Source organism: Haliotis rubra, unplaced genomic scaffold (assembly GCF_003918875.1).
Source record: "Haliotis rubra isolate DU_JTF1 unplaced genomic scaffold, ASM391887v1 Scf1312, whole genome shotgun sequence".
NCBI classification, from domain to species: Eukaryota; Metazoa; Mollusca; class Gastropoda; order Lepetellida; family Haliotidae; genus Haliotis; species Haliotis rubra.
This window is the reverse complement of record NW_025765240.1, coordinates 166,009-222,533: the sequence shown is the minus strand read 5'-3', so window position 1 is coordinate 222,533 and position 56,525 is coordinate 166,009. Positions and strand designations below refer to the sequence as shown.

Genomic DNA, 56,525 nt, shown 5'->3' with positions numbered 1-56,525 from the left:
TTCCATTCCACTTCCATTCCAATTTATTACCCTTCTTTATCCACCGTCTCTTTTATTTGATACTCGTGAACCACATCCATCGTCTCTTTATTTGATGTCAGAACTACAAATCCACCGCCTCTCTTCATTTTGATAATCAGAACCACATCCACCGTCTCTTTATTTGATATCAGAAAACCACACCTACACGTATCTTTATTTCATATCAGAACCACATCCACCGTCTCTCTATCTGATATCAGAGCCACATCCACCGTCTCTTTATTTCTCGAGACATCTCAGAACCACACCCCACCGTCTCTTTTATTTGATATCAGAGCCACATCCATGCAGTCATTTTATTTGATATCAGAAACCACATCCACCGTCTCTTTATTTGATAACAGAGCCACATACACCGTCTCTTTTTATTTGATGCCAGAGCTACATCCACTGTCTCTTTATTTGATATCAGAACCCACATCCACCGTCTCTCTTGTTTGATGTCAGAACTACATCCACCGTCTCTTTATTTGATATCAGAGTCACACCCACCGTCTCTTTATTTGATGTCAGAACATACATCCACGGTCTCTTTATTTGATATCAGGAACTACATCCACCGTCTCTTTTTATTTGATATCAGAGACACACCCACAGTCTCTTTATTTGATGTCAGGAACAACATCCACCGTCTCTTTTATTTGATATCAGAACAGCATCCACCGTCTCTTTATTTCATGTCAGAACTACATCCAACGTCTCTTTATTTGATATCAGAACCACATCCACCGTCTCTTTATTTGATATCAGAACCACATCCACCGTCTCTCTATTTGATATCAGAACTACATCCACCGTCTCTTTTATTTGATATCAGAGACCACATCCACCGTCTCTTTTGTTTGATATCGGTAGAACCACATCCACCGTCTCTTTATTTGATATCAGAACCAAGATATCAGAACTGCATCCACCGTCTTTTATTTGATGTCAGAGACACACCCACCGTCTCTTTATTTGATATCAGGAACCACATCCACCGTCTCTTTTATTTGATGTCAGAACTACATCCACCGTCTCTTTTATTTGATATCAGAACCACATCCACCGTCTCTTTATTTGATATCAGAACTGCATCCACCGTCTCTCTATTTGATATCAGAACCACACCCACCGTCTCTTTATTTGATATCAGAACCACACCAACCGTCTCTTTATTTGATATCAGAACCCCATCCACCGTCTCTTTTGTTTGATGTCAGAACTACATCCACCGTCTCTTTGTTGATATCAGACATCACATCCACCGTCTCTTTGTTATTTGATGTCTGAACAGCATCCACCGTCTCTTTATTTGATATCAGAACCACATCCACCGTCTCCTTTATTTGATATCAGAGCCACATTCACCGTCTCTATTTGATATCAGAACCACATCCACCGTCTCTTTATTTTGATATCAGAGCCACACCCACCGTCTCTTTTATTTGATATCAGAACAACATCCACCGTCTCTATTTGATATCAGAACCACATCCACCGTCTCTTTTATTTGATATCAAAACAACATCCACCGTCTCTTTATTTGATATCAGAACCACATCCACCGTCTCTTTTATTTGATGTCAGAACTACATCCACCGTCTCTTTATTTGATATCAGAACCACATCCACCGTCTCTTTATTTGATATCAGAACCACATCCACCATCTCTTTATTTGATATCAGAACCACACCCACCGTCTCTTTATTTGATATCAGAACCACACCCACCGTCTCTTTATTTGATATCAGAACCACATCCACCGTCTCTCTATATTTGATATCAGAACCACATCCACCGACTCTTTATTTGATATCAGAGCCAGATTCACCGTCTCTTTTATTTGATATCAGAGCCACACCTACCGTCTCTTTATTTGATATCAGAACCACACCTACCGTCTCTCTATTTGATATCAGAACCACATCCACCGTCTCTTTATTTGATATCAGAACCACATCCACCGTCTCTTTATTTGATATCAGAACCACATCCACCGTCTCTTTATTTGATATCAGAACCACATCCACCGTCTCTTTATTTGATATCAGAACTACATCCACCGTCTCTTTTTTTTTGATATCAGAACCACATCCACCGTCTCTTTATTTGATATCAGAACCACATCCACAATCTCTTTATTTGATATCAGAACCACACCCACCGTCTCTTTATTTGATATCAGAACCACATCCACCGTCTCTTTATTTGATATCAGAACCACATCCATCGTCTCTTTATTTGATATCAGAACAGCATCCACCGTCTCTTTATTTGATATCAGAACCACATCCACAATCTCTTTATTTGATATCAGAACCACACCCACCGTCTCTCTATTTGATATCAGAACCACACCCACCGTCTCTTTATTTGATATCAGAGCCACATCCACCGTAACTCTATTTGATATCAGAACCACATCCACCGTCTCTTTATTTGATATCAGAGCCACATCCACCGTCTCTTTATTTGATATCAGAACCACACCCACCGTCTCTCTTTTTGATATCAGAGCCACATCCACAGTCATTTTATTTGATATCAGAACCACATCCACCGTCTCTTTATTTGATAACAGAGCCACATACACCGTCTCTTTATTTGATGTCAGAACTACATCCACCGTCTCTTTGTTTGATATCAGAACCACATCCACCGTCTCTTTTGTTTGATGTCAGAGCCTACATCCACCGTCTCTTTATTTGATATCAGAACACACCCACCGTCTCTTTATTTGATGTCTGAACAGCATCCACCGTCTCTTTATTTGATATCAGAAACCACATCCACCGTCTCTTTATTTGATATCAGAGCCACATTCCACCGTCTCTCTATTTGATATCAGAACCACATCCACCGTCTCTTTATTTGATATCAGAGTCACACCCACCGTCTCTTTTATTTGATATCAGAACAACATCCACCGACTCTCTATTTGATATCAGAACCACATCCACCGTCTCTTTATTTGATATCAAAACAACATCCACCGTCTCTTTTTATTTGATATCAGAACCACATCCACCGTCTCTTTATTTGATGTCAGAACTACATCCACCGTCTCTTTCATTTGATATCAGAACCACATCCACCGTCTCTCTTTATTTGATATCAGAACCACACCTACCCGTATCTTTTATTTCATATCAGAACCACATCCACCGTCTCTTTATCTGATATCAGAGCCACATCCACCGTCTCTTTATTTCATCTCAGAACCACACCCACCGTCTCTTTGTTTGATATCAGAGCCACATCCACAGTCATTTTATTTGATATCAGAACCACATCCACCGTCTCTTTTATTTGATATCAGAGCCACATACACCGTCTCTTTATTTGATGCCAGAACTACATCCACTGTCTCTTTATATCGATATCAGAACCCCATCCACCGTCTCTTTGTTTGATGTCAGAACTACATCCACCGTCTCTTTATTTGATATCAGAGTCCACACCCACCGTCTCTTTATTTGATGTCAGAGACTACATCCACGGTCTCTTTATTTGATATCAGAACTACATCCACCGTCTCTTTATTACATATCAGAGACACCCACAGTCTCTTTTATTTGATGTCAGAACAACATCCACCGTCTCTTTATTTGATATCAGAACAGCATCCACCGTCTCTTTATTTCATGTCAGAACTACATCCAACGTCTCTTTATTTGATATCAGAACCACATCCACCGTCTCTTTATTTGATATCAGAACTGCATCCACCGTCTCTCTATTTGATATCAGAACTACATCCACCGTCTCTTTATTTGATATCAGAACCACATCCACCGTCTCTTTATTTGATATCAGAACCACATCCACCGTCTCTTTATTTGATATCAGAACTGCATCCACCGTCTCTCTATTTGATGTCAGAGACACACCCACCGTCTCTTTTATTTGATATCAGAACCACATCCACCGTCTCTTTATTTGATGTCAGAACTACATCCACCGTCTCTTTATTTGATATCAGAACCACATCCACCGTCTCTTTATTTGATATCAGAACTGCATCCACCGTCTCTCTATTTGATATCAGAACCACACCCACCGTCTCTCTATTTGATATCAGAACCACACTCATCGTCTCTTTATTTGATATCAGAGCCACATCCACCGTCTCTTTATTTGATGTCAGAACTACATCCACCGTCTCTTTATTTGATATCAGAGTCACACCCACCGTCTCTTTATTTGATGTCTGAACAGCATCCACCGTCTCTCTATTTGATATCAGAACCACATCCACCGTCTCTTTATTTGATATCAGAGCCACATTCACCGTCTCTCTATTTGATATCAGAACCACATCCACCGTCTCTTTATTTGATATCAGAGCCACACCCACCGTCTCTTTATTTGATATCAGAACAACATCCACCGTCTCTTTATTTGATATCAGAACCACATCCACCGTCTCTTTATTTGATATCAGAACAACATCCACCGTCTCTTTATTTGATATCAGAACCACATCCACCGTCTCTTTATTTGATGTCAGAACTACATCCACCGTCTCTTTATTTGATATCAGAACCACATCCACCGTCTCTTTATTTGATATCAGAACCACATCCACCATCTCTTTATTTGATATCAGAACCACACCCACCGTCTCTTTATTTGATATCAGAACCACATCCACCGTCTCTTTATTTGATATCAGAACTGCATCCACCGTCTCTCTATTTGATATCAGAACCACATCCACCGTCTCTTTATTTGATATCAGAGCCAGATTCACCGTCTCTTTATTTGATATCAGAGCTATACCACCGTCTCTTTATTTGATATCAGAGCCACACCTACCGTCTCTCTATTTGATATCAGAACCACATCCACCGTCTCTTTATTTGATATCAGAACCACATCCACCGTCTCTTTATTTGAGATCAGAACCACATCCACCGTCTCTTTATTTTGATATCAGAACCACATCCACCGTCTCTTTATTTGATATCAGAACTACATCCACCGTCTCTTTTTTGATATCAGAACCACACCCACCGTCTCTTTATTTGATATCAGAACCACATCCACAATCTCTTTATTTGATATCAGAACCACACCCACCGTCTCTTTATTTGATATCAGAACCACATCCACCGTCTCTTTATTTGATATCAGAACCACATCCATCGTCTCTTTATTTGATATCAGAACAGCATCCACCGTCTCTTTATTTGATATCAGAACCACATCCACAATCTCTTTATTTGATATCAGAACCACACCCACCGTCTCTCTATTTGATATCAGAACCACACCCACCGTCTCTTTATTTGATATCAGAGCCACATCCACCGTAACTCTATTTGATATCAGAACCACATCCACCGTCTCTATATTTGATATCAGAGCCTCATCCACCGTCTCTTTATTTGATATCAGAACCACACCCACCGTCTCTATTTGATATCAGAACCACATCCACCGTCTCTTTATTTGATCTCAGAGCCACATCCACCGTAACTCTATTTGATATCAGAACCACATCCACCGTCTCTTTATTTGATATCAGAGCCACATCCACCGTCTCTTTATTTGATATCAGAACCACATCCACCGTCTCTTTATTTGATATCAGAACCACATACACCGTCTCTTTATTTGATATCAGAACCACATCCACCGTCTCTTTATTTGATGTCAGGAACTACATCCACCGTCTCTTTTATTTGATATCAGAACCAAATCCACCGTCTCTTTATTTGATATCAGAACCACATCCACCGTCTCTTTATTTGATATCAGAACAGCATCCACCGTCTCTTTATTTGATATCAGAACCACATCCACCGTCTCTTTATTTGATATCAGGACAGCATCCACCGTCTCTTTATTTGATATCAGAACCACATCCACCGTCTCTTTATTTGATATCAGAGCAACATCCACCGTCTCTATAACTTATATGAGAACAAACTCCATCCACTCTTCATTTAATATTAGGACCGCCTTCTTTCATTTTAATCTCATATCTGAAAAGGTATATAGAGAAAACCATCACCGTCCAAAATTTAAAAAACAGCATCATCCCAAACGAGAACACTGTATCTAATATCTGGAGCAACTTGCAACCTTCTCTTCTTATAATATCAAAACTACCTTCACCTTCTGTTTTACTTTATCATTTGGAATCGTGTTTACTCCATTCTTTATCTCATACCAACCACTCACCTTTCCAAGTTTGAAATCAAATCTGTTTCCATCGCCTCTTTGTTTCACATCGAAACACTCTACTCCATCTTTACGCTGATATCACATTCAAAGCTATTTCCTTTCACTGCACATCACCCCAGGTTTTATTTTGGATACCAAGAACTATCGGCTCTCACATTAAAGGGATTGGTACAAGGTTACGTTTCCAGTATTCGGATTATGAAATACATGCATCTAACATGCGTTCGTTGGCAAAAGGTAATTCTAAATATATGTCATGCGGCTATATACTGATTCCTATCAACCACGTGATTCTCTTGACCAAATCAAATCTCAAGATAAAGATCAACGTAAGATAAACTTTCCGCAAGACAGCAATATAAAGACTGTTTGACTCGAGTTTCAGCAGTTGTTCCTGCAGGATGAAGACCTTCTCATCAGCTTAGTGGCGGCCACGGTGCTCGGGGTGGTGATGTCTCATCTTCCCTTCGACGGGACGCACACTTTAAACAGCTCATACCTCTTGCCAAGACCTGGGGCGACAAAGTTCGCCCACTTTGTTCAACGCTGAGCCAACCTGACCTGCTACACAAGGCAGCAGTGAATTCAATGCATATATATGACGGGCTTTGTTCAGAGTAGTTTCAATGTCGATGGCATATCCATGTCAGTGTCGTGGATTTACGTTTGCCTGTAAGAAGATTACACATTACTAATACAGTCTGAAATAGTGTTAGGGAAAAGCACAGATTAAGGCCAGAGGGATAAGGGATCTCCCAATTGTAAACACTCGCTCCTTACTGTAACCTCGAAGAAGATTTGTCCATGATTCTTATGGCCGAAAATACGACAAACAGAATGAGAATGCACAGAAAAGAACTTGGCATGTGGATAACAAAATTTACAAACTTGTTTTACTTTAATATCCATCTTGGTACTAAGAGGAAAAATAACTAAGTTCCAAAACCATATATACTGGAATATATTAGGCATATCGTATTTCATAAATTGTTTTAAGTCGAAGCTACATATGCAGTGCATGAGAGAAGTGGATCACCAAAGATGGTAATAGCATTCATATCTTGAGATGATTCAAAAGGTATTTTATCACAAGTCGTGCTATAAAAAATATATTCTTAACTGGTGCTTTATTATTATTATTATTATTATTACAGACAACGATTAAAGATTTGAAGATTCTTTAAAGAGATTAGATAGATGTAGTAGATCTTTGCACATGTCTTTGTTTTTATATTGCGATATATTGTAATAATTTAAGAGATATGCTTCTATACATATGCTTGATATATTGACTGAAAAGGTTTCTACCCAAAGTGCGTACATCATAAATCCATAGTAGCTCTCTGTGTACGACATCATCTTCTTAGTTGCTGTTCTTAGTTGCTGTTACAACATACTTTCAGGCCCCCCGTCACCATTGTGTATGGTTGTATGCCAATCGTTTCCGGATAGATAAAATGATATAGAGCCTTAACATGGAATGTTTGATTGAAGTATTGCAACATAATGATAAAGATAATAGTATATCATGATTTTCAGCGTCAGTGTTGTTTGCTTCAACAGAATGCACTTCAATGTAGTGTGTAATAATTGTTACTGTATGTCAGTGATTCATTCAGATTCAACTCAATATAAAATATAACTATTGCAAAATGAAAACAAACATATGATTTAGTTTAACTACTTGAGCTTAAAATCCAATAACTAAGAACCTTGACTAGAATGTCATTATACAGTCCTACAAAATTGAGACTTAGACATTTATGATAAATTGATATCATATGTCCCATTATGAAATAAACAAAAGTAAACAATTGTGAATTGTAAAATGGTCACTCAGACCCAGAGCCTCTACTTAAAAGTCCAAAGGAACAAATGGTCCATTTGAGGCCACTTAATTCCTCAAAATGAAACAATTCAAACGCACAAAACGTAAAGCATTTGGTAGAATATATGGCACTTTTGGAGCCACTTATCATGTCACTTCCACTTGTAAAATGTTACATGGAAATCAAGGGCAGATAATCCAAGGGAGCTAACTCTGGATGACCCAATATATTGCAGAATCTGAACCATATCGCGATAATATCGCGAGATACTGTACCGATATCTACCGGTTTACCGGTAGTATTGCATACCCCTAGTTTTAATAAGATATCAAACATTATTTGTAAAGGGAAACGTTTGCCATTGTTTTCTACGCTGGAATTATGCAATGGTTTACTGTAAAGGCTAGCTTCTTTGATCAAAATACGGAAATAAATGCTGATGGAATTGGTTTATCAAACATTAATAGACTAAAACGAAAGATTTTACTTACGCAGTACACATTTTCAGTAACAAGTGGTTTCTTTGTGACAGATGCCTTCAGTAGGGCAGCCGCTCTCGTAGTTATCGAACATATGTTATATTTGCCATTTAACATCGATGCAAAGCATATGCGTATGAAACTTTGCTTCTTTTGTTGAATATGAGGCTATGCCGTTACTTGTTGTTTCAGCTGGGAACTTCACCCTGTTCGTCCCAGACAACAAGGCCTTCAATGTTCTGCCAAGAAACATCACAGGAAACAAGACCCTGCTGAGACAGCTCATCCTCTTCCACTCCGTCAATGGAACTTACAACAAATCCGAGATTGATCCGAAACAAGAGAACTGAGGACGCTGTCTGGAAGATTCCTGCACTTTAACCACACCAAGACTAAGGTAAGCAAGAACGACAAATACTAAAGTGGAGATTCCAGTATTATAATCACGCTAAGACCAAGGTAAATAAGGACGTCAGATAATGTAGTGGAGATTCCTGTTCTTTAACCACACTAAAACCAAGGTAAAACAAGAACGACAGAAAATATACTGGAGATTCATGTTCTTTAACCGCACTAAGACCAAAGGTAAAACAAGGACAAGAGACGCTGACATGTGAATTCATTTACTTTAATGATATTTAGACCAAGGCAAAACAAGAATAACAGGCACTTTTTAGTAAATTTCTCTGTTTCAAAGACACAAAGACCACACTGCACTGCCTTCCATAAGACCAAGGTACACAAAACTCACTGCAGATTTCGACCTTGGCCATATTGATTTAGATCTGAGGCATTCTATTCTATCCTTTTTATCGTTAATGCAGGCAGTGTTTGTGAACGGTGTCAATATCACGGGATTCAACAAGAGAGCCTCCAACGGCTTCATCTTCCTTGTCAGCAAGGTCGTGCTAAACGGATCAGGACTGCTCAACAAAACCAACAACAAAACGTCTGGACAACTCCACCGTCAAGCATATGTCCTGTGTCGTAATGGCACATGGGGTAGAAACTGCACTCACCTTGGCAACGGTACCTATGGCAACAGCACATTTTGCCCCAACGGGACCTTTGGCGTCAACTGCACTTACTATGGCAACGGCACAATCTGCCCCAACGAAACCTTGGGTGTCAACTGCACTCGCAATGGCAACGGAACCCATGGCAACATCACATTTTGCCCCAACGGAACCTGGGGTGTTAACTGCTCTCACCATGGCAACGGCTCAATTTGCCCCAACGGGACCTTTGGCGTCAACTGCACTTACTATGGCAACGGCACAATCTGCCCCAACGGAACCTTGGGTGTCAACTGCACTATGAATGGCAACGGTACTCATGGCAATATGACGCATGGCAGTATAGCACATGTTCTACCTCAGAGCTATGGTCAGTACAGCACCTTGATTGTGGACTTGATGAAAACTGGAACCTGGAGCGAGATCGAGAGTAAGTAACATTTACTTCTTGAAGACAGAATGTCAGTCTTTGGTTTAACTTTGCCTTTGTTTCATTCGTTTTAGATTTGTTTCTAACGTGTTCATTAGTATAAGCCACGATTATACAACAATTCAGTCAATGCTTGAACTGAAACATGAACTTGCCTTTGGGGCCAAACACGTATTGGTTAACATGTCGCTTCCGTGAATACACAATGCCTATAATCTCTTCCTGTAGGACCCCAAGTGACCCTTCTTGCGCCGACCAATGCAGCGTTCAGCAGCCTCCCCTTGACGGCCTACCGAAACAACCTTGACAAGCAGGCCAATTTTCTGAAGAGTATGTACGCCTCTTTGTTTCATATTCCACAAAATATTCACATTTTACTTGACACTAACTGGGTATTTCTTTAATTTGTATTTACCTACAAAAATAGATCAGCTGTATCAAATGACCATATCACACACAGTGTTGCAAGTTTGGGTGTGTTTTTCAGGCACAATGATGTACCACATCTTGGACGGCATCCACGGCCCCGATTCTCTCTGCATCAGAACGACATGCTCACCTCTCTGGAGGGACACCGCATCCACGTCTCCATGCAGAACGGTGAGACACATATCATCAGAGACTAAATGGAGTCAGACAGAGCTAGTACACATTGAAAATGATAACCAGTACACACTGAAGACCCAATCCTGTACAATATTTGTGTCTCTGCTTTGTGTACAGGCCATGATTGTCTGGGTTAGCGGTTTCTGACTACAACATTAAGTCAACACAAATTCACCCATGTGTACAGACCTTTTTCTTGGACTTTTTGACCTGTGGGTCACACAGCATTATTTTGACCTGTCAACAATTTCATTGGACAATATATTGTGATAAGATAATCGAAATCGAGGGGAAAACAATGTTTTGCATTGGCAACTCATTTGTTTGTGAAGAAATCTAATGACAAAAGTCTGTCACAGAAATGGCTTACTATTACAGTTTTTACTAATATTACGGCTCTGCTTATTATCAAGTCTTTAGTAAAGGTCTTCACATTTGGATTCCTGGACCTATGCAGACATGTCAGGTGTATTCCTACTGGCTATGTATCAGTTAGTCATGATTCAAGTAATTCTATTTGCAAATTATTATCGCATGGCTCTCAAGAATATGCCTCGAAAAGGACTGACTGTTTCAAGACTGTGTTTAAGACTAAGTATTTCAGATGTGCTTCATTTTTCTTGGACGTCTGAAGACGTCGATATATACCAAATCATTTGAGCCTACGCGATTTAGGAAACATTCTTATAAGCTCTCTCAACATGGCTTTCTAATCCTCAACCAGTGCTGTTTGAAACGGCCTAAAACCATTTTGTTGGGAATACATTGCAGGTCACGTGCAACAGTTCAACAGGGTCAGCATCATGAACGTGATTCATGCCACCAACGGCGTCATCTACGTCCTGAACGGAGTCCTTCACCTTCCAAGCAGCCCTATTGTATTGTAAGAAGTAGAGCAGAGTAACCTGTGAAAGAGTGTAGGTGAGTTTAGTTTTACGCCGCACTCAGCAATATTCCAGCTATATGGCGGCGGTCTGTAAATAATCGAGTCTGGACCAGACAATCCAGTGATTAACAGCATGAGTATCGATCTACGCAGTTGGGATACGATGACGTGTATCAACCACCCGATCCCGTTAGTCGCCTTTTTACGACAAGCATTTGTTACTGAAGATCAGTTCTAAAACCGGATCTTCACGGGTCCCCTGTGAAGAGATGTAATGCTGCATCACGTAGAATGTTGAAATAAAATGATACTACTTCGGCCGTATGTGTTTTCCTCCAACTTATCTACCGTGTTCAAGCACTAATCGCTGTTTCTTTAACTTATATCATATATCAAACACTAAATGCGGTACCTCAACTGCCGCACATGTTCCTGCATCAAAGTCTACTTCAGTAGTTATTATATGCTCACACACACTGAATGTCCGGTACCTCAACTCTGCCACACATGTTCCTGCATCAAAGTCTACTACAGTAGTTATTACGCATGCTCACACACACTGAATGTCCGGTACCTCAACTTGCCGCACATGTTCCTGCATCAAAGTCTACTACAGTAGTTATTACGCATGCTCACACACACTGAATGTCAAGGCCATCTATGGCCGACAAGGGGTATGATGATAGCTGATGGTTTTGGAGAAAAATGCCTGCTTACTGTCGAGGAAATGATTTGTAGATGTTGCAATAAGATTTTAGACCCGTGTAATGCCGCTGCCGATCGAATATAGCCCTACATAGGTGCTGTCAACGTGGCTGGAATTAATAAACGAATTTAAAAGGTGAGTTTTCGCTGTCTTGGGTGATCAAATTTTTGGCTTGGAATTGCGAAGGTAGCCGTTTTCGGTGAGTCGTGGCGTATAACTTTTGAAATAATGATCCGATTGTGACCATTTATAGCTCATTTTGTAGGCAAAATCATCTCGCTTTCGATCCGTAGGCCTCAACGGGGCCTTAAAATAGTTTACGTGGTGAAATCTAACTTTGATCGAGGAGGGTGGTTCCGTCGTTACATCCCTTTCCTTTTTATAGTAGTAGGGTAGGGTCTATATACCTATATGTCTTCTAATGTTGTTACTAAGCGTGACACACCCTGTGGTTAAACGTAAAACTATGCTTCGTCGATGTAGATCTGTTATCTCAAGAAGAGATATGAACATTATTTTATAATGGTATGGTTTCAGTCCTGCAATACAACGTCGAGCGACAGAAAAGTAGGTTTCAAACGAGAATAAATGAAATATGAACTGGCCGTTTTGTAAGGTACAACACTGAGATGTTGTTTTATTAGGGCAGCAAACAGGAAACTCCTTTGCAATGTCGTCTTGTGGTGCTCGTGCCTCGCTAAATTTCGGTGTGAGTAACTGGAAGTACAGGTGACAGACCTGGGGAAAAGGAACACCCAAAAAGCCTAGGTTACACAAAAACAGATGCCCAGTGACTTCTATAGCAATATCATAATTTATCAAAATAAACTAAGCTAAACAGACCAACCCAGGTCTGCACAAAATGTCACCAGCTTGAAGTATCTGTGCTCAGTCAACATGTCATTATGTTAAAAAACAGCTCTAAATATCTGAAAATGTTTTCAGTTTTAATCAGTAGATGGAATTACATTAAAACACACACACACACACACACAAAATCTTAAACAAAATCATCCAATCAAAGCTGCAAGATGGTTCAGTCTGCTCTGAAACTGCTTGATAAACTACGGATTCTGATTTGGTGTAGTGAACTGTGAAGTGTGATCCAGATCATCACCTTGGTTTCTGATGACTTGGTTCTGTCCGAAGCGTATTTTAGAATTTGCAGCAGGCACGAGTATGCAGTCTGCTGGACCACTCTGCACATTGTTCACACATATGGTAATGCTCACTATACAATATCGTCCAAAGTAAAACGGGACCAAACTGAGGGCTTGAAGGTTTTAAGTGGTATCCAACTATGTATTAAGTGATATCTCCCAGAATTTAATTATTAAACATCGGAACCACACCTACCTTTTCTTTAATTAATATCATAATTACACCCACCTTCTCTATATTTAAAATCAGAACCACACACACTTTCTCCTTTATTCACAAAACATTGCCACACCCACCTTTTCTTTAACTGATATCACCCGTGAAGATCATGGTTAGAATTGATCTTCAGTAACCCTGCTTGTCGTAAGAGGCGACTGGCGGGATCAGGTTAAGTCAGGCTCGCTGACTTGGTTGACACATATCTTCGTATCCGAATTGCGTACATCGATGATCATGTTGTTGATCACTGGATTGTCTGGTCCAGAGTGACTGAGTGAGTTTAGTTTTACGCCGCACTCAGCAATATTCCAGCTATATGGCGGCGGTCTGTAAATAATCGAGTCTGGACCAGACAATCCAGTGATTAACAGCATGAGTATCGATCTACGCAGTTGGGATACGATGACATGTGTCAACCACCCGATCCCGTTAGTCGCCTTTTACGACAAGCATTTGTTACTGAAGATCAGTTCTAACCCGGATCTTCACGGGTCCCTATTGAAGAGATGTAATACTGCATCACGTAGAATGTTGAAATAAAATGATACTACTTCGGCCGTATGTGTTTTCCTCCAACTTATCTACCGTGTTCAAGCACTAATCGCTGTTTCTTTAACTTATATCATATATCCAAACACTAAATGCCCGGTACCTCAACTTGCCACACATGTTCCTGCATCAAAGTCTACTTCAGTAGTTATTACGCATGCTCACACACACACTGAATGTCCGGTACCTCAACTTGCCACACATGTTCCTGCATCAAAGTCTACTACAGTAGTTATTACGCATGCTCACACACACTGAATGTCCGGTACCTCAACTTGCCACACATGTTCCTGCATCAAAGTCTACTACAGTAGTTATTACGCATGCTCACACACACACTGAATGTCAAGGCCATCTATGGCCGACAAAGGGCGTATGATAGCTGATGGTTTTGGAGAAAATGCCTGCTTACTGTCGAGGAAATGATTTGTAGATGTTGCAATAAGATTTTAGACCCGTGTAATGCCGCTGCCGATCAGATATAGCCCTACATAGGTGCTGTCAGCGTGGCTGGAATTAATAAACGAATTTAAAAGGTGAGTTTTCGCTGTCTTGGGTGATCCAAATTTTGGCTTGGAATTGCGAAGGTAGCCGTTTTCGGTGAGTCGTGGCGTATAACTTTTGAAATAATGATCCGATTGTGACCATTTATGGCTCATTTTGTAGGCAAATCATCTCGCTTTCGATCCGTAGGCCTCAACGGGGCCTTAAAATAGGATTACGTGGTGAAATCTAACTTTGATCGAGGAGGGGGTGGTTCCGTCGTTACATCCCTTTCCTTTTTATATAGTACTAGGGTAGGGTCTATATACCTATATGTCTTCTAATGTTGTTACTAAGCGTGACACCCTGTGGTTAAACGTAAAACTATGCTTCGTCGATGTAGATCTGTTATCTCAAGAGAGAATATGAACATTATTTTTATAATGGTATGGTTTCAGTCCTGCAATACAACGTCGAGCGACAGAAAAGTAGGAGTTCAAACGAGGAATAAATGAAATATGAACTGGCCGTTTTGTAAAGATTACAACACTGAGATGTTGTTTTATTAGAGGCGCAGCAAACAGGAAACTCCTTGCAATGTCGTCTTGTGGTGCTCGTGCCTCGCTAAATTTCAGGTGTGAGTAACTGGAAATTACAGGTGACAGACCTGGGGAAAGGAACACCCAAAAAGCCTAGGTTACACAAGAAACAGATGCCCAGTGACTTCTATTAGCAATATCATAATTTATCAAAATAGAAGCTAAGCTAAACAGATAGCCCCAGGTCTGCACAAAGATATCACCAGCTTGAAAGTATCTGTGCTCAGTCGGCAGCATGTCATTATGTTAAAAGGCAAGCTCTAAATATCTAGAATGTTTTCAGTTTTAATCCAGTAGATGGAATTACATTAAAACACACACACACACACACAAAATCTTAAAACAAAATCATCCGAATCAAAGCTGCAAGATGGTTCAGACTGCTCTGAAACTGCTTGATAAACTACGGATTCTGATTTGGTGTAGTGAACTGTTAAAGTGTGATCCAGATCATCACCTTACGGTTTCTGATGACTTGGTTCTGTCGAAGCGTATTTTAGAATTTGCAGCAGGCACGAAAGTATACAGTCTGCTGGACCACTCTGCACATTGTTCACACATATGGTAATGCTCACTGCTACAATATCGTCCAAAGTAAAGTAACGGGACCAAACTGAGGCTTGAAGGTTTTAAGTGGTATCCAACTATGTGATTAGAAGTGATATCTCAGAATTTAATTATTAAACATCAGACCACACCTACCTTTTCTTTGAATTAATATCATAATTACACCCACCTTCTCTATATTTAAAATCAGAGACCACACACTTTCTCCTTTATTCACAAAACATTTACCGCACCCACCTTTTCTTTAAAACTGATATCACCCGTGAGAGATCATGGTTAGAAATTGATCTTCGTGTAACCCCTGCTTGTCGTAAGAGGCGACTGGCGGGATCGAATTAGTCAGGCTCATGACTTAGTTGACACATATCTTCGTATCCGAATTGCGTACATCGATGATCATGTTGTTGATCACTGGATTATCTGGTCCAGAGTGACTGGGAGTGAAGGTTTGTTTTACGCCGCACTCAGCAATATTCAACTATGGGCGGCGGTCTGTAAATAATCGAGTCTGGACCAGACAATCCAGTGATTAACAGCATGAGTATCGATCTACGCGAGTTGGGATACGATGACATAGTAATCCAACCATATCCGTTAGTCGCCTTTTTACGACAAGCATTATTTGTTACTGAAGATCAGTTCTAACCCGGATCTTCACAGGTCCCTGTGAAAGAGATGTAATGCTGCATCACGTAGAATGTTGAAATAAAATGATACTACTTCGGCCGTATGTGTTTTCCTCAACTTATCTACCGTGTTCAAGCACTAATCGCTGTTTCTTTAACTTATATCATATATCCAAACACTAAATGTGGTACCTCAACTTGCCACACATGTTCCTGCATCAAAGTCTACTAGTGTAGTTATTGTGCATGCTCACACACACTGAATGTCCGGTACCTCAACTTGCCCACATGTTCCTGCATCAAAGTCTACTACAGTAGTTATTACGCATGCTCACACACACTGAATGTCCGGTACCTCAACTTGCCACATGTTCCTGCATCAAAGTCTACTACAGTAGTTATTACGCATGCTCACACACACTGAATGTCAAGACCATCTATGGCCGACAAGGGCAATATGATTGCTGATGGTTTTGGAGAAAATGCCTGCTTACTGTCAGGGAAATGATTTGTAGATGTTGCAATAAGATTTTAGACCCGTGTAATGCCGCTGCCGATCGAATATAGCCCTACATAGGTGCTGTCAACGTGGCTGGAATTAATAAACGAATTTAAAGGTGAGTTTTCGCTGTCTTGGGTGATCAAATTTTGGCTTGGAATTGCGAAGGTAGCCGTTTTCGGTGAGTCGTGGCGTATAACTTTTGAAATAATGATCCGATTGTGACCATTTATAGCTCATTTTGTAGGCAAATCATCTCGCTTTCGATCCGTAGGCCTCAACGGGGCCTTAAAATAGTTACGTGGTGAAATCTAACTTTGATCGAGGGAGGGTGGTTCCGTCGTTACATCCCTTTCCTTTTATATATAGTACTAGGGTAGGGTCTATATACCTATATGTCTTCTAATGTTGTTACTTAAGCGTGACACGCCCCTGTGGTTAAACGTAAAACTATGCTTCGTCGATGTAGATCTGTTATCTCAAGAAGAGATATGAACATTATTTTATAATGGTATGGTTTCAGTCCTGCAATACAACGTCGAGCGACAGAAAAGTAGGTTTCAAACGAGAATAAATGAAATATGAACTGGCCGTTTTGTAAGGTTACAACACTGAGATGTTGTTTTATTAGAGGGCAGCAAACAGGAAACTCCTTGCAATGTCGTCTTGTGGTGCTCGTGCCTCGCTAAATTTCGGTGTGAGTAACTGAAGTACAGGTGACAGACCTGGCGAAAGGAACACCCAAAAGCCTAGGTTACACAAAACAGATGCCCAGTGACTTCTATAGCAATATCATAATTTATCAAAATTAACTAAGCTAAACAGACCAACCCCAGGTCTGCACAAAATGTCACCAGCTTGAAAGTATCTGTGCTCAGTCAACATGTCATTATGTTAAAAAGACAGCTCTAAATATCTGAAAATGTTTTCAGTTTTAATCAGTAGATGGAATTACATTAAAACACACACACACACAAAATCTTAAACAAAATCATCCAATCAAAGCTGCAAGATGGTTCAGTCTGCTCTGAAACTGCTTGATAAACTACGGATTCTGATTTGGTGTAGTGAACTGTGAAGTGTGATCCAGATCATCACCTTGGTTTCTGATGACTTGGTTCTGTCCGAAGCGAATTTTAGAATTTGCAGCAAACACGAAAGTATGCAGTCTGCTGGACCACTCTGCACATTGTTCACACATATGGTAATGCTCACTATACAATATCGTCCAAAGTAGAACGGGACCAAACTGAGGCTTGAAGGTTTTAACTGGTATCCACCTATGTATTAAGTGATATCTCAGAATTTAATTATTAAACATCGGAACCACACCTACCTTTTCTTTAATTAATATCATAATTACACCCACCTTCTCTATATTTAAAATCAGAACCACACACACTTTCTCCTTTATTCACAAAACATTTGCCACACCCACCTTTTCTTTAACTGATATCACCCGTGAAGATCATGGTTAGAATTGATCTTCAGTAACCCTGCTTGTCGTAAGAGGCGACTGGCGGGATCAGGTGAAGTCAGGCTCGCTGACCTGGTTGGACACATATCTTCGTATCCGAATTGCGTACATCGATGATCATGTTGTTGATCACTGGATTGTCTGGTCCAGAGTGACTGAGTGAGCTTAGCTTTACGCCACACTCAGCAATATTCAAGCTATATGGCGGCGGTCTGCAAATAATCGAGTCTGGACCAGACAATCCAGTGATCAACAGCATGAGGATCGATCTGCGCAATTGGGAACCGATGACGTAATGTCCAGCCAAGTCAGCGAGCCTGACCACCCGATCTTGTTAGTCGCCTCTTGAAGCATGGGTTACTGAAGATCAATACTATAACCGTTCAGACTCGACTATTATGCCGAGTGTGGCGTAAAACTAACTCACTCACTCATTTAACAATTATCAGAACAATATCCACCCTACTAGATTTATTATCACAATAACACACAGCTTCTTTTTTTCAAAATCATAGCTTGACCAATCTTCTTTTTATTAATGTAAGAACCAGACTGACCACATTTTTTAACATCATAACCACTTGATATCAAACTCCATCCCTTTTTTATTCAACATCGGAACCCCTCCACCTACTCTTTATCTCAGATCTGAACTTGATACGGAGAAAACGACAACTACAAAACTGTCAATAAACCTATCGTCTGCCTCAGGTCTGGAGAAAACACTTTATTTCTCGCCGTTGAAGATATCACTCTTTAATCAATCTACAATGTTTTTACACATTGTGTAATAACTTACCACCTGATGCCGGACGTATGACGTCATAATGGTTTACAGTTACAATACCTCTGTCACAATGGTATTAGACCTTGATGGACTCGGAAGAGAAGCTGAGAGTCAACACACTGTAGGCAGTTTCTATCAATTAATGTTGGAGTAATAAACAGAATATTAATCTCACTTTCGTGAAATACCATTTTATATAACTCGTGAAGATTTGAGTATTCAACTCGCTTTCGCTCGTTTGATACACATCATTAACTCATTTAATAAAAATGGCATAACACGAAAGGTCGTGTAGTATCCTCTATGTATCTAACATTGGGACCACCTACACTTTTGTACAGTTAACATCAACCTGCCTTCACCTTCTGTTTATTTATTATTAGAATCGTGTCCACCCATTCTTTATCTCACATCAACTCCACCATAGCTATTTATATCTGACCTGTCTCCTCCCTTTCTTTACCTAATGTCAGAACCGCCACCCTTTACAAGTTCAATATCAAAATGTTTACATCGGCACTTTATCTCAAATCACAAAAGCTCTAACCCATCGTTATATAATCTCACATTTCCATCCACTGTTATTCTATATAGCATTTGTTTTTATATTAGAATTGTCAATTCTCACATAAAAGGACAGGTACAATTTGTTCCAGTATTCTAAATTATAACATACATGTATCTAACATGTGCTCGTTGCAGAAAAATCATTCTAAATATATGTCGTGCCTTGATATACTGAATCTTATCACCCACGTGATTTTCTCAACCAAACACATCTCAAGATAAAAGACCAACGTTAGATAAACTTTCCGCCAGGCAATATAATGACTGTTTCAACTCAGTTCCAGCAATTAACTCTGCAGAATGAAAACACTTATCATCAGCTTAGTGGCAGCCACGGTGCTCGGGGTGGTGATGTCTCTTCCCTTCGAGCGGGACACACACTTGAACAGCTCATACCTCTTGCCAGGAGCTTGGGGGCGACGAAGTTCGCCCACTTTGTTCACGAAGCAAACCTGACAGCTAACTTCACAAGGAAGGTACTTCTTCAATGAATATTTGTGGGCACCCTACGTTCAGAATGGTTCATGTGACTATTGCAGATTATATAATACTGACAAACATAGAGTCTGAAATAGTTTTAGGGAAAAATACAATTAGGCATTTGTCACCACTCGCCCCTACCTGTAACCTCCAACATGATTTGAGAATGCGCGTAAAGAATTGGGTATTGGATAAAAAAAATTCCCGAGGAATATATTGACATTACAAAGTTCACAGTTAACAGAAATGTATTCCATGAATTAAAATTGTTAATGGATATATCTCGTCATGCATGGCGAGACATTCAAATCAGACAGGTGCCTTTATTAACATTACGGCTCCAATGTGTATCTCTGAACAGCTATTTGGCTTTATAAATATATTTCAGTTTAAAACCATTTGGAGTACAGAGGTGATGAATATTTCTATGAAAATAACTGACTGCGACCTTTTCGTACAGATACCTTTGTCACGCAAAACTTCGCACTCACGAAATAGATGAAGTTGTTATCCATAAGGGTTGTCTATATTGTCGTTTTCTAGAATCATTCAAATTTTCTGGATTATACATTTCCGCCAGAGGTATGACAGCGAGGTTACATGCAAAGTTAGACAACTGACCAAACACTCAAGCACTCTTTTCTGTTCGTGAATTCGTGTGATTAAGGTACCGGTATTCTTGTTCAACGAAAAGCCTTATTTTGGCGCTATTTCATATTGTCTTATTCATGTTGAATCAAACCTATTTGGACTTGTCTTTTTAAACATCTACAGTATCCACGATAACAAAAGCATATCAGGACGATATTCCACAGTTAATGCTGAGGGTTAATGTGTAACAGCTGTTTTTTGATTTTTCAAACTGAAACTATTGCACAATAAATGCTGAGTAATATCTGGTTACACTAAACAGACATATTTTTACTTTCAACTAGAAGCTGGACATATTTTGATCTTGTATTGATAATTGCGTACCTGTCTTTAGACTTACTACAGTTTACAAATATATAATAAAGAGTGACTATTCATGCAAATACTTAGTATTTAACTTTTAAAACTATGCCAGATGAACAGATGAGAATATTTATGTTCGAATACAGTTTCAACAGATATTTTAGCATTGGTGTTATAGTTTTCATTATTAATAGATCATAGATGCTTAATTCTTTCAAAAACAGCAATGTGCGAGTGCTTTTTGCACTATATTTTAAAATTGAACAGATACATAGTTTAGAGTTTATTTCGGTATAACGGCCAACGGCCCACTTACAAAGAAACAATTGAATAACAATGACAAGGTGACAAGACATTCAAAATTACTCATTCAAAGACATTTTCCGTTTACACAGTGATTCCTGGATCAATTTCGCATAATTGTTGAACAAGATGGGATTTTAAGATGTTATTAAATTTCATGATAGTGGTTTGAAAACAGTAATACAGTGGAAGATATCGTATTCTAGCGTTATGATAGGCAGGACATTCTAGTTGAAAATGATATTCGTTTTCGATTACATGTAGGTCACACATTAAACATATTATTTCCTTAAGGAGTATTCGCTCCCACTAACTCTTAGTGGAAATTCAGATAATCTTAGTAGAAATAGCACTCGGCGTAATTCTCTGGTCGTAATGGCGTACAGGAAATATTCTGCATTTAATAATGATTTAAATCCTCGATAGTGGTCAATGTTTCAGATTCATAAACTGCGTAATACCATTCTTGAAGAATTCTAAAATTCTTGGAGTTAAACGCTTATATAATGTAATACACCTCCAACATCTTGTGAGAGCGATACAAAGGCACATACAAACATACATAGGATTTGTCGTATACGAGATGCCCAGGTTGTTCTGTTAATTTGATCGAGATTTTTCAGTAAAAGATAGATTTGTTTAGGGTATCTGTTGGCTTGTAGTCTCATTAATTTACACTAATAATTAATACTTCTCGGTAAATAATCAACATGCAGAGCATAACGTTCACAATCGCCAATTGCTGCATCATTAGAAACGTGTCTTCCAGCACATACACTAATCTCATTTAGTGCTTAACACTCAATGCGTTTATTGAAACCATTCACACTTACTTTCAGTTCATTCTTCCCGCTCTTTTATGTTTGCTTACGTCACTTCCAGTCACGTTAATTCCAATGACGTCATGTGTCTACTTCTGATGACGTCATCTTTTGTTCATCCATTGATTTCTTTTAGATTCACACAGTGAGTCTATCCTCTTTGTATCCTGCTTTAAGTTATATTTTCGCTTGCAAAAAAGTTATATTTCCGCTTTCTCGTCGAGCAGTTAGTGTTAGGCTTTGATATTGTTCAAGCGTGTGGATTCTTGGCGTTATTGTTTGGAATACTACGAATTTGCGACTACACACTCGGTATGCCTCCAAAACGAAGAGCGGCAACAAATCACAGGTTGGTGCGGAACGGCGGAAAAGTGAGGAAAACAACTGAGTCTTCGACGAAGGCTTCATCAACAAATGCGTCGGGTGAGTTACGAAACACAGAATGTTTTCATAGACCCCTGTCTACGGTTCCTCGGGTTCATGTTGAGTCTTCACTCCTTCTCCCGGTGCACGAACCGGATGATGTTGTTCCAAATACCACTCCCGATACTAATTTTCAGGAAAACGCAGCAGATAAATTGTCTGCTCATTTTGGTGCAATTTTGGAGTTAATTAACAAATCGAATTTGCCTCAAACGTCTTCCTCACAGGCATTTCGTACGCCCGCCAATTCTAACCATGCCGCTAGCTCTAGTCTTATTCAGGTTGGCAATGCTGGAGTTCCCTCTGACGTCATGGGTTCGCCCATTGGTCAATTTAGGAATCCCTCTCCTATGCTGCCGACAACATTGGCGTACACGTGAAACAGTCACTGAAGGAGAGGGTATGGAATGGTGAATACGTGGACCTGGCTCTGCTGACTGACAAACACATCGACGGCGAGGAGGAAGGTTTTCGAATGGTGACTGACAGCACAGGTAACGTAGTACTTACTCCGATGCAGGCAAAATTGTCGTCACGAAAGCCACTCGGCATTGGGGCTTGGACTTCCGGCTTTCATGTTTACATGTCTGTTTACCTTGAAAAACATTCTTCGCCTTCCACAGTGCAGGGAATGCTGTCGTATATGGAAGCAGTACGAAATGCGGCTGTCACATTTGGGGGTGATGGCTGGATCATGTATGATAAGCAGTTTCGTTGCAGAATGGCTCGTGATCCACTGAGACAATGGGGCAGAATTGATGGTGAGTTGTGGCTACGCTACATGATACCACAACAAAACCGGATCAAAAGTGCGTCGGGTATGGTAGGTACACAGGTTAACGGCACCAATGCTGGCAATAGATCATTCCCGAGTAACATTTGTTGGGATTTCAATAAGGGGTCATGTTCAAGGCTGTCATGTAGATATCCGCATAAGTGTGGAAAATGTGGCAACACCTCACACGGGGCTTCACATTGCTTTCGACAGGACGGGGTCTCACGACCCCAAAACAGCAGCGTGCATCAAAACAAGCGGCCAAATGCATCAAAGCTTAACTTCAGTGGCACCAACTCCAGTAAAATTTGAAAAATATGTCCATATTTGCTTCGTTTTGCCAGTGATAGTGTGCATAAACATCATGCAAGGTTATTGTTTTCAGGTTTTCAATCAGGTTTTCGTTTAAGGTACCAGGGTTGTCGTTCATACAGGTGGGCAGACAACTTAAAATCAACCAAGGCTCCAGATGGTCTACATGTTGTTCAAGCAAAACTGGATAAGGAGTTGAATTTGGGAAGAATTGCAGGGCCATTTATCAACCCACCCTTTAAGAACATACAGGTATCACCTATTGGGCTTGTGCCGAAGAAACAGGAGTTGGCAACCTCTAAAGTAATAATGGAAAAATCACCTGATGACTTTAGATTAATTCACCATCTCTCTTATCCACAGGGGAATTCCATTAATGATCATATTTCTCAACAGGATTCCAGCGTTACCTATGCACGATTCGACGAAGCGGTGCAAATGGCACAGAGACTAGGTCCAGGTGCATTACTGTCCAAGTTTGACATCAAGTCAGCTTTTCGCATCATTCCTGTACATCCTGCTGATTTTTGAACTACTTGGTATCTATTTCCAAGGAAAGTATTATGTGGACAAATGTTTACCTTTTGGTTGTTCAATTTCATGTTCCATTTTTGAAATGTTCAGTACATTTCTGCAGTGGTGCTTATTGCAGACACTTGCAAACAAACAAATGATGCACTATCTAGATGATTTTCTTACGGGTGGCCGAGCGGATACACAAGAGTGCAGTGACAATCTGTCACACTGTTTACACCTCCTTCAGGACTTAGGTGTACCAGTAGCGCCGAAAAGACTGTCCAACCAACAACTTGCATTACGTTCTTGGGGTTGGTTATCGACACAGTGGCGGGGGAGGTGAGAGTACCTCACAACAAGATTCAGGAAGTGAGGCAACAGATATTGGAAATGTTGGCCTCAGATGCAAAGAAGGTAACAAAGCGAGAATTGCAGTCACTTGTTGGTAGACTCAACTTCATTTGCAGAGCCATTCCTATGGGACGAGCATTTTGCCGTAGATTGATTGACCAAATTAGTACAGTGAAAGCAGCCTTTCATCGCATTCGGCTCACACGCTCAGTGAAAGAAGATCTTAACATCTGGTTGGAATTTATTTCTAATTTTAATGGAATTTCGATCTTTCAGAGATCACATTGGGATGACAATGGTACATTGCAGTTTTCACAGATGCAGCAGGCAGTGCAGGTTTCGGAGCATACTTTCAGGGCCATTGGGTATATAGTCCCTGGCCAAAGGAGTGGGCGAGTCAAAGCGTGACCAGGGATCTAACATTTCTGGAGTTGTTTCCTATTGTTTTATCAATCAGACTTTGGGGCAGGTCCATTGCAAATAGGAAGGTGCTATTCAACTGTGACAATCAGGCTGTAGTTCACATTATTAACAAACAGTCTTGCAGACCCCCGAGAGTGATGGCTCTGGTGAGAAAACTAGTCCTGTTGTGCCTCAATTATAACATCCTCTTCAAAGCTAAGTACATAAGCACAAATGAAAATGTTATTGCTGATGCTCTTTCGAGATTTCAGTGGGCACGTTTTCGGAAAGTAGCACCAGCAGCAGATCTGACACCAACACCAGTACCACAAGACATCTGGCAGATCTAGACCAGGAGGCACAGAGGCTTCTTCAGCGGTCACTTTCCAGCAACACATGGGCAACTTATGAAACTGCCATAAACACCTTGCACCTTCCGGGCGGCGCATAATCTGGATCAGGTTTGGCCGGTACCAATTGACCACATGGTACACTTCATTGCTTACATGTCTTTGAGGCAATTTTCAGTACGTACTGTAAAGACATATATATCAGCTTTATCCACTTATCATAAACTTAAGGGGATAGCACATTGTACAGAGCATTTCCTGATACATAAGCTCCTTGCTGGCATGAGTAAAGGAAACACTACAACGGATATTCGCCAGCCCATTACACTTGATCTTTTACAAGTCGTCATTTCAAATTTGCCATTCGTCTGTACATCATCCTTCGAAGCATGCCTTTTCTCAGCAGTTTTCCGCGTTGCCTTCTTTGGATTTTTCAGGGTAGGTGAATTAGTACAGAGTAAGACAGGCCAAGCAGGTATTTCAAGGAAAGATGTCATATTACAGAAAGAGCTTGGCCAAGTAACCTTGACCCTGCGACACTCAAAAGGAGACAGAGCCCAACAGGGGGGTAGTGGTTACACTTACGGCAATTCCACAGCATCCATTGTGTCCTGTCAGCGGTATGGAGCAATATCTCAACATACATCCCGCCAAGGCAGAGTCAGCTTTTGTTCATTTTGACCAATCTAATCTGACCAGATATCAATTTCAGGCAGTCATTAAGAAGGCTTTAGCCTTCAGTGGCTTACCCACCAATAATTATACATCTCATTCTTTCAGGATAGGTGCCGCAACCTCAGCAGCTGCAAATGGACTGAGTCAGCAAGTTATTCAAAAATTTGGTAGATGGGGGTCAGATTCATTTAAGTCATATATACGTTTGCCACAAATATCTATTTGACTTCAATCAAAATTTTCTGCGTTGTACAATTATGTTTCAGTATGGCTTGTGGGGTCAAGCTACCTGGCGAGGGCTCAGCAGTTTGTCTCAAGGGAGGGGGTGGACATCCTGTCTGTGGCTGGCCAGGGGAGGAATGAAGTGGCAGGAACTTCTTCCCATCGTAGAACAACAACTTAAGTCCACGCAGCATCCCAGGGCCATCCTATTCCACCTTGGCTCGAACAACCTGGGATCGGTAAAGGCCAGCCAGCTCTACCTTGACATCCATGCTGATCTGTTGCGCGTCAAATTATTGATGCCAAAGACCACAATCGTGTGGTCTAACATGCTGCCGAGGAGGCATTGGCACAGGGCACGCTGCTTCGACGCGGTGGAAGTGTCAAGAAAGAAGCTCAACAGGAGGATCTCTAACAGAGTGCTTGAGATGGGGGGTGTAGTCGTGAAACACCCGGACATTACACCCAGTAGTCCTAATATGTATTGTTGGGATGGTGTCCACCTCTCCCATGAAGGTCTGTGTAAGTTTTCTCTGGCCATCCGCGAAGCCCTTGTGCCCTATCTGTAATGCATCCTAACTAATAACGTAAGTACAGCATTAGCGTAAGTATTACATTTCCTTTATTAAATGGCTGGTGAGGGAAGGAATTTTGATTCCTGGTTCATGGTCTTAGGTGGGCTTAGCACATTAGTGCTTTTGGCCTGGATCTTGTGGGCTGCAATCATTAATACTTAGGCAATATTCAAAATTATGGCAGGACGGCTCTTCAGCGGAATCTGTTTAACCCTTCTGCTTCTCAGCGGATAGGAATCTTTTGGCTTTGCCTTATTATTGTCTGCTTTTCAGCAGAAATGCGATTGCTCTATTTGCTGCTGGCAACATTGTTGCCCATTGCTGCTGCTGGCAACATTGTTGCCCATTGCTGCTGCTGCTGCTGCTGCTGGCAACTGTAGTTGCCCATCCTAACATATGCTCATTGTTTATTAGGGCAGCCCACAGATCAGCCTCACCTCTGACCTTGAACCCAATATTCTCTTCTTGTTATCTTTTAATGCTTTCCTTCTCAAGGCATATATAAGTATCTTCTTGCTAAAGGATGTGTTTCAATAATCTCATTTAGTGCTTAACACTCAATGCGTTTATTGAAACCATTCACACTTACTTTCAGTTCATTCTTCCCGCTCTTTTATGTTTGCTTACGTCACTTCCAGTCACGTTAATTCCAATGACGTCATGTGTCTACTTCTGATGACGTCATCTTTTGTTCATCCATTGATTTCTTTTAGATTCACACAGTGAGTCTATCCTCTTTGTATCCTGCTTTAAGTTATATTTTCGCTTCCCTCCCACCCTTCCCTTGCTAGCCATCTCTTTCTTCTTTCTGTTAACAGATTGTATATTATTGGCAAAGGGCTTGTAATGTCTATGTATATATGCCGGTGTCAATAAATGTTAGGGGTGGCCTGGATCTTGTGGGCTGCAATCATTAATACTTAGGCAATATTCAAAATTATGGCAGGACGGCTCTTCAGCCGGAATCTGTTTAACCCTTCTGCTTCTCAGCGGATAGGAATCTTTTGGCTTTGCCTTATTATTGTCTGCTTTTCAGCAGAAATGCGATTGCTCTATTTGCTGCTGGCAACATTGTTGCCCATTGCTGCTGCTGGCAACATTGTTGCCCATTGCTGCTGCTGCTGCTGCTGCTGGCAACTGTAGTTGCCCATCCTAACATGCTCATTGTTTATTAGGGCAGCCCACAGATCAGCCTCACCTCTGACCTTGAACCCAATATTCTCTTCTTGTTATCTTTTAATGCTTTCCTTCTCAAGGCATATATAAGTATCTTCTTGCTAAAGGATGTGTTTCAATAATGCAGAAAGTTGTTTGCTACTTTTGTTTATCTGCATGGCTCTGGATTCTTCCTTCAAGAACGGCAAAAAAATTATGTGAACAAAACCTTCGTCCTTTGAAAATGAGACTATGCGGTTACATGATGTTTCAGCTGGGAACTTCACCCTGTTCGTCCCAGACAACACGGCCTTCCATGGTCTGTCTAGAAACATCACAGGAAACAAGACCCTGCTGACTCAGCTCATCCTCTTCCACTCCGTCAATGGAACATACAACAGATCCGAATTGATCCGAAACAAGAAACTAAGGACGCTGTCTGGACGATTCCTGTACTTTAACCACTCTAAGACCAAGGTAAACAAGAAGGTCAGATAATATAGTGTAGATTACAGTATTTTAATCACACTAAGACCAAGGTAAACAAGAAGGACAGATAATATAGTGTAGATTACAGTACTATAATCACACTAAGACCAAGGCAAACAAGAAGGACAGATAATATAGTGTAGATTACAGTATTATGATCACACTAAGACCAAGGTAAACAAGGACAGATAATATAGTGTAGATTACAGTATTATAATGACACTAAGACCAAGGTAAACAAGAAGGACAGATAATATAGTGTAGATCACAGTATTATAATGACACTAAGACCAAGGTAAACAAGAAGGACAGATAATATAAGTGTAGATTACAGTATTATAATCACACTAAGACCAAGGTAAACAAGAAGGACAGATAATATAGTGTAGATTACAGTATTATAATCACACTAAGACCAAGGTAAACAAGAAGGACAGATAATATAGTGTAGATTACAGTATTATAATCACACTAACACCAAGGTAAACAAGAAGGACAGATAATATAGTGTAGATTACAGTATTATAATCACACTAAGACCAAGGTAAACAAGGACAGATAATATAGTGTAGATTACAGTATTATAATGACACTAAGACCAAGGTAAACAAGAAGGACAGATAATATAGTGTAGATCACAGTATTATAATCACACTAAGACCAAGGTAAACAACAAGGACAGATAATATAGTGTAGATTACAGTATTATAATCACACTAAGACCAAGGTAAACAAGAAGGACAGATAATATAGTGTAGATTACAGTATTATAATCACACTGAGACCAAGGTAAACAAGAAGGACAGATAATATAGTATAGGTTCCTGTATTATAATCACACTAAGACCAAGGTAAACAAGAAGGACAGATAATATAGTATAGGTTCCAGTATTATAATCACACTAAGACCAAGGTAAACAAGAAGGACAGATAATATAGTATAGGTTCCTGTATTATAATCACACTAAGACCAAGGTAAACAAGAAGGACAGATAATATAGTGTAGGTTCCTGTATTATAATCACACTAAGACCAAGGTAAACAAGAAGGACAGATAATATAGTATATGTTCCTGTATTATAATCACACTAAGACCAAGGTAAACAAGAAGGACAGATAATATAGTGTAGAGTACAGTATTATAATCACAGTAAGACCAAGGTAAACAAGAAGGACAGATAATATAGTGTAGATTACAGTACTTTAATGATAATTGGACCTCACTAAACAAGAAGTACAGCTGTGCTGTGGTTGATTCCTGTATTTCAATGACAAGATGACAAGATCAAGGGACACAACAACTCCGTCACACTGCCGTGTAGATTCTTGAACGTGAATGACTAAAACTAAGGTAAACAAAGAGAAGGTATATGCTAGGTGGTACAAACCCCTGACAAGTCAGGGTGTATGGGAAGGTTTGTGGTAGATAGAACATGCATTTTACAGTTCAGGGTGTATGGGAAGGTATGTACTAGGTATGTTCTGACAGAAATTATATATAATATACAGCGTATTTGGAGTAGGTTTCGATCTTGGTGATGCTGATTTAGCACCCCGTGAGTCTGGTCTGTTTTCTCTTAATGCAGGCAGTTTTCGTGAACGGTATCAAGATTAGTGGATTCAACAAGAAAGCCTCCAACGGCTTCATCTTCCTTGTGAGCAAGGTCGTGCTACAGGGGTCAGGGCTGCTGAACAAAACCACCAACAAAACGTCTGGACAACACCGCCGTCAAACATATGTCCAGTGTCGTAATGGAACTTGGGGTAGAAACTGTTCTCACCTTGGTAACGGTACCTATGGCAACTTAGGATATACCGCCAACACTGTCAATCACCCAATCAAGCATGCCAATGGCTCAATATGTATTAACGGGACCTACGGCAGAAACTGCACACACCATGGCAACGGTACCCATGGAAACTTCACATATAACGCCAACAATGTCAATCATCTCATCCAGCTTGCCAATGGCTCAATATGCATTAACGGGACTTACAGAAGAAACTGTACCCACCATGGCAACGGTACCCATGGAAACTTCACCAGTCACCCAATCCAGCATGGCAATGGCTCAATATGCATTAACGGGACGTACGGCAGAAACTGCACACACCATGGCAACGGTACCCATGGCAACTTCACATATAACGCCAACACTGTCAATCACCCAATCAAGAATGCCAATGGCTCAATATGCATTAACGGGACTTACCGAAGAAACTGTACCCACCATGGCAACGGTACCCATGGAAACTTCACATATAACGACAACACTGTCAATCATCTCAACCAGCTTGCCAATGGCTCAATATGCATTAACGGGACTTACTGAAGAAACTGTACCCACCATGGCAACGGTACCCATGGAAACTTCACCAGTCACCCAATCCAGCATGGTAATGGCTCAATATGCATTAACGGGACCTACGGCAGAAACTGCACACACAACGGCGGTACCCATGGCACTTCACATATAACGCCAACACTGTCAATCACCCAATCAAGAATGCCAATAGCTCAATATGCATTAACGGGACTTACCGAAGAAACTGTACCCACCATGGCAACGGTACCCATGGCAACTTCACATATAACGCCAACAATGTCAATCATCTCATCCAGCTTGCCAATGGCTCAATATGCATTAACGGGACTTACGGAAGAAACTGTACCCAACATGGCAACGGTACCCATGGAAACTTCACATATAACGACAACACTGTCAATCATCTCATCCAGCTTGCCAATGGCTCAATATGCACTAACGGGACTTACGGAAGAAACTGTACCCACCATGGCAACGGTACCCATGGAAACTTCACCAGTCACCCAATCCAGCATGGCAATGGCTCAATATGCATTAACGGGACCTACGGCAGAAACTGCACACACCATGGCAACGGTACCTATGGCAACTTCACATATAACGCCAACACTGTCAATCATCTCATCCAGCTTGCCAACGGCTCAATATGCACTAACGGGACTTACGGAAGAATGGACTGTACCAGCTTGGCAAATGGCTCAATATGCATTATTAACGGGGCATACGATAGAAACACCATGGCAACGGTACCCATGGAAACTTCACCAATCACCCAGTCCACCAAGCCAATACCTCAAAATGCATTAACGGGACATACGGTAGAAACTGTACCCACCATGGCAACGGTACCCATGGAAACTTCACATATAACGCCAACAGTGTCAATCATCTCATCCAGCTTGCCAATGGCTCAATATGCATTAACGGGACTTACGGTAGAAACTGTACCCACCATGGCAACGGTACCCATGGAAACTTCACCAATCACCCAATCCAGCATGGCAATGGCTCAAAATGCATTAACGGGACCTACGGTAGAAACTGTACCCACCAAGGCAACGGTACCTATGGCAACTTCACATATAACGCCAACACTGTCAATCACCCAATCAAGCATGCCAATTGCTCAATATGCATTAACGGGATTTACCGAAGAAACTGTACACACCATGGCAACGGTACCAATGGAAACTTCACATATAACGCAAACACTGCCAATCATCTCAACCAGCTTGCCAATGGCTCAATATGCATTAACGGGACTTACAGAAGAAACTGTACCCACCATGGCAACAGTACCCATGGAAACTTCACCAATCACCAAATCCAGCATGGCAATAGCTCAATATGCATTAATGGGACCTACGGGAGAAACTGCACTCACCATGGCAACGGTACCAATGGAAACTTCACATATAACGCCAACACTGTCAATCATCTCATCCAGCATGCCAATTGCTCAATATGCATCAACGGAACCTTGGGTGTCAACTGCACTCGCAATGGCAACGGAACCCATGGCAACAGCACATTTTGCCCCAACAGAACCTGGGATGTTGACTGTTCTCACCATGGCAACGGCTCAATTTGACACAACGGGACCTTTGGCGTCAACTGCACTTACCATGGCAACGGCACAATCTGCCCCAACGGAACCTTGGGTGTCAACTGCACTATGAATGGCAACGGTACTCATGGCAATATGACGCATGGCAGTATAGCACACGTTTTAAGTCAGAGCTATGGTCAGTACAGCACCTTGATTGCGGACTTGATGAAAACTGGAACCTGGAGCGAGATCGAGAGTAAGTAACACATTTACTTCTTGAAGACAGAATGTCAGTCTTTTTTCTGATTTGTTTCTAACGTGTTCATTAGTATAAGCCACGGTAATACAACAATTCAGTCAATGATTGAACTGAAACATGAACTTGCCTTTGGGGCCAAACACGCATTGGTGAACATGTCTCTTCCGTGAATACACAATGCCTATAATCTCTTCCTGTAGGACCCCAAGTGACCCTTCTTGCGCCGACCAATGCAGCGTTCAGCAGCCTCCCGACGGCCTACCGAAACAACCTTGACAAGCAGGCCAATTTTCTGAAGAGTATGTACACCTCTTTGTTTCATATTCCACAAAATATTCACACGTTACTTGACACTATCTGGGTATTTTTTAATTTGTATTTACATACACAAATAGATCAGCTATATAAAATGACCATATCACACACAGTGTTGCAAGTTTGGGTGTGTGTTTTTCAGGCACAATGATGTACCACATCTTGGACGGCATCCACAGCCCCGATTCTCTGCATCAGAACGACATGCTCACCTCTCTGGAGGGACACCGCATCCACGTCTCCATGCAGAACGGTGAGACACATATCATCAGAGACTAAATGAGTCAGACAGAGCTAGTACACATTGAAAATGATAACCAGTACACACTGAAGACCCAATCCTGTACACTATTTGTGTCTTCTTTGTGCACAGGCCATGATTGTCTGGGTTAACCGTTTCTGACTACAACATTAAGTCAACACAAATTCACACCCATGTGTACAGACCTTTTTCTTGGACTTTTACACAGCATTCTTTTGACCTGTCAACAATTTCATTGGACAATATATTGTTGTAAAATCGAGATCATTGGATATTGAATGGATATTTTTTCATCAAACTGTTAACCCCAATTCGAGGAGAAAACAATGTTTTGCATTGGCAACTCATTTGTTTGTGAACAAATCTAATGACAAAAGTCTGTCACAGAAATGGCTTACTATTACAATTTTTACTAATATTACGGCTCTGCTTATTATCAAGTCTTTAGTAAAGGTCTTCACATTTGGTTTTCCTGGACCTATTCAGACATGTCAGATGTTTTCCTACAGGCTATGTATCAGTTAGTCATGATTCAAGTAATTCTATTTGCAAATTATTATCGCATGGCTCTCAAGAATATGCCTCGAAACGGACTGACTGTTTCAAGACTGTTTAAGACTAACTAATTCGAATGTGCTTCATTTTCTTTGACGTCTGAAAAGAAGTCAACTCATTTGAGCCTACGCGATTTAGGAAACATTCTTGTAAGCTCTCTCAACATGGCTTTCTAATCCTCAACCAGTGCTGTTTGAAACGGACTAAAACCATTTTGTTGGGAATACATTGCAGGTCACGTGCAAAAGTTCAACAGGGTCAGCATCATGAACGTGATTCATGCCACCAACGGCGTCTTCTACGTCCTGAACGGCGTCCTTCACCTTCCAAGCAGCCCTATTGTGTGAGATAGAGCAGAAGTAACCCTGTGAAAGAGATGCAATACTGCATCATGTAGAATGTTAAAATAAAATTCTACTGCATCGGCCGTGTGTTTTCACCTCAGACTTATCAACTGCTGCTTTTTATCTTACAACATTTGTCCAAACACTAAATGTGCTGTACCTCAACTTGTCACATATCACCCTGCACTAAAGTCTTCTACACTAATTATTACATATGCTCAGACTCTAAATGTCAACTACTTTGATACAGTCAATATCTAACATTCTGTATAGACACATGGACAAAAGTTAAACACCCCCGGTATTTTTTTACAAAGCTGAATGTTTCGGCTAACATCAGTGGTGTACATGCACAGTACGTTGGTAAAGCTAAAGTAAAGGTGGTTAAGTTTACAGTCATGAGAGACACAGCTCCCACCATGACGGAATCTCCACCAAAGGCAACAGTTGGTTGAACATTTTTGCTGCAGATGCTGTATTTCGCTTCCTCTAATTTCACAAGCGTCCATGAGTTACAATCACCTTTCGTCAGACCAATGTATTCTTTGCCAAGTCCTGCATAGACCGTATGTTTATTACCTCGGACTTATCAATCCTTCCCCAAGCACTAAACGCTGCTTCTTAAATGATAACATGTGTCCAAACACTAAGTGTCAGCTACCTCAACTTATTATACATGTCCTTTCATCAAAGTCTTGACAATAATTGTTACACATGCTCAAACACTAAATGTCAAGCAGTCCTATTGTTTGAAGTAGAGCAGAAGTAACGCTGTGAAAGAGTGAGTGAGTGAGTGAGTGAGTGCAACAGGTAGAATGATGAAATACACTTATAATGTAAGTATGTTTTCACCCCGGACTTATCAATAGTACCATAGTACTAAATGTGCTTTTTCACTTACAACATGTGTCCAAACACTAAAAGTCCGGTACCTCAACTTATTATACATATCCCTACAATACAATAATTATTACGCATGTTCAAACACAAAATGTAAATAACTTAAACATAATCAGTGTCCAATATTCCACATAACTCCCAGTCATTTTTACAAAACGCAACAACTGCAATATATTTCTTATGGTGTAACACAATAAGTCGAAAATTAAATTTCTTCTGAATCATCGTTTCACAAATATCAACATACGTCGACTGAATGTCGTCTCCATAAACGAAGGACACATACCCCACACTCTGATACGTGAACGGCATAACTATGTATCAAATGGATTTGTATTCTTATGTATGACTTTATACGTTCAACGGAAACAACAGCTTGCCATACATTTTCCTCTATGACGTCACAGACGTTTGCGAGATTACACACGCCTGAAGACAAGGTGACATAATAAGGTCACCGTAACGCAGGTCATTTGGTGAGACTTTGCCGTGGATAAGGGCAACATATTTTCCTGATGTTTTGTTCACCAGGAGCCAAACCATTCCAATACGATCCACCATTATAACCGTATACATTTTCGTATCACAAATTGAAAGAAGTGAATTGTAGATTATTCAGTGATCTCATTATGAAATTACCAGCTTTCGCTAATCCCCAGCTATATGAAAGGTCCCATATATGTCGGTGTTTCAATCTGAGATCAGATTAGATCCATGTCTGTTTACACCATGCTCATACGTTTCACAAACGTAAACGTTCAACACTTCGGACTTTGTTCCCTATGGAGACAATATCGGTATATGCAAGCTGTTACTTAAGTTGCCGACTTGTACTGAAATCACTGAAGAATTGTTCAAAGAGCAAGGGATCAATAGACCGATCCAGTCCCCTCCGATAAGCCCCGCCCACTTCGTTTTTGACGTTAGGGGGACAACCCTGACTAATCACAATGGCGTCACCGAAACGTACATGATTGAGAACGTTGTTCATGAATTATGCTTGTGGTACTTTGGTAACCGTCGTTTGTGAATGATATTTATAGAGGCAAGTTATAGGCATGTGAATTTTAATATAGTTTAGTTGGCAGATTGCAATTGGCAAGTGAAAATGAGTTACATGCCCGATGAAAAATCGTTTGGGCCAGTTGCTGAGAATAGGAAGCGTATTTTCTTTCGAATCAATTAATCTATCTAGCAATTCACCTCCGTCAAAGATATCAGCAGGGGAAGGGTAACTGAATTTTGTTGCTTGGATATTTTCCCCAAAAAAATTCCATCATAATTTTATAAAAACCATGAACACATCCACATGTTCATGTTCCAGATCGTTTCGGCATCTATAAATAGATTGTCAACGTTGCGCGTGGCGCCTTTACTTATCCGTTGGCGTTGTTTAAACTTAGTTAAATAATCTGAAAACATGGGTGTCTATGTTTTAATGAATTAATAAATGGTAAATAAAAAGCAGAAAATATTTCCCGTTTACTACTTTGTGCACCTTGTTTGTCTGTATATAATTAATGTAAACAAATCAGTCACAGTGCGCAACTTAGTGAACTTATTTGGAAATCTGGAAAATGGGCTTGGGCTTGAAAACAGTATGTTTCCATGGATGTACTCTGGACATACCCAGAAGCAAATATTCAGCAGCTGATCTGCAGCAATTCTCAGTAAAGTTTCCCTCTTCAAAATCTGTACACTATCCTAAAATGACACTGAATATAAGGAAATCCATTTTTAAAAACCAACCTTTCCATTGTATTTGTCTATACAATGTATGTAGTTTGTTGTGGAATCCTAACTTACATACAGACTTCGACAATATTTGACTTCATAAACTACCAGCGTTCATGTACAGGTATGTCACAGCACCAGAACACAAAGAAGATCCAAGATACAGTCTGCACCTACTAGCAGACCCATCTTCCAGAAATAGGAAACCTGTGATGCAAAATCTTTGAACAGAGGATCCACAGTTATCCGAACAATTAGCTAGCATTGAAATAGAATGTTACACAAATTACAAAAATATTGCTTTTTTCTTCAGAGATATTTAACTGCTATAACTATTAGTGCAAATAAGGTGCAAAGAATATATCCTAACTTCAAAGCTTTTTGTCAATACAAATTCATATTGACATTATTGCTTCTTAAACAATGATAATCTTTGTTTTATTAGATCTACGACTATATCCCTAGAGGACATTTCTAAATTTTGATCTATTTCCTTTTCTGAGATACTTATTAGTGTCATCAAAATTATAATAAGGTTGACTCAAAATGTGGTAAAAGTCATAGCAAAAAGTTTAGGAAAACACATGAAAAGCGTTCACAAACCAGTGTGCAGTTTAATATGAAGCTCATGTTGCAAATAACCATCAACAAACTTGAACAATTTGTCCAAAACCAACATCTTAATAAACACTAGCTTTGGCTCAGTCCTCAAATATTAGTAACCTCCTCAAAAACTGATGATTTATAAGAAAAATTACATCAAATCTGGGTTAAATATATGTTTCAATATTTATTCCATTACATGAAAAATCAACTGAGATTTTTGTAAGTTATTCAGTGCCAGGACTGGATAATGCCTGACCAGGATGTGACCAAAACGTAGGGTTGTCTGGATGTTGGAATAACTTTGATGAGTTATGATACTAGCAATCACTTTCAGCATTATCTTATTAGTAAAAACATCTAAAAGCAGGAGCCAACAAACTATGTTAATACCAAGTGATTGTCCTGCCATGATTTGTATAGTGTTTGTTTGCCTAGTTCTGCCTTAAAAATCATATGAGTCTGATATGTCAATCAATAAAATAATTATTTATAATTGATTAGGTTATTATTAATTTTATTACCCTTCTACATTTACTAAAAAAAACAAGATTCTTAAAACATACCCTGCTATCATTTCCATTGAATTAAGCGAAATGACAGTTGCAATATTGCTCCTAAATTGTACCAATATATGTGTATAATTCTATGTTGTAACAAAACTTCAAATGTCCTCATAATTAAGATAATAATACACTTTATTTCATTCCGCCCAATACTACAGAAAGTCACTATTCTTCTCACATAGTTTTCGTATTCGATCCACATGGAGGAACGTAAGTCAATTCAAAGCCCCATCCATCTCTTTATAAAAATTCTGAAATATTTGAAGCATAGATTTATAGGCACTCATATGAATTAATTTTGATATTTGGATATTGCATGATAGGCAACTGCTGACACTGACAATATTTTCGTTTGAATAAAAAATTGTTACTCCTCGAATATTTTGCACTATTAACAAGACACTGTGCAGTAGGCCTTCAGATTGTGCTTTAGATACTTAAAACATCCTAAAATGTGTGACAAATTTAAGAATATTTAAGAGCGAAGGGAACCATTATCCGCCACATTGTTCTTTAATGTAACACGTTTTGCTCTTTCGGTCGACCCTAGAACCGAAATCAGATCGCTGTCAGATTTGTTTACATTGTGTGACGGCTTTCTCGCCCGTCTCATTTGAGCTTTATGGCGTACCAACTCAATGCCCAGTAGGGACTAAAAACGTTAAGCAAAAACAATTTTGTAGTTACAAGAATTGTCCGTGTTTATAACCCTTGCAAAGTCTTAAACTGCTATTTGTTGTCACCAATTGGTAATGATTACTGCACATGTGCAAAAGTGAGGAAATTCGTGCAAATTCTCATCTGCAGGCAGACGAAGGTTTCGTGAACGATGGTACAGACATTTAACTGATCGTTAGGCCTATCGCGCTCCTTGATCCGCCTCAATTCCTTTTGTCTTGACCATAATGGTTTTGGTAAAGGTACACATCAAATCGCAGCTATATGTAATAGATATAGCGAGTGTAAATGGCATAATTCGAAGCACATCGCTTCGGAGGCATCGTTTGAACCCGGAAATAAGTCTGACACATCCAAACAGCGCGCAAGTTTTGATTGACAGACTGGATCGGTCTATTAAGCCTCACTCACTCACTCACTCACTGTTACGAGAGTGGAAGGTAAGTGGATTGCTACGTGGCAGCATTATGACGACAGCACCGGTCGGCTTGGAGGCAGTTTGCTGTGTGTGGAACATCCTTCTATAACTGCAGCATAACGTCTCTTGAAGAGATGTGGTGTGAAAAGTCAGTTCACAAATTCAGAATTGTGTGTGTCCACCATTGACGTTGATCCTATAACACTTCCGCCACCAAACTGTCGAAGTTGAACAACGCACGCGTCGGCATACCGTTCACCCTTGCCCTGCCATCTGTGCAGTTCAGATGAAATCTCGACTCGTCAGTGACCAAAACACCATCCCAATCTTGTCCCCAGTACCGTAGATGCTGTCTGCACCAGGCAACACGTGTCTGTCGGTGACGTTGGAGCAAAGTTGTACGTATTGCAGGCGGTCGGGGTCGGATGTTGTACTCCCTCAGTCTGTTTCCTACAGTCCTGGAACTGATTGGACGTAAGCCAGGAATGGTCCGAGCAGTCAAACTGCCAGTCTGGATTCCTTAGATGGGTCAGTTGAATGGGATAGTCTTGATGTGACGTCACGCGTGGACGGCCGGTATGAGACAAATCCCATTATGTTGAAAACGTCTCCATAGAGATGAGACCGTGTTTCGATGGACACCAACATGTCACTTCATTTTGGGACATTCCAGTCTCCAGGATACCCACGGCGCGGAGACGCTGATTTTCTGTAAGCCGTGGCATGACCTGCGCGCAGTTTGGATTCAAGTCAACGTGTTTTCCACAACATTCAGAGGCGAGAGAGTAATCAACCGCACTTCAGTTTTTAATATCAGGTGTGTGAACTTCAGGTGTCAAAAGGCATGCAAAAAGTGAGGTAGTTCATTGTGCACAAAGTACTCGTGCCACGTGAGATACGTGACATCAAAGTTCATTCAAAATGCTTTGTTACATGATTATTCAGGATTATTTTTTCAAACAAATTTTTAAATATCTTCTGTTTTATGGAATTATGGTATGCACGTTTAAATGTTTCTGTAGGGGCGGTTGGGTAGCCTAGTGGTTAATGCGTTGGCTCGTCACGCCGAAGACCCGGGTTCGATTCCCCACATGGGTACCATGTGTGAAGCCCATTTCTGGTGTCCCCCGCCGTGGTATTCCTCGAATATTGCCAAAAAGCGGCGTAAAACTGAACTCAGTCAGTCAGTCAGTCAGTAAAGTTTTCTGCTAGTATATAACCGACATCAGTCCTAACTGGTACTGTGAAGCAGTTACTTAACTCTTCAACTCTACCCCCCAAATACTGTTACACAGGAAACATACAATGTCCCACTGTCCACAGCTACGAACTATCATAAACGAATGAGCATTTGATGTCGGTTGCACTCGTCGTGAACTTCAAGGTCACAACGCTTACCTGTAGGCTCTTGATGTCTGAGTCCGTTGCTTGTAGGGTTTTGAAGCCATCTACTTGCTACAAAGGCATGTGATAGCATTGCTGTGTGTGTTTGATTCATGGTGGCTGCTGTAGCTATTGAACACACAAATCAATGACTGAAATTATGAGCAATGATCAATATAACGCACACACAAAAACAACATGGTCGACTGTATCAAAAATATTTATAAAACAAGCACCGGGTGTAAACTAATACATCGGTGCGTTATACACTGGCTAGACAAAGAAACTACCAGGAGCAAAAGTATGTTAGAAATCGTATTTATAGACGAAACAATGTTCTAAAATCATGTTGGACCAATCGTACAAATTCACATGAACACCGTCAGATGTAAACTAATACACTGGCGAACAAAACACACTATACCAAGAGGAAAGTATAAGTCGGATTCTAATATCATGTTGGACCAATCGTACAAATTCACACGAACACTATCAGATGTAAACTAATACACTGGCGAACAAAACTCACTATACCAACAGGAAATTCTTTTATAAGTCGGATTCTCAAATTCAAATGCAAAGTTTGGTTTAGTTGACGGAACTCCCTATAAATATATTCTTTAAAAGTTCCACATTCAGTTATGCACAGTTAAATCCTCACACATTATCTTTCCTATGCATAAGTATAACCCCATGACTGTCGACTCGGTTTGGTGTTCAGAAATCATACTTATCGTAAGATGCACCTGAGAGGACAAGGTGATCAGGTTCACCGTCTTGGTGGTTGATGCACGCCATCGTATCTCAGTTGCCTAGATAGACGTTGATGATGTCAATCACTGGATTGGTCCAGACTCGATTATTTACAGTCCACCGCCATATAGCTGGAATATTGCCAGGTGCAGCTAACATTGTATTTTACCTGTCAGTGTGTTATAACTCCTTGCTGTCTATTTCAGTAGCATTTCACAGACGTTATTGTTTCTAGTCAAAACTGAAACATAGTTTAGTCAGTGTAAATGCGAATGTTTTATAAAGGTATGGTTTTAGGCACCTTTGTAACAACATTCCTGCAATGTCAGGTCTGATGAGTCGGTTTACAACCCGACCTGTAGTATTGTCAGTGTAGATAAGGTATCTCAAGAAATCTATGATAGTATGGTTTTGGACGCGTTTAGCAACATTCCTTGAGTAGGTGTGCGTGTGAATGAGGGGTGTAGGTGTGCATGAGGGGTGAACCACACCCACCGTGAGTCAATGTAACATAAGAACCGTACCTAACGTCTCTTATTATAATCTAGAATCACAACCAACTTCTCTATATTTAATATCAGAACCACACCCTCTTTCTCTTTATTTGATATCAGAGCCACATCCACCGTCTCTTTATTTGATATCAGAGCCAATCCACCGTCTCTTTTTTGATGTCAGAACCACATCCACCGTCTCTTTATTTTATATCAGAGCCACACCCACCGTCTCTTTATTTGATATAAGAGCCACATCCACCGTCTCTATATATGACATCAGAGCCACATCCACCGTCTCTTTATTTGATATCAGAGCCAAACCCACCGTCTCTTTATTTGATATCAGAGCAACATCAACCGTCTCTATAACTTATATGAGAACAAACTCCATCCACTCTTCATCTAATATTAAGACCGCCTTCTTTCATTTTTACTCTCATATCTGAAAGGTATATAGAGAAAACCATCACCGTCCAAAATTTAAAAAAAACAGCATCAGCCCAAACAAAACACTGTATCTAATATCAGAGCAACTTGCACCTTCTGTTTTTATAATATCAAAAACTACCTTCACCTTCTGTTTACTTATCATTGGAATTGTGTCCACCCATTCTTTATCTCATACCAACTCCACCTAATCTATATATATCTGACATGTCTCCTCCCTCTCTTTACCTAATGTCAGAACCATCACCCTTTCCAAGTTCAATATCAAAATGTTTCCATCGGCTTTTTATTTCACACCCGAAACACTCTACTCCATCCTTACATGATATCACATTCATCTCAATTCACTGCACATCACCCCAGGTCTTAGTTGATACCAGAACTCTCGGCTCTCACATTCAAGGATTTGTACAAGTTGTTCCAGTATTTGGAATTATGAAATACATGCATCTAACATGCGTTCGTTACAGAAAGATAATTCTAAATATATGTCGTGCCTTTATATACCGATTCTTATCAACCATGTGATTCTCTGGACCAATCAAACCACAAGATAAAAGACCAACGCAAGATAAACTTTCCGCAAGGCAATATAAAGACTGTTTTGACTCAGTTTCAGCAGTTGTTCCTGCAGAATGAAGACCCTTCTCATCAGCTTAGTGGCGGCCACGGTGCTCGGGGTGGTGATGTCTCTTCCCTTCCAACGGGACACACTTAAACAGCTCATACCTCTTGCCAAGAGCCTGGGGGCGACGAAGTTCGCCGACTTTGTTCACGAAGCCAACCTGACAGCTAACTTCACAAGGAAAGGTAATTCAATGCAGCTATATGACAGGCTTCGTTCAGAGTGGTTCAATGTCGATGGCATATCCATGTCAGTGTCGTAGATTTACTTTTGCCTGTGAAGATTATACAATACTAATACAGTCTGAAATAGTGTTGGGGAAAAGCACAATTAGGCAAGGTGATAAGGGATCTGCCACTTGTCAACACTCGCTCCTTTCTGTAACCTCGAAGAAGATTTGTCCATGATTCTTATGCGCGAAAATACGACAAACCAATGAGAATGCACGAAAGGAACTGGGCATGTGGATAACAAATTAACAAACTTATTTTACTTTAATATCCATCACATATGTGATATATTGACTGGAAGGTTTCTGCCCAAGTGCATACATCATAAATTCATATTAGCTCTCATCATCTTCTTAGTTGCTGTTCTTAGTTGCTGTTTCAGCATACTTTCAGGCTCCCCGTCCCCATTGTGTATGGTTGTATGCCAATCGTTTGCAGATAGATAAAATGATATAAAGCCTCAACATGGAATGTTTGATTGAAGTATTGCAACATAATGATAAAGTTAATAGTATAACATGATTTTCAGCGGCAGTGTTGTTTGCTTCAACAGAATGCACTTCAATGTAGTGTGTAATTATTGTTACTGTATATCAGTGATTCATTCAGATTCAATCCAATATAAACATGTGTTATTATGAACTATGAAACAAACACATGATTTAGTTTAACTAGTTGAGCTTAAAATCCAATAACTAAGAACCTTGACTAGAATGTCATTATACAGTCCTACAAAATTGAGACTTAGACATTTATGATAAATTGATATCATATGTCCCATGATGAAATAAACAAAAATAACAATTGTGAATTGTAAAATGGTCACTCAGACCCAGAGCCTCTACTAATAAGTCCAAAAGAAACTTATAATGTCACTTCCACTTGTAAAAGTTACATGGAAATCAAGGGCACAAATAATTCAAAGGGAGCTAACTCTGGATGACCCAATATATTGCAGAATCTGAACCATATAGCGATAATATCGCGAGATACTGTACCGATATCTACCGGTTTACCGGTAGTATTACATAGCCCTAGTTTTAATAAGAGATCAAACATTATTTGTAAAGGGAAACGTTTGCCATGGTTTTCTATGCTGGAATTATGCAATGGTTTACTGTAAAGGCTAGCTTCTTTTATCAAAACACGAAAATAAATGCTGATGGAATTGGTTTATCAAACATTAATAGACTAAAAACGAAAGATTTTACTGACGCAGTACACATTTTCAGGAACAAGTGGTTTCTTTGTGACAGATGCCTTCAGTAGGGCAGCCGCTCTCGTAGTTATCGAACATATGTTATATTTGCCATTTAACATCGATGCAAAGCATATGCGTATGAAACTTTGCTTCTCTTGTTGAATATGAGGCTATGTCGTTACTTGTTGTTTCAGCTGGGAACTTCACCCTGTTCGTCCCAGACAACAAGGCCTTCAATGTTCTGCCAAGAAACATCACAGGAAACAAGACCCTGCTGAGACAGCTCATCCTCTTCCACTCCGTCAATGGAACTTACAACAGATCCGAATTGATCCGAAACAAGAAACTGAGGACGCTGTCTGGAAGATTCCTGCACTTTAACCACACCAAGACTAAGGTAAGCAAGAAGGACAAATACTAAAGTGGAGATTCCAGTATTATTATCACACTAAGACCAAGGTTAACAAGAACGACAGAAAGTATATTGGAGATTCCTGTTCTTTAATCCAACTAAGACCAAGGTAAACAAGGACAACAGACGCTGATATGTGAATTCATTTACTTTAATGATATTTAGACCAAGGCAAACAAGAATAACAGGCACTTTTGAGTAGATTTCTCTGTTTCAACGACACAAATACCATACTGCACTGCCTTCCATAAGAACAAGGTACACAAAACTCACTGCAGATTTCGACCTTGGCCATACTGATTTAGAGCTTAGGCATTCTATTCTCTCCTTTTTTTCGTTAATGCAGGCAGTGTTCGTGAACGGTGTCAATATCACGGGATTCAACAAGAGAGCCTCCAACGGCTTCATCTTCCTTGTCAGCAAGGTCGTGCTAAACGGATCAGGACTGCTCAACACAACCAACAACAAAACGTCTGGACAACTCCGCCGTCAAGCATATGTCCTGTGTCGTAATGGCACTTTGGGTAGAAACTGCACTCACCTTGGCAATGGTACCAATGGAAACTTCACCCATAGCGCCAACACTGTCAATCGCCCAATCCAACATGCCAATGGCTCAATATGCATTAACGGGACTTACGGGAGAAACTGCACCAACCATGGCAACGGTACCCGTGGACACTTCACCAACCACCCAATCCAGCATGCCAATTTCTCAGGATGTATTAACGGGACTTACGGGATAAACTGCACCCTCCATGGCAACGCTACCAATGGAAACTTCACCAATTACCCAATCCAGCATGCCAATTTCTCAGGATGCATTAACGGGACTTACGGGAGAAACTGCACCCTCCATGGCAACGGTACCAATGGAAACTTCACCAATTACCCAATCCAGCATGCCAATTTCTCAGGATGCATTAACGGGACTTACGGGAGAAACTGCACCAACCACGGCAACGGTACCAAAGGAAACTTCACCAATTACCCAATCCAGCATGCCAATTTCTCAAAATGCATTAACGGGACTTACGGGAGAAACTGCACCCTCCATGGCAACGGTACCAATGGAAACTTCACCAATTACCCAGTCCAGCATGCCAATTTCTCAGGATGCATTAACGGGACTTACGGGAGAAACTGCACCAACCATGGCAAGGGTACCAATGGAAACTTCACCAATTACCCAATCCAGCATGCCAATTTCTCAGGATGCATTAACGGGACTTACGGGAGAAACTGCACCCTCCATGGCAACGGTACCCGTGGACACTTCACCAATTACCCAATCCAGCATGCCAATTTCTCAGGATGCATAAACGGGACTTACGGGAGAAACTGTACCCCCCATGGCAACGGTACCAATGGAAACTTCACCAATTACCCAATCCAGCATGCCAATTTCTCAGGATGCATTAACGGGACTTACGGGAGAAACTGCACCAACCATGGCAACGGTACCAATGGAAACTTCACCAATTACCCAATCCAGCATGCCAATTTCTCAGGATGCATTAACGGGACTTACGGGAGAAACTGCTCCCTTCATGGCAACGGTACCAATGGAAACTTCACCAATTACCCAATCCAGCATGCCAATTTCTCAGGATGCATTAACGGGACTTACGGGAGAAACTGCACCCTCCATGGCAACGGTACCAATGGAAACTTCACCAATTACCCAATCCAGCATGCCAATTTCTCAGGATGCATTAACGGGACTTACGGGAGAAACTGCACCCTCCATGGCAACGGTACCAATGGAAACTTCACCAATTACCCAATCCAGCATGCCAATTTCTCAGGATGCATTAACGGGACTTACGGGAGAAACTGCACCCTCCATGGCAACGGTACCAATGGAAACTTCACCAATTACCCAATCCAGCATGCCAATTTCTCAGGATGCATTAACGGGACTTACGGGAGAAACTGCACCAACCATGGCAACGGTACCAATGGAAACTTCACCAATTACCCAATCCAGCATGCCAATTTCTCAGGATGCATTAACGGGACTTACGGGAGAAACTGCACCCTCCATGGCAACGGTACCCGTGGACACTTCACCAATTACCCAATCCAGCATGCCAATTTCTCAGGATGCATTAACGGACTTACGGGAGAAACTGTACCCCCATGGCAACGGTACCAATGGAAACTTCACCAATCACCCAATCCAGCATGCCAATTTCTCAGGATGCATTAACGGGACTTACGGGAGAAACTGCACCAACCATGGCAACGGTACCCATGGAAACTTCACCAACCACCCAATCCAGCATGCCAATTTCTCAGGATGCATTAACGGGACTTACGGGAGAAACTGCACCCTCCATGGCAACGGTACCAATGGAAACTTCACCAATTACCCAATCCAGCATGCCAATTTCTCAGGATGCATTAACGGGACTTACGGGAGAAACTGCACCAACCATGGCAACGGTACCAATGGAAACTTCACCAATTACCCAATCCAGCATGCCAATTTCTCAGGATGCATTAACGGACTTACGGGAGAAACTGCACCCTCCATGGCAACGGTACCAATGGAAACTTCACCAATTACCCAATCCAGCATGCCAATTTCTCAGGATGCATTAACGGACTTTACGGGAGAAACTGCACCCTCCATGGCAACGGTACCAATGGAAACTTCACCAATTACCCAATCCAGCATGCCAATTTCAGGATGCATTAACGGGACTTACGGGAGAAACTGCACCAACCATGGCAACGGTACCAATGGAAACTTCACCAATTACCCAATCCAGCATGCCAATTTCTCAGGATGCATTAACGGGACTTACGGGAGAAACTGCACCCTCCATGGCAACGGTACCAATGGAAACTTCACCAATTACCCAATCCAGCATGCCAATTTCTCAGGATGCATTAACGGACTTACGGGAGAAACTGCACCAACCATGGCAACGGTACCAATGGAAACTTCACCAATTACCCAATCCAGCATGCCAATTTCTCAGGATGCATTAACGGGACTTACGGGAGAAACTGCACCAACCATGGCAACGGTACCAATGGAAACTTCACCAATTACCCAATCCAGCATGCCAATTTCTCAGGATGCATTAACGGGACTTACGGGAGAAACTGCACCTTCCATGGCAACGGTACCAATGGAAACTTCACCAATTACCCAATCCAGCATGCCAATTTCTCAGGATGCATTAACGGGACTTACGGGAGAAACTGCACCAACCATGGCAACGGTACCAATGGAAACTTCACCAATTACCCAATCCAGCATGCCAATTTCTCAGGATGCATTAACGGGACTTACGGGAGAAACTGCACCCTCCATGGCAACGGTACCAATGGAAACTTCACCAATTACCCAATCCAGCATGCCAATTTCTCAGGATGCATAAACGGGACTTACGGGAGAAACTGCACCCTCCATGGCAACGGTACCAATGGAAACTTCACCAATTACCCAATCCAGCATGCCAATTTCTCAGGATGCATTAACGGGACTTACGGGAGAAACTGCACCAACCATGGCAACGGTACCAATGGAAACTTCACCAATTACCCAATCCAGCATGCCAATTTCTCAGGATGCATTAACGGGACTTACGGGAGAAACTGCACCCTCCATGGCAACGCTACCAATGGAAACTTCACCAATTACCCAATCCAGCATGCCAATTTCTCAGGATGCATTAACGGGACTTACGGGAGAAACTGCACCCTCCATGGCAACGGCACCAATGGAAACTTCACATATAACGCCAACACTGTCAATCATCTAATCCAGCATGGCAACGGCTCAATTTTCCCCAACGGGACCTTTGGCGTCAACTGCACTTACGATGGCAACGGCACAATCTGCCCCAACGGAACCTTGGGTGTCAACTGCACTACGAATGGCAACGGTACTCATGGCAATATGACGCATGGCAGTATAGCACATGTTTTAACTCAGAGCTATGGTCAGTACAGCACCTTGATTGTGGACTTGATGAAAACTGGAACCTGGAGCGAGATCGAGAGTAAGTAACACATTTACTTCTTGAAGACAGAATGTCAGTCTTTGCTTTAACTTTGCCTTTGTTTCATTCGTTTTTCAGATTAACGTGTTCATTAGTATAAGCCACGGTAATACAACAATTCTGTCAATGCTTTAACTGAAACATAGCCTTGCCTTTGGGGCCAAACACGTATTGGTGAACATGTCTCTTCCGTGAGTACACAATGCCTATAATCTCCTCCTGTAGGACCCCAAGTGACCCTTCTTGCGCCGACCAATGCAGCGTTCAGCAGCCTCCCGACGGTCTACCGAAACAACCTTGACAAGCAGGCCAATTTTCTGAAGAGTATGTACACCTCTTTGTTTCATATTCCACAAAATATTCACACGTTACTTGACACTAACTGGGTATTTCTTTAATTTGTATTTACCTACACAAATAGATAAGCTGTATAAAATGACCATATCACACACAGTGTTGCAAGTTTGGGCGTGTTTTTTCAGGCACAATGATGTACCACATCTTGGACGGCATCCACGGCCCCGATTCTCTGCATCAGAACGACATGCTCACCTCTCTGGAGGGACACCGCATCCACGTCTCCATGCAGAACGGTGAGACACATATCATCAGAGACTAAATGAGACAGACGGAGCTAGTACAAATTGAAAATGATAACCAGCACACACTGAAGACCCAATCCTGTACACTATTTGTGTCTGCTTTGTGTACAGGCCATGATTGTCTGGGTTAACCGTTTCTGACTAAAACATTAAGTTAACACAAATTCACACCCATGTCTACGGACCTTTTTCTTGGACTATTACACAGCATTCTTTTGACCTGTCAACAATTTCATTGGACAATGTATTGTGATAAGATAATCGAGGTCGAGATCATTGGATATTGAATGGATATTTTTTCATCAAACTGTTTACCCCAATTCAAGGGGAAAACATGTTTTGCATTGGCAACTCATTTGTTTGTAAACAAATCAAATGACAAAAGTCTATCACAGAAATGGCTTACTATTACAATTTTTACTAATATTACGGCTCTGCTTATTATCAAGTCTTTAGTAAAGGTCTTCACATTTGGTTTCCTGGACCTATGCAGACATGTCAGGTGTATTCCTACAGGCTATGTATCAGTTAGTCATGATTCAAGTAATTCTATTTGCATATTATTATCGCATGACTCTCAAGAATATGCCTCGAAAAGGACTGACTGTTTCAAGACTGTTTAAGACTAAGTATTTCGAATGTGCTTCATTTTCTTTGACGTCTGAAAAGACGTCGATATATACCAAATCATTTGAGCCTACGCGATTTAGGAAACATTCTTATAATCTCTCTCAACACGGCTTTCTAATCCTCTCCCAGTGCTGTTTGAAACGGCCTAAAACCATTTTGTTGGGAATACATTGCAGGCCACGTGCCCCAGTTCAACAGGGTCAGCATCATGAATGTGATTCATGCCACCAACGGCGTCATCTACGTCCTGAACGGCGTCCTTCACCTTCCAAGCAGCCCTATTGTGTGAGGTAGACCAGAAGACCCTGAAGACCAGACGAGATGCAATACTGCATCATGTAGAATGTTGAAATAAAATTCTACTGCATCGACCGTATGTTTATTACCTCGGGCTTATCAACCGCTGCTTTTTATCTTACAACATTTGTCCAAACACTAAATGTGCTGTACCTCAACTTGGCACATATCACCCTGCACTTAAGTCTTCTACACTAATTATTACACATGCTCAGACTCTAAATGTCAACTACTTTAATATAGTCAATATCTAACATTCAATATAGACACATGGACAAAAGTTAAACACCCCCGGTATTTTTTACAAAGCTGAATGTTTCGGCTAACATCAGTGGTGTGTATCCACAGTACGTTGGTAAAGCTAAAGTAAAGTTGGTTAAGTTTACAGTCATGAGAGACACAGCTCCTACCATGACGGAATCTCCACCAAAGGCAACAGTTGGTTGAACGTTTCCGCTGCAGATGCTGTATTTCGCTTCCTCTAATTTCACAAGCATCCATGAGTTACAATCACCTTTCGTCAGACCAATGTATTCCTCGGATTCCAGTGTTGCCGTGGTAAACACCAAGCCAAACGTTCTTGTTTGATGGCCTTCTAGCGTTGTACCCGGCTGTCCTTGGGCGATTCCGAACTATTCGCGTTGAGACGAAATTGTAACGGTGGTGTTTTCAGAACGTTACTTGTGGCAAATGGATGACGTCGAGTGAGCCTCAATATTCCCCTGTCTTCACAATCTGAGGTCACCCTGGGTCGACCTTCACCTGATTGGTTTCCCAGTATTTTCTGACAAAACGACTGACAGCTTTGTAGTGGACATTCATTTCCCGATCAGTTTTTTGAAAGACATACCGTAGTTATGCATACTAATAATTTGCCATCTCCAGCTATCTGATAATCTTCTTTGCACCATAGTTAAATCATTGAGCATTGTAAACCATGCAGATTAAATACCGACATGTGGCACGTGCACAAACTGCATATGGTGTGTTTGGGAGACACTTTCTACAAACTACTCTTGTAACAATCATTATATCATCTTAAATGAAAGCTGTTATCGTAGGTATTGCCATACACGACCTGAACTTGAACATAGCTCTGTTAGCGATCAACATATTTAGAGGTGCTTAACTGTTTTCCATGTGTGTGTAATTCTAACGATCACAGTTTCCGTAACGATGCCGATGATAATGTCAGCTCATCTCACGTACTCTTACAGGAGAGAGGGGCGGTGGGGTAGCCTAGTGGTTAAAGCGTTCGCTCGTTACGCCGAAGACCCGGGTTCGAATCCCCACATGGGTACAATGTGTGAAGCTCATTTCTGGTGTCCCCCGCCGTGATATTGCTGGAATATTGCTTAAAGCGGCGTAAAACCAAACTCACTCACTCACTCACTTACAGGAGAGAAAGGGTGAAACCTACACTGTCCTATTGTCCACAGGTACGAACCTTTATAAACGAAGGAGCATTTGATATCCTAAAGGCTCGTCTTCAAAGTCAAGATCACCTGTAGGCGGTAGTCCGTTGATTTTAGGATTTTGAACCCATCTACCTGCTACAAATACATCATTCTGATATCATTGATGTGTTTGTTTGCGTGTTTGTTTGATTCATTGCGACTACTGTAACTATTACTATCTGGAACAGACAAATCAATGAGTGATATTATGAGCACCGACCAAATGACGTGAAATGCATCAAGGAGACATTAAAACAACATGGGCGACTGAATCGGAAATACATATCAAACAAACAACCCGCGTAAACTAATACATCGGTGCCATTCTCCATCATACATTGGCGAGCAAAATAATCTGTACCAAAACAAATATATCGATTTCAAAGGCGAAACCAATTAATGCCCTCAAATCATGTAAGACCAATCGTACAAATTCAACTGAAAATATTGCTTCACTTCACTGAGCTCCCTATTAAATGACTCTTAAACATATCTCCATCACTTTGCCGTCCTCGTGACCCGTGTTAGAATTTTTCAGAAAGAAATGCTTGTAGAGGCGACTGACGGGATCCGACGGTCTGGTTCAATGTATGTCATCGTATAGCAGTTGCGTAGATCGATGCTCATGATGTCAATCACTGGATTATTAACAGCCGCCGTTACACAGCAAACAGCAAACAAACAAATATATTTTCTTTGTATTTTGGCTGCCACTGTGCTAACTTTATATCATTGATGCCTGCTTCAGTAGTACTTCATCAACGCTATTGTCTTTAGTTAAACCTAAAACTATGTTTCGTCGATGTTGATTTGTTATCTCAAGAAGAGATGTGCACATTATTTTATAATGGTATGGTTTCAGTTCTGCAACATAACGTCGAGCGACAGAAAAAGTAGGTTTCAAACGAGAATAAATGAAATATGAACTGGCCGTTCTGTAAGGTACAACACTGAGATGTTGTTTTATTAGGGCAGCAACAGGATGCAGGGAAACTCCTTGCTGTGTCGTCTTGTGGTGCTCGTGCCTCGCTAAATTTCGATGTGAGTAACTGAAATACAGGTGACAGACCTGGCGAAAGGAACACCCAAAAGCCTAGGTTACACAAAACCAGATGTTTGCCCAGTGACTTCTATAGTATTATCATAATTTATCAAACTTAACTAAGCCAAACAGACCAACCCCAGGTCTGCACAAAATGTCACCAGCTTGAAAGTATCTGTGCTCACATTCAACATGTCATTATGTTAAAAAAACAGCTCTAAATATCTGAAAATGTTTTCAGTTTTAATCAGTAGATGGAATTACATTACACGCACGCACGCATGCACGCACGCACGCACACGCACACGCACACACACACACACACACACACAAAATCTTACACAAAATCATCCAATCAAAGCTGCAAAATGGTTCAGTCTGCTCTGAAACTGCTTGATAAACTACGGATTCTGATTTGGTGTAGTGAACTGTGAAGTGTGATCCAGATCATCACCTTGGTTTCTGATGACTTGGTTCTGTCCGAAGCGTATTTTAGAATTTGCAGCAGGCACGAAAGTATGCAGTCTGCTGGACCACTCTGCACATTGTTCACACATATGGTAATGCTCACTATACAATATCGTCCAAAGTAGAACGGGACCAAACTGAGGCTTGAAGGTTTTAAGTGGTATCCACCTATGTATTAAGTGATATCTCCAGAATTTAATTATTAAACATCGGAACCACACCTACCTTTTCTTTAATTAATATCATAATAACACCCACCTTCTCTATATTTAAAATCAGAACCACACACACTTTCTCCTTTATTCACAAAATATTGCCACACCCACCTTTTCTTTAACTGATATCACCCGTGAAGATCCGGGTTAGAATTGATCTTGAGTAACCCCTGCTTGTCGTAAGAGGCGACTGACGGGATCGGGTGGTCAGGCTCGCTGACTTGGTTGACACATATCTTCGTATCCGAATTGCGTAGATCGATGATCATGTTGATGATCACTGGATTGTCTGGTCCAGAGTGATTGAGTGAGCTTAGCTTTACGCCACACTCAGCAATATTCCAGCTATATGGCGGCAGTCTGCAAATAATCGAGTCTGGACGAGACAATCCAGTGATCAACAGCATGAGCATCGATCTGCGCAATTGGGAACCGATGACATGTGTCAACCAAGTCAGCGAGCCTGACCACCCGATCCCGTTAGTCGCCTCTTCTGAGAAGCATGGGTTACTGAAGATCAATACTGTAACCAGGTCCAGACTCGACTATTATGCCGAGTGTGGCGTAAAACTTAACTCACTCACTCATTTAACAGGTATCAGAACAATATCCACCCTACTAGATTAATTATCACAATAACACACAGCTTCTTTTTTTTTCAAAATCATAACCTGACCAATCCTCTTTTTTATTAATGTAAGAACCACACTGACCTCATTTTTAACATCATAACCACTTGATATCAAAACTTCATCCCCTTTTATATTCAACATCGGAACCCCCTCCACCTACTCAATCTCAGATCTGAACTTGATACGGAGAAAACGACAACTACAAAACTGTCAATAAACCTATCGTCTGCCTCCGGTCTGGAGAAAACACTTTATTTCTCACCCGATGAAGATATCACTCTTTAATAAATCTACAATGTTATTACACATTGTGCAATAACACCGCCTGATGCCGGACGTATGATGTCATAATGGTTTACAGTACAATACCACTGTCACAATAGTATTAGACCTTGATGGACTCGCAGAAAGCTGAGAGTCATCACACTGTAGGCAGTTTCCATCAATTTATGTTGGAGAGTAATAAACAGAATATTAATCTCGCTTTCGTGAAATACCATTTTTATAAAACTCGTGAAACATTTAGTATCAAATTTCGCTCGTTTGATGCACATCATTAACTCATTTAATAAAAATGGCATAACACGAAAGGTCGTTTAGTATCCTCTATGCATCTAACATTGGAACCACCTACACTTTTGTACAGTTAACATCAAACCTGCCTTCACCTTCTGTTTATTTATTATTAGAATCGTGTCAACCCATTCTTTATCTCACATCAACTCCACCATAGCTATTTATATCCGACCTGTCTCCTCCCTTTCTTTACCTAATGTCAGAACCGCCACCCTTTCCAAGTTCAATATCAAAATGTTTACACGGCTCTTTATCTCAAATCACAAAAGCTCTAACCCATCGTTATACAATCTCACATTTCCATCCACTGTTATTCTATATAGCATTTGTTTTTATATTAGAATTGTCAACTCTCACATAAAAGGACAGGTACAATTTGTTCCAGTATTCTAAATTATAACATACATGTATCTAACATGTGTTCGTTGCAGAAAAGTCATTCTAAATATATGTCGTGCCTTTATATACTGAATCTTATCACCCACGTGATTCTCTCAACCAATCAAATCTCAAGATAAAAGATCATCGTTAGATAAACTTTCCGCCAGGCAATATAATGGCTGTCTCAACTCAGTTCCAGCAAATAACCTCTGCAGAATGACAACACTTCTCATCAGCTTAGTGACGGCCACGGTGCTCGGGGTGGTGATGTCTCTTCCATTCCAGCGGGACACACTGGAGCAGCTTATACCGCTTGCCAGGAGCCTGGGGGCGACGAAGTTCGCCCAATTTGTTCACGAAGCCAACCTGACAGCTAACTTCACAAGGAAAGGTACTTCAATGAATACTTGTGGGCACGCTACGTTCAGAATGGTTCATGTGACTATTGCAGATTATATAATACTGACAAACATAGAGTCTGAAATAGTTTTAGGGAAAAACACAATTAGGCATTTGTCACCACTCGCCCCTTTCTGTAACCTCCAACATGATTTGAGAATGCGCGTAAAGAACTGGGTATTGGATAAAAAAAATTCCCGAGGAATATATTGACATTACAAAGTTCACAGTTAACAGAAATGTATTCCATGAATTAAAATTGTTAATGGATATATCTCGTCATGCATGGCGAGACATTCAAATCCAGACAGGTGCCTTTATTAACATTACGGCTCCAATGTTTTCCCTGAACAGCTATTTGGCTTTATAAATATATTTCAGTTTAAAACCCATTTGGAGTACAGAGAGGTGATGAATATTTCTATGAAAATAACTGACTGCGACCTTTTCGTACAGATACCTTTGTCAAGCAAAACTTCGCACTCACGAAATAGAAGAAGTTGTTATCCATAAGGGTTGTCTATATTGTCGTTTTCTAGAATCATTCAAATTTTCTGGATTATAAATTTCCGCCAGAGGTATGGCAGCGAGGTTTACATGCAAGGTTAGACAACTGAACAAACACTCAAGCACTCTTGTCTGTTTGCATGACTCTTCGTGAATTCGTTTGATTAAGGTACCGGTATTCTTGTTCAACGAAAGCCTTATTCTGACGCTATTTCATATTGTCTTATTCATGTTGAGTAAAACCTATTTGGACTTGTCTTTTTTAAACATCTATAGTATCACGATAACAAAAGCATATCAGGACGATATTCCACAGTTAATGCTGAGGGTTAATGTGTACCCACAGCTGTTTTTGATTTATCAAACTGAAACTATTACACAATAAATGCTGAGTAATATCTGGTTACAATAAACAGACATATTTTTACTTTCAACTAGAAGCTGGACACATATTTGATCTTGTATTGATAATTGCGTACCTGAATTGGGACTTACTACAGCTTACAAATGTAAAATAAGTGACTATTCATGCCAAATACTTAGTATTTAACTTTAAAAGTATGCATTCAAAATTAAAAGATGAACAGATGAGAATATTTATGGTCGAATACAGTTTCAACAGATATATTAGCATTGGTGTTATTGTTTTTGCAATTTATATTTTTAAGAATTGAACAGATACATAGTTTAGAGTTTATTTCGGTATAACGGCCAACGGCCCACTTACAAAAGAAAC

General features: G+C 40.7%; 3 protein-coding genes across 3 annotated transcripts; all 3 read left to right on the top strand.

Annotated features, from left to right (window-relative positions):
• The first annotated feature begins 9,343 nt into the window (after positions 1 to 9,343).
• LOC124267478 (periostin-like) lies at positions 9,344 to 34,120 on the top strand. Its single transcript, XM_046702393.1, has 4 exons — positions 9,344 to 9,971; positions 32,842 to 32,940; positions 33,099 to 33,209; positions 34,008 to 34,120. The coding sequence occupies exons 1-4, from the start codon at positions 9,344 to 9,346 to the stop codon at positions 34,118 to 34,120; spliced, it is 951 nt and encodes a 316-aa protein (XP_046558349.1).
• Positions 34,121 to 42,701: 8,581 nt separating this feature from the next.
• On the top strand, positions 42,702 to 45,597 carry LOC124267477 (homeobox protein 5-like; the record flags this gene model as incomplete). Its single annotated transcript, XM_046702392.1, has 3 exons — positions 42,702 to 42,906; positions 44,347 to 44,549; positions 44,911 to 45,597. Coding segments are annotated over exons 1-3 (1,065 nt in total), but the record flags the coding sequence as incomplete, so codon positions are not given.
• Positions 45,598 to 48,204: 2,607 nt separating this feature from the next.
• Positions 48,205 to 50,175, top strand: LOC124267475 (transforming growth factor-beta-induced protein ig-h3-like). The gene is made up of 4 exons (XM_046702391.1): positions 48,205 to 48,583; positions 48,809 to 48,907; positions 49,066 to 49,176; positions 49,992 to 50,175. Exons 1-4 carry the CDS (start codon positions 48,481 to 48,483, stop codon positions 50,102 to 50,104), a joined length of 426 nt encoding a protein of 141 aa, XP_046558347.1. The 5' UTR covers positions 48,205 to 48,480; the 3' UTR covers positions 50,105 to 50,175.
• Positions 50,176 to 56,525: the final 6,350 nt, after the last annotated feature.

Coding starts and splice junctions, on each gene's coding strand:
- LOC124267475 (XM_046702391.1), top strand. CDS start 48,481: ATGACGCATGGCAGTATAGCACATGTTTTAACTCAGAGCTATGGTCAG. Junction 48,908..49,065: donor GCAGGCCAATTTTCTGAAGA/GTATGTACACCT, acceptor GTGTTTTTTCAG/GCACAATGATGTACCACATC. Junction 49,177..49,991: donor CCACGTCTCCATGCAGAACG/GTGAGACACATA, acceptor AATACATTGCAG/GCCACGTGCCCCAGTTCAAC.
- LOC124267478 (XM_046702393.1), top strand. CDS start 9,344: ATGCAGGCAGTGTTTGTGAACGGTGTCAATATCACGGGATTCAACAAG. Junction 9,972..32,841: donor AACCTGGAGCGAGATCGAGA/GTAAGTAACATT, acceptor CTCTTCCTGTAG/GACCCCAAGTGACCCTTCTT. Junction 33,210..34,007: donor CCACGTCTCCATGCAGAACG/GTGAGACACATA, acceptor AATACATTGCAG/GTCACGTGCAAAAGTTCAAC.